Genomic DNA, 72,089 nt, shown 5'->3' with positions numbered 1-72,089 from the left:
CCCAGCCTTCTCAGGAAGTACAGACGACTCTGTCCCTTCCTGCAGGTAGTGTCCATGTTAGGCGACCAGTCCAGCTTGTCATCCAGCTGCAGCCCCAGGTACCCGTAGGTCCTGACCACCTCCACGTCGACCCCGCCGATGGAAACCGGTTCTAGATGTGGTTTCTTCCTTCGGAAGTCCACCACCATCTCCTTGGTCTTGGAGGTGTTTAGCTGCAGATGGTTGTCACTGCACCACGTCACAAAGTCCTCGATCAGGCTCCTGTACTCCTCCTCCTGTCCGTCCCTGACACAAGCAACTATCGCAGTGTCGTCCGAGTATTTCTGCATGTGGCAGAGCTCAGAGTTATACTGGAAGTCCGAGGTGTACAGGGTGAACAGGACGGGGGAGAGCACAGTCCCCTGTGGTGCACCGGTGCTGCTGACCACAGTGTCAGATGTGCAGTCCTTCAGTCTGACGTACTGTGGTCTCTCTGTGAGGTAGTCAGTGATCCACCTCACCAGGTGCGAGTCCACCCTCATCTCGGTCAGCTTGTCTCTCAGTAGGAGGGGATGGATGGTGTCGAAAGCGCTTGAGAAATCAAAGAACATGATTCTCATCACGCTGCTCCCTTTGTCCAGATGAGAGTAAGCCCTGTGTAGAAGATAGAGGATGGCATCGTCCACGCCCACCTTTGCCTGGTATGCAAACTGCAGTGGATCCTGTGCGTGTTGTACCTGGGGTCTGAGGTGTTGGAGCAGCAGCCGTTCGAAGGTCTTCATAACGGGGGATGTCAGAGCGATTGGTCTGAAGTCGCCTGGCTCACTGGGGTTCTTCTTCTTCTTCTTTGGGGACAGGGGTGAGGCACGAGGTCTTCCAGAGCACAGGAACCTTCCCGAGCCGCAGGCTCATGTTGAAGATGTGCTGAAGTGGCTCCCCCAGCTCAGCAGAGCAGGCCTTTAGCATCCTGGGACACACCTTGTCTGGGCCTGCTGCCTTCCTGGGGCAGAGTCTCTTCAGCTCCTTGCTCACCTGGTCTCTGGTGATGGTGGGGGGGAGGGGGGATGGATTGTCACTGGAGGTTGTATCTGTTCTGGTGGAGGTGTTGGGGGGAGTGAGAGGGGGGGAGGGGGTGTGTGGAGGGATGCTGGGGGGACAGGCACTCGCTGCAGCGACGGGGCTGTCGAACCTGTTGAAAAACAAGTTGAGCTGGTTTGCTCTCTCAGGGTCCCCGTCTTCTGCGTTGTTGTTTTTCTTTTTGCAGCCTGTGATGGTCTTCATGCCCTCCCAGACCTCTCTCATGTTGTTCTGCTGCAGCTTCTGTTCTACCTTCCTTCTGTACTCCTCCTTTGCCTCTCGGAGTCTGACCTTGAGTTCCCCCTGCACCCGCTTCAGCTCTGCCTGGTCTCCCTCCTTGAATGCCCTTTTCTTCCTGTTAAGGATCTCCTTGACATCGCTGGTGATCCAGGGCTTGTTATTCGGGAAGCAGCGCACAGTTTTAGTGGGAACCACAACGTCCATACAGAAGTTCATGTAGTCAGTTGTGCAGTGTGTGACCCCCTCAATGTCATCACCATGGGTCTCTTGTAGGGCACTCCAGTCAGTGGTCTCAAAGCAGTCTCTGAGCGCCTCCTCTGCCTCAGGAGACCACTTTCTGAAGGTGCGTGTAGTTATCGGTTGTCTCTGGATCATGGTTTTGTACTGTGGCTTTAGTAGGACCAGGTTGTGGTCGGACTTACCCAGAGGTGGTAAGGGGATGGCAGTGTAGGCGTCCTTCACGTTTGCATACAGGAGGTCTATTGTCCTGTTCTTCCTGGTGGGACAGCTTACAAACTGTTGAAAGTCCGGTAGTGTGGAGTTCAAAGTAACATGGTTAAAGTCCCCTGAGATGGCGATGAAAGCATCCGGGTGCAGCGTTTGTAATCTTGAGGTGGTCTCGTGGATGACGTCACACGCAGTTTCGGCGTGTGCCCGGGGAGGAATGTAAACACAGACCACGATCGCGTGAGAAAATTCCCTCGGCATGTAGTAAGGACGGAGACCCACCGCCAGCAGCTCGATGTCTTTGCTGCACGTTGCCTCCTTCACAGTAACATGTCCATGGTGGCACCATCTGTTGTTAATAAACAGCGCGAGTCCTCCTCCTTTCCGTTTGCCGCTGCATGAAGGAGTGCTGATTGGACTAATGGAGACGCACTGACGTGCTGCAACGAGGCAGGTTGAGGAAATCACTGTAAACTTAAGCTGAAGGACAGAGTGGCCGACTTTGACTGTGATCATTTTCAGAAGATGCTTGTTGTTTTTGGATATACAACGCCTACATGTTGTCACAGATACAGGTCGAAAACAGGGAGGGAACAAACAAAAAGATCATTTATTCAAACAAAACTGCGAAAACAAAACTAACTCATATAAATCCAAAACGTCCAGAAAACCAAGCGGAGAAAAACTAAATAAATCCAGGGAGCAGACACATGACACTCAACAAACTATAATGAATTGACAACATGAGGGAAGGAACACAGACACAGGTGAGACTAATCAGACAGGTGAGGACAAGCAGGATCATCAAGACAGGAGGGAAACAGAGAGGCAGGAAACCAGACAACACTGAAGACCAGGACTACAACTTAAAAACAGGAAACACTAAAGACTGAACTAAGAAATACACAAGAGGCACCACTAGAGAATTAATAAAACTGAACTGAAAACACTGAAATAAAACAAAAACAAAACCTTGCTGCTGTCCTTCAGACATGCTTTCTGTTGAAGCCCAAGATAGACTGAATTATTTTCACTGAAGTGAACGAATGAAAAGAAAAACATTCAACGTTATTGTTTGGACTTGTTATACGTTTTTTTTTCTTTGCTGGTTAAAAATAAATTGCACTTTTGTTTATTACTTCTATAGCAGTATTTTCTGTGTATACTTTTTACACCACAATTTAACAAAAGCCTATTTCTACAAATATTTACAGACAATTTTTAATCTTCTGATTTCCAGAACAAAATATTAAAAATATAGAATTTAATGTATTTAAATGTGAAAGAAAGTTGAGCAGAGTTGAAGTTATCGTTGGAGTGGCCCTCCGACAAAATGTGGGTTTCTCATGTGGCCTCCTTGTAAAATTGAATTGCCCACTCCTGCTCCAGATGGTGGAGAGAAACATTTTAAAAGCTCAACAGTTCAAGAACACAAAGTACCTGAATACATGCACAGAAAAGCCCTGGAATCAGCAAAGGGGAGACAAACTGGTGTGAAATATTTAGCGTGATAGTTTTGGCAAACAAAAACTCTTCTTAGCAGGTTTGTTCCTCAAGTTCACAGAGCCTGTTCAGCAATCTAAAAGTTAATTTTAGACTGACTTCACACACAGTGATGACGAATGGATGCAGTTACACAACAAGAATCCATCAGTTAAATGGTTTGTCTGGCTTGAACTGAAAATCAATACTAGCTCAGTTCCCGTTATTAGACACTGTAGAGATTTCAAAATAATGACCTTTTTCCAGTGTGCGCCGTTAAAGAAAGCATCATTCTGACTTTTGATGTACGAGAACAGATAGAGTATGAGAAGCTGCTTTTGTATTCTCTCGAGTTGTCTCATGCAGGTACGGCTGATTTATGATGGAGTTTTCCCATTTAGATAATGCAGATGCAACAACAATTCCATCACTGGTTCTATGTAATCCCATTTTAAATCCAAATGTGCATTTTTTTTCTTCTCCTCAGAAATGCATTAATAAATCAAGCATGCATGTGGTCTGTGTGCTTGTTTGTGTATTTGATTGCACAGAATAAATGCCTGCAGGGAAATAGGAAGTAAAGTGGCCAACTGCTGTGATGGCGTGCACACATGTAGTGTATCCACCGGTGGATAAAGTTGCATTTTCAGCAAGTCAACAGACGTGTGTGCAGATGAGTATACTGAATGGTCCTTTACAGTTAATGTCCTCTGACTGTGTGTTTGTCGTGTGGGCGTCGTCCTGGAGATGGGTCAGTTATTTTCACAGCTAATTTGAGTTCATTTCTTTTGTTTGGATATCTTGTCTGTCTCAAGCCCTTTACAGACTGACGTTTCCAGCTGGAATACTCACCCCTGTTGTGTCATTTTGCCTTATACAGTTTGGAAACAGGGAACTGGACCCAAATGCAGTAAAACGAGACATTTGTTCAACAAAAACAAAAACAAAATAAAACCCACTAAATAATAACCCAGAATGTTACAAAATTAAAACACAAATCCACAAAGCACAGGAAAACATAAGGGGACCTCCAACACCGACAAACTGAGCAGAGGGGAATAAACACAGAGGCTAAATAGACAATGAAAACAGGTGAGACTAATTACACAGGTGAAGACAATGAGGGCCAATCAGACAGGAAGGAAACACACTGAAGCTGCAATGAACAAAAGGTACAAAACACTGAGGACAAGTACAAAGTAAATCATGAACTGAAGACACGAAACTTAAGAATGTAAAAAGACACTAGAAGATGAAATGACAAAATCAAAGTGGAAACACAAGAGAAACATAATGATCAGAAATGACAACGTAGAACAGGTAAAAATCAAACTTGAGAAAAGTGAACACACGAGGAAACAAGCAACACTAAAACAAGAAAAACAAATCAAAACTGAAATACAAATCAGACCAAATCCTGACATTATATGAAAGTCTCTGAGGAGTGAAGGCGGGATGAACTGATCCCCGCTCTATACTGTTTAAAGAGGCGGTGCAGAGGAGTTAAAGAGGCTGGCCAGTGGGGCAGCACAGTGCTCATGTCTGACTGTGTGTACTTCCACAACAACAAAACACAATGTGAGTCCACTGACTGGGACGCCAATGTCACACTGTCACGTGATCAATATGAATGTACCAGGACGTGACGGCAGCATATAAACAATCTGAAAAGAGCTTTATCTGTCCTGCTCTCATTATTATTATTTAATCATTTCATTTGAAGTTAGATGGAAATTTTGATTGACACCCAGACAAGTAATTCAAAACATCATACACAAGATCTTCAGAGTCACAGGTTGTTATTTCTGTAATATTGTCGTCACATGACTCGCTGATAATGCTGCTGAGTCTGAACATGTAGTGTTGTACTAAACCTAAATTCCCCTCAATGAATCAATACTTCCAATCATAAGCAATTATTTTTCTTTGAACTTGACAAAGTGATTTACTTCACCCTTTTTTGAAGGACTAAAAGAATCAGAGGCGCCGCTCTATAGAGTTACTTTAGTGCCAATAAGTCACAGACAAACATAATGTGATTTTTAAATGCCCCAAGATCTACGAATGGGTGTATGAAGATCCACAAATACAAAACACGCACCTCAAATAAACACAATGGGTTTTTCAAATAAATGGAAAGTTTAAGAAAAAAGCATTTTGTTTTACAAATAAAGTACTACTTGAAAATAAATCATGGGATTTGGGTTTACCTTTTAGAACTACAACACTTTTTTTTTTCCATAACCGCATAGAAAGATCTCCCTTTGTGTCACTTTCATTTCGCCTGCGTGATCCACAAATGTAATCGCGATCCACAAATGCGAGCTTCCTGAAGGTACCACACCAAAACAGCAGAGGGCGCTGTGTCATCTCTGTCTTACCCAAAGCCGTCAACAGCAGTTACAAACGTGGTACCAGCGTGGATGATCTCTCTGTTCACCCCTCATTTATATACTCCCTCTATGCAGGCTATACTCTCTTAACCTCCTTCCTGCATCGCTCCCGTATACACACACAAACCTGCATGATAAAAGCTGAGCGACCAAGGTGGTATCACATATTCTACACAAACAAACTTTATGCATGCGACCTTGTATTCTTGCTACATTCAACACTTCAAGTCGTCCTTTGCACTAATTTTAATTTTTTTATTTTTGGCTTTCAGCTCCTGAAGTTCTGGGTGGGTTGGGAAACTCTTCCCTCAAGTCGTCAGGTGGAGGTGACCAATGGAACGAAAAGCATCAACATGCTTTGAGACCTTACGTCTTCCAGCCCACCACCAGGATTTTGCGACATTTGAGACAGCACTCCTGGCAGCTATAAATGTTGACGCTGGTTGTGGACGGATTTGAATCTGGTAAAAGTACCACACCATGTTATTGTTCTTAAAGCATCTTTTTCAGTTTCTCAAAAAAAGCCAATTTCTTGTTGTGCAAGTGTGCGCTCACTGTGTTGAACTGTTGCCAAGTAAATGTCAGCGCCATAGGATTGGGAGGGGCCGAGCGGATCTACTGCCACTCTAAGAGCAGCCAGTTCATCTTGGTTCATGGACAGCTCATTGATTGGAACATTGATTCCAGTGTGTTGGTCTTGAAGAAGGCCGCTGTCCTCCCAGTCAAACTCCTGAAGGTGTAATTCCTTAAAGAGATCAGACAAGCGTCACAATGAGGAAATAATAGGATGTTCTTGACTCGTAATGATTTGCAGATGAAATATTGGTTGGAGTGGAATAAAAGCATTTTAACACCATCTTTGTCAAACTTGGTTTATTTAGTAAATTAAATTAATTTAAGTCAAGTTTATCTGTGCAGCATCAATAACAGTTGTCTCAAAAGGCTCCACAAAAGCACCCAAGACATGGCGTTTTAACAGGGAGAAATCCTGGGCAGATCCAAATCCTGAGGCGACCCATAAGCCTTAAGGGTCGCCTTAAACAGGATTGGAGAATTTGAGACTATCCTTGAAGGATTTAAAAACAATCTAGATAACAAATCAAATTCAAATAATATCTGAATATAATCATGCTTTTGGTCCTGTAGAGCGACGCATACATGGCAAAGTCATAAGGAACAATACAATAATTTCGATCTACACTACAGGTTGTTTGTTTGAATAACAGATAAGCTAGGCTAGCAGTTGGTTAGCTCATTAGTTTGCGAACCAGAACTTAAACTGGCCCTACAAACCATTTTTAAATCAACTTAATAAGCTTTCTGATAGGCCTAAGTTAAACTCCTAAAAGCATTATTATAAAACCTTTGAAACAACAGCAGGCTATCATCAGTGAGGTACCTGTGGCGAGATCAACTTGGATGGATCTGATTCACCCACGGTCAAACCGAGCAGTGGCGTCCTCTGCTGTTTAGGTGTGGTACCTTCAGGAAGCTCACATTTGTGGATCGTGATTACATTTGTGGATCACGCTGGTGAAATGAGAGTGCCACAAAGGGGGCGCTCCACAAATGAAGATCTTGCTTTGGGGTTGTAGGGGAAAAAAACGTGTTGTAGTTGTAAAAAGGTAAACAGAGAGGCACAGCCTTTTTTTGCTCCGGTCGTCATTTATGAAACCAGCCCATGATTTATTTTCAAGTTGCATTTTATTTGTAAAGCACAAAATGCTCTTTTGTTAAACTTTCCATTTATTTGAAAAACCCATTGTGTTTATTGGAGCTGCATGTTTTGCATCTGTGGATCTTCATACACCCATTTGTAGATCTTGGGGCATTTGCAAATCACCTTCTGTTTGTCTGTGACTTATTGGCACTAAAGTAACTCCATACTGCTCATCAACAGGAAAGACAAGGGGTTTATATAGGACTTATTATAATATAATCAATCTTTACAATGACAGTAAGAAATCTCCCAAAGACACACCAATCTGACTGCACAGTCTGGTTGCCCTGCTAAGCATCAACATGCATTATTGTCGTGAAACCAAAGTTTGTCAATGAGAGGGACCGAAGGCACGTGAAGAGGAATTATCCGTGGATAGGAGAGAGAAAGGAAAGTGGAGGAGTAAGCGTCGGGACACTGGCAGAGCAGACCGGATGGGGAGGAATTCTGGCGGGAGTGCTGCCTGATAGATTTTTGCTCAGGGCTCCAGCAGACTCTGGAATCGCCACAGAAAATAATATAGACACTCCAGTTTATATTAAATCCTCATTCCTAAAACAAACTAAATGAAGAACATCTGTCAGACACATTATTCTCAGGACAACATACGAGCATATGGCTCCATGATTAAAACAGTTGGTCTCAGTAACTCCTTTCCTTCCTCCTCGCTGTGACCGCCGTGACATGCGGGTGTTTTTCAGTGTTCACCTGGAGAGAAAAAAATCTGTCTCCTCTTCCTCGTCGTCCTCAAACTCTCCCTCTGTGTGTTTGTGTGTGGCCGCGGTCTTCTTGTGTGAGGAACCTGAGGAGTGTTTCATTACCCGGAGAAGTGGCGCCGGATCTCTCCCCTCAGTCGAACATGGACAAACAGCCACCTGCCAGAGGAAATAAAAAGAAGGAGGTGTTGGACGAAAACCAAACAGATTTGAAGATGGTTAGAAGTGAAGGTTGTTAACATGAACACGAGGAGCAGGCTCACAGGCCCGACGTCTCACTTCAGACATTTTCACAAGCTCGATACCTCAGGACGACACGAGCTCCCGTGAAAGTGCTGATTAGCAGAAAGAGTGCAGAAACACAAAATGATTAAAAAGTAAATAACTGGATTGTTCCGATATGTTAAACCACAAATATCACAAATTACCATTTTATTTTTTATTGTGATTAATCTTGTTATAGTGTGATGGATGAACCTCTTTAACGTCTCCTGACAGCAACAAAGAACTTTATGTATATTATAGGGATGTCCGATATTATCGGCCGATATTGACTTAAAAATGTAATATTTGGAAATATCGGTATCGGATTTTTACAACCGATATTGGAATTTCCCAGTCTGCATGAACGCAGCATGGGACGTTTACGGGCGCGCGCTTGATGACGTTTAACAACAACAAATACATCACGCTAGACTCGTGGCTAAGAAGGAGAAGCCAGGTGAATGAAATGTCCGTGATTTGGAACTATTTCCAAGTGTCAACCACAGATAATAAATTAGCAATTTGCAATGACTGCAAAGCGTCGGTTAAGCGAGGAGGAAACAAGGTGTCTTCCTTTAATACCTCAAATTTAATAACCCATCTCAAGAAGAACCACGCGGAGTTGCATGCTACATTTGCGCAGCAAAGAGATGAAAAGAAGCCGAAACTGAAGAAAACCACACAGTTGTCGCTTAAAGAGTCAACTGAGAAAAAACAAAACTACGACAAGGACCACCCCAGGCGGAAAGCCATCGATCTGAAAATCATGGAGTGCATCGCAATGGATAACCAGCCTTTTTCTATCGTTAAAGATGTCGGATTTACCAAACTTGTGGAGTTCCTCGAGCCACGTTATTCCATGCCCAGTCACAAGTATTTCTCTGACCAGTGCTTACCTGAATTGTACAGTATTGTTTACAGCCACGTCGAGAAGCTAATTTCTGGTGCTGTGTCCATTAGCTTCACTACAGATATCTGGTCTTCAAGCGTTAACCAGGTTAGCATGTTAAGTTTGACTGCTCAATGGCTAGATGAGGACTTTGGTTTGAAAAAGGCTGTACTTCATTCTCAAGAGTGCCGTGGGTCTCACACGGCAGACCGAATTGCGTCTACTTTTGAGGGGATGTTTGACAAATGGAATATCCCCAAGGCGAAAGTGCACGTAGTGGTGAGAGACAATGCACGTAACATGGCTAAAGCTGCGATGGAGTTTGGTGTGTTAAGTCTGCCCTGCATGGCGCACACCTTGCAGCTTGCAGTGAACGGAGGTGCCCTGTCTCACCGAAGCATTTCAGGTGCTCTGGCTGTGGGGAGGCGACTGGTAGGACACTTCAAGCACTCACCACTGGCTTACAGTAAACTTGAGGACATACAAAAGGAACTCAAAATGCCTGTTAAAAAGCTCCAACAAGATGTGCCCACCAGGTGGAATTCCACGTTTTATATGATGCAGAGCCTAGTGGAGCAGAAGAGGGCCATAAGTGCATTTGCTGATGATTGTGAACTCCCTGCAGCTCAGAAACTGACAGCAACTCAATGGGGCCTTCTAGAGAAGATGATCCCTTTACTGCAACCTTTTGAGCAGCTAACCAAGGACATCAGCTCTGCAGAGGCCACTGCTGCAGATGTAGTCCTTGCTGTGGTGTCCCTGACACGGCTGCTTACCAAGGAAGATGAATCTGACAAAGGTGTGAAAACAGCCAAACGTGCTCTACTGGAAGCTGTCAGTGATCGCTTTAATTGTGTGCAATCTGAACTTCTTTATGCCATTGCGACCATGGTTGATGCTCGTTACAAAGATCGTTTCTTTGACATGGATAAGAAAGGGGGAGCACGCAATATGCTTCTGAAAGTGGTGAATGAAATGACCCGTGGCAGCAATGGAGAGACTGCAGGTAGAAGTGCAGATGACCCAGGCCGGGAGGACCAGGACTGCCCACCGAAGAAGGCTCGAACTGGAAGCATGAGCCTGCGGGACATGTACCAAGAAATCCTTGCAGAAAATGAAGTTGCAGATCTAGCACCTACAAGCGAGACAGCGCAGGTGAGTAGTTGATTAACTTAATCATCAAACTAAATTTAATCTGCTGTGCTGAGTGAGTGACATTAAAAATATACATTACATGCAATGAATACAATAACCATTTGGCTGTCAGTGCTTCAAAGAAAAATAATAGAAATTCTATTAAAGAAAAGGAGGAATTCTATTATATATTTATTCCCCCTCTCTTTTTTTTATTCTTTCTTTAGGTGCATGCATATCTAGGAGAAGCCATCCTCCAGAAAGGATGCCCTTTGGAGTACTGGAGGCTCAACCAGGCCCTCTTCCCTGCCGTTGCTCGTGTTGCACGCAAGTACCTGACTGCACCCTGCACCAGTGTTGACAGTGAACGACTGTTCAGCACTGTTGCCCACGTCATTGATGAGAAGAGAAATCGCATACATTGCGACAATGCTGAGATGCTTGTATTCATACAGAAAAATCTACCTCTCACACATGAGGACGTGGGGAAAAAGAAATAGACCAGTTATATGGACGAGTCAACTTCAGTCTTTGTTTTTGTTGCACTTTAAAGGAGGGCTGTTTTAATTTTGTGAGCATTTCTGTGCCATTCTTGTTTATATTTGCACTATTTTGTTACTCTTAAAAGAGATTGAGCCCAGTTTGATATTATTTGACAAGTTATGGCCAGTTATTCATTCATTGACTGTTTACAACTAATGGACTGAAGATATGCCTCTTTTTTTATATTGTCTGTGGTGTTGTTGAGGTTTCTCTCTAACACTTAATAAATGGCACTTTTTTTCCATAATTTAAGTTGTTCTCTTATTTTTCTCGGTGTGTACATTTGGAAAGCCATGTTTCATTCACATATGCATCCAGTGGGGCATCACAATAAAATTAGGCATAATGTGTTAATTCCACAGGAGATATTTTATGTTGGTGTTACCTAACAGTTTGGATGTAAAAAGCCAGCGAATATTGGTATTGGTGATATAGGTATCGGTGATATCGGTATCGGAAATTAAGAGTTGGACAATATCAGGATATCGGTAGAAAAACCAACATCGAGCATCCCTAGTATATTAGATTTCCATCGCCTCTAACACAGTTTAACTTTGGCGTGCTGGATAGTTTTTTTTGCACCTTCAGCCTTTTATGTTGACAAAGGCGGTGTAACCCAGGTGTTGTTGCTCCTGATCTGTCTCTGCACTCAGTCCGAACTCTTTTTAACATACTGAGAGATTTCAATGTGTTTAAATCCCGTTCAATATGGCTGCGTCCACACGGACAGCATGAGTGTGGACCCGACCGGTGTTCGTGCTGCTGTTTTTGTTTGAGTCTGTCTGACATGCTTTAGCTAACATGCTAAAATGTTGTTTGTAATGTGAACCAGTCAGCCGGCGCTGCATTGGGGGGGGGGGGGGGGGTTTGGATTGTGTGAACTGTGTATCAACTAACATTTCAACTCTTGGTGCACTTTGTGTATAATTGTAAATAATTGTTTTCCACATGCTGCACTGTACAAAATACATTTCACTGAGCACTGCAATACTGTGTCGGTATTTATTGAGCACCCCATTTTTCCTCCGAGTCAGCCTAGAACCTTCTAAATACTAACTTTACACTATTACTTTATATACATTACTAAATTACAGCATTATACATGCTACACAGACTTCACTTTTAACTAATTTCTTGGATCTTATGGAAAATTTTGTTTTGAGTCAGCTGCTTATTTGCAATAGGTCATGCCAGTTACTGCGTGCCTAAACTAAGATATGGGTCACCATGTTGGAAACAGGGAAATGGCTCATTTATTTTAATGAACAAAAAAGGCAAAGAAAGTTTATCAAAACAACGAAGCAACACAAGGAGAGAAAATGAGGACTCAAACAATATAAATAAATCTAAACTCTGAAATACAACTAAACAAGACACAACCATGACACAGAGAGAGTGTGTGTGTGTGTGTGTGTGTGTGTGTGTGTGTGTGTGTGTGTTCCATGACAGAGTGATAACAGGCCATGGGAAACACAGAAAAAGGCGAGACAAGAGAGTGGCGATGAGGACAGCAAACAAAACCTTTTAGGTCGGTCTCGGGTTTGGTTGTTGGAAAGTGGCAAAGTTACAACATGTGAGTCATCGCCCCGCCAGGTGACAGAAGTGTGAGGAGAGAGGAGAAGCCGAGCTGAAGAGGTGAAAACAGGACGCTGTGTTACAGCCACACAAGATGACAGAGGACTGAAGAGGTGCAAAGGTGGCAAACAAACCGCTCGCACAGGAACGGACGCAGCTTCGCAGGAGGGACCTGAAATAAGTCAGTAAGAAGAAGAAATCCACCTGGACTGTTTATCAAAGTAAGAGCCTTCTCTCTGACATTATTATTAGTTGTTTATTTGGTCGGCATGGATACTGTTTGATTTGAGAGTGAGAGGTCAGAACATCGACTCTGTCAAATCTTTAAATACCTCGGGATTATCATTCATTCAAAACTTTTTTAGTATTGTATTGTTTGTTCTCTTGCTGTTAACTATAATAATACATTATATAATATAATAATACTTAATTAAATATATCTTCGGGTGTGGGTGAAGAAGAGCTCGGGGACAACCTCTGTGTTGTCTCTCGCAAATTTTTTTTAACGTCCGTTGCAAAGCACGACATAGAGCGCGAACCACCAGCGTAACCATGGCAACCGTGAAGGCACAGTGCTTCAAATCAAAAAAAGTCACTGTTGCAACGATATGCCAAGTACAACATGTAAAATATAAAAGTAATTTAGCATTAAGATAAAATAGTGTTTGTCATCTCAAGCCGAGAAACAAAAACATGTACGAAAATAAAATCTCATCGTTTCCGTCACACAACTGTGAAGACAGAAGTCCCTAACCCCAGTCTTCACTGGTCGGGTCGACTGACTGGTGAGTCTCCATGTTCACTATTACAGCTGGACAGCGACCTCCATTTCTTGCCCACGGTCGACTGTCCAGTTAAGATACGACAGCACCACTAAACCACAGCCACCCATTTTCATCCTGCCTTGACCTTATGGATTAAGACTTGTAACTCCTGTTTTATCTTCTTGGTGGAAACTCGAGGACTTTAATCATTTTATGAATCTTTCGGTTTTTGCAAGTTTTCAACAGTTGTCCTTGTTGTATCAGTTTTAAAATGATGGATGTCAGTCTCGCTGGCTGCAAACAAATCAATACAGGCATAGATATAGTCAATATTCAAAATTCAGTATCCTGACATCTTTCCCACACAGCGATTCAGAAATGATTAGGGGATTACATTTCTGCAAGGCAAGTCGGCCCCTATTTTGCCGACGTTGGTAAAGTGATAAAACGCCCAAAAAGTGCAGGAAACCTTTTTTGACAGCACGACAGAAGAGAGGAGAACAAAAGATATAAGATGACAAAGACGCAACATGCGGCGAGCAAAGAGGAGGAGACGGGAGCAAAGTTGAGAAGCGGCTGCTGTCTGTCTCACTTCCAGCAGATGACAGAGGACACAGCGTGAGCAGACAGGTTCACGACACCTGACGGGTGAACATCTGCTTCGTTTCAGTGGGGAGGAGGTGAATCATGCAGCCGTCTTCTTCCTCACCTGGCCTTCTCTGGTCTTCTAACGTCTCCTCTGCCTTCTGCATGCGAGGATAATCCCCTGTCGTCTTTTTGTTTTGTATCTCGCCTCTCTTTTTCCCTCATCCCTCCTCTGAGTCGAAGTCATTTGTTGTCTCCTCCCCGTCCACCTGCTCTCATGTTGTTCATTTTGTTTTGCACCGCTTCATCATCGAATCTGCGAACCACCGATGTGTGTGTGTGTGTGTGTGTGTGTGTGACCTCTGTGATTAAAGAAGGTGTCAGTCTTGTCACAGTATGTCACCACAGCCTGCTGTCACCTGTCTGCCTCTAATTGATGTTAGGCGTGTGTGTGTGTGTGTGTGTGTGACGCTGAGCTGATGTGGCAGATGCAATGGTCTGGACAGAGAACAAAACACTGATTCTATTAGTGAATGAATATATTAGTCTAAAAAGGCGGCCTTGAATAATTATACACCTCAATAAAAAGTGACGTTCATTTAAAAAAAACAAAAAAAAAACATTGCTTTGAGTAAACTGGAAAAAGTTTTTGAAATATCTTCAAGATAGAATAAAAAGAACGTGAAACGTGAAAAAGTATGAAGTGTGAATTAATTTGTTGAGGACGTATTCAAGGTGTGTCTGCAACATCACACTGATCTGAAGTGCTCAAAGACATGTAGTCCTGCCCTCAACCATACGTCTCATACTTCCACCCAATCTTTTTTTTTTTCTCCCTCTGTATCATCACTGTACCTCCCCCAGGCTATTTTTTCATCAAAAGCCAAACTATTCATGGTATTCCAATTGTGCATGAGCCATGTGCCTCCTTCATCTAAGTGATATCGCTCCATGAAAACCTGCTCGCTCTCAAATCACCAAATATATTTAGTCAAGCACTCTGTTGAGTAGAAGTCTGCTTCAACTCATGACACTCCACCTGCTACACTTCTCTGTGTAGATCAACATTTTGACTTAAAGGAGCAATGTGTCGCTCTGACACCTAGTGGGTTAACTGGGTACTGCAGTGCACATTCAAAACAATGAAGAGAGCGGTCTTCCCTCGCCGCCCCCCCCTCCTCCAAAAACGTTGATGTGGTAGAATCAGTCATAAACGTTGAGTTTGCCTGCCCGCTCTGATTCAAAGTGGAGCACTGAAAACATCCTACGGACACCACAGACTTGACGATTATTTGGACAAATGATGGGTGGGTCAATCTGACAGTCAGAGCACACCCCCCTGATATTACACCTTTTTTGGGGTTCATATATCTAATTCATGTGTCTACTAAAGTAAACAATCGCTAGTGTTTAAAAAAAAGTGTCAGTTTGATGCCCATTTTCAGCGAGGGGATAGGACCTCATGCGGCTAATGCTAGTGCTAACAGGAGGAGGTAGCAGAATCAGCGTTTTTCCACAGACTTTACATTGTGCACACAGATGTACCTAAACATGCACGAGACACCTGAAAACACACTACAGAGCAAATAAAAGCAGAAAAAGAAGAATCTGGCCTAAAATCATTTAGAGTGTGCAGCCAGCTTCACACTGATCATGTCATTGAATTGTTAATAATAAGAGATATGTATTTACAGTAGGTCCTTTTCATCACAGAACATCGTTGGCTGAGGCTCCCCCACGAGACGTTACCCGTCTCCCACAGGCCGACATGAATCCATCTGGAGGGAAACCTTTTCATCACTTCCGAGTCACATTGCAGACGTGACTGTTCAGCTCTATTTTTGTCTCATTTCATCATTTGATGCCTGTCATTACAGCTCTTAACCATGTTTTAATGTATTCCATCTCCTCTTGACAGCAGCTCTGACAATTCGCTGTCCTTTTTTTTTTCCCTCTCTGTAGTTGAGTCGAGTATTCAGATGGTCGGGCTGCTGTGTCGACCTTCATTAGCTCTCCATTTTGATCACAGTCTCTTTATACTTTTAACATGAACACTTATGTAACAGACTGTGTGTGTGTGTGTGTGTGTGTGTGTGTGTGTGTGTGTGTGTGTGTGAATACAGATTTTATGGACTTACCTCACTTCTAAAGCAAGTTTGGGATTTTTTTACTCACCAAAAATATTAATTTGTTGTTGTTTTTATCTATTCATGTATCTTGAATTTGACTGGTAACTAATTAACGGTATAATTTAATTAACACTTAATTTCCACTTTTCATTAAGATACATCACAACATAAAGCAAGCGAGAAAAATGTGTCTGAATAATCAGTTGTCACAGCATCAAAAACAAAGAGTGGGAGCTAATCGCAGAAAATGAAAAATGAACTTTATTTAACACAAAGGCAAAAACCCCTCGGACTCTCACAGTCCAAATTAACAAGTTCTAGAGGGGGACATATGAAAGACTATAGTCCAGGTAGACGTAAGAAGTGAGCACAACAAGGTGAGTCACCCTCTACCTTTTTTCTCTATTATAAACCTTTTCCCTGAAGCATGATCCACTGCAGCGTCCAATCAGTGAGTGATATATGAGAAGGGGGCGTGTCCGTCAGTAAAAAGTCTTCCAGGAAAGCTGGTCTCCCGTTTCCTCTATCATCGCTCCTCTGAGTTATTTACTCGCTCCTCTGTGCCGAAACAAGAGAGGTGAGATGTCGTTCAATATGGCGGCACGGGACGACTTCCAGTTCAAGCGAGCAGAGAGGAAACGAAAAATAAGAGAAGTACCCATATACATTTAGGGAACTGAGACGTACTGGGGTTATCGGACTGTCAGGCCAATCAAGATGAAGGGAAACCAGACAAAGGGAGGAAGTGAGACGAGACACAAAACACTGGGGAAAAGAACTACAAAATAAAACAGGAAACACTAAAGACACACAGAGAAGTCAAGAATGTAATGGTAACAATACACACAGAAAACATGAAGATAAAAAAAAAAGACGAAATAAAACACTAAAGACAAACATGTCAATAAAGAAAGGCAAAAGAGAAACAAGCAACCTCTGGGAAGAATGAGGCAAAAAAACAGGAAATAAATCTACATAACTGCAAGCTGAAATCCTGACATACCTGACCTGCTGCGTTTTCACTTCAACAAGGCTGCCTGCGAAGAGATGTAATGGATGTACTGGACTGAAAAACAAAAACAAATGAAACTACAGCTGGATAATAGTTTCAGGTAAATGTATTACACTGAGTGGTTCAATTGATCAACAGCCTACTTAAGTTGTTATTTATGGCTACTGTTGCATGCAGGAATCTGGTTTAATATTTATGTTTTTGTTGTTATTGATGTGAACCCTGAAAGTACACTCACAGGTCTCAAAGAATACCTCTCCTCTCATCCATCGCCCGTCCTTCCTCATCTCTTCACCTGTCTCATCGTTCATATGATCGTTGTGGCGTGGTCCTTGCTAGACAAACCTAAACTAATATTCTGAGCGAGGAGGTGACAGTTTTCAGACTGAGGCAGGTACTTCAACTGTGCTTAGAGGCACCTGTGTTAATGTGGGTCTTAGACTGGAGGAGCGGGGTCAAAGAACAGAGACAAACAGGGTGGAGTGAGACCCAACCTAAGTTCATGTATTATTTTCTCTTCTGTAGGAGCTGGTAGTTTGAGACTCAAACTGTCTTCACAGTGCACGTCTCTAGGGTCAGACTGAGGAGGCTTTTTACTTGTTTGTTTTTTTGTGTAATTTCAATCTTATAAACGGAGCTGCTCTCCAGGCTTTGTAGACCAGGGGGTTCTCCAACTTTTTTAGACCCTGGACCCCTTTCAGATGTGACGAGGACCCCCTCATTGTTGTAATCAATCAATCAATCAATCAATCTTTATTTATATAGCGTCAATTCATAACAGGCGTTATCTCAAGACACTTTACAAAAGCAGGTAAAGGACCTTACTGTTTGTCTGTTAACATTAACGAAAGAGCAGGTAACAAGACCATGCTCATTGTTATGTTTACAAAAAGCAGGTAAAGGACCTTACTTATGGCTATATTACAAGAGCCCAGCTTAATCCGTCATAGCGTGGCAAGAAAAAACGAGGGGGGGGTTGTTTGGGCAGGCCATCCTCACCAACAGTCCCAAGGAACCTAAGAGAGCTCAAAAGGAGAGGTTAGAATACAAAGATATAGACATATCTTATTACTATAAGGGGTCATGAGGACCCCCTCATTGTTGTAATGTTAATAAGCCTATATTAATACAATGTATTCATGTATGACGGAGTTTTTTGCAACGACAGAAATAGGCTACTTTTATACTTTCCACGTAGTGCCCAGGAAATGTCTCGATCAAATCAGAGTTGATCTATTGGCACAGAACTAAAGTGGGCGGGAGTATTGAATAAAATAGAAGATTTTATTGGTGCAAGAGGTCCCACTTTTTAGATCTGCCTTTTCAATGATACAGCACACTTATGTCACACAATTGTACCGTGGGCCCCCAAGCTATGGTTTGCGGACCCCTGGAGATCCTGGGACCCCACTTTGAGAATCACTGTTGCAGATGTTACTTAACCACACTTAGAAAGGATAAGCATTATTCACAATGAAGTGTTGTCGTTCAGGGGGTTAAAACTCTGACTAAACATCGATGTCAATAAAGGAGGAATTTTTTCATGAAAACTGCAAAATAAAAACAATAAGACGTTCATTGTCCCTGTTGTAGCTTAATGTTTGCATTTTACATTTACATGACATATAACTGTTAGTTGAAGCACCGTGTTCTCAAAATCATGATCAATACACTATTTAACGTCTCTTCGATCAAACACACATCGCCTGTCCGATGATTCGCAGTGGATGGTGGCAGATTGACTTCAGAGCACGCGCCATCTGAATGAGCCTGCTGCAGGTCTAACATGAGCCCCGACAGGAAGTTACATCATCACATAACAAATAAAAGCCGTGCCACGAAAATCAAAACGAGAAATAAATACCATAAAGGCAACACACATCAAAAGGTGCTTCGCTGACTTTTTATGGCTTAAAACTCGCCTCAGCTCCTCCGCACTTCCATCGATGAGTGACATCACTCAGGTTTGTGACTCACGTGTGACTAAAACATTGGCTCCTTTAATTGTTCACGTTCGAATGATGAGTGAAGGGTTCGTCTTCGGAGGAAAATGGATTTTATAAAACGTCTTAAACCTAACTTCAACACTCGTAAGATGACACATCAGCACCTTATCACATATTAATAAGAGAAGTCGTCAAAGATTGTCTTTGAAATATGTGGTCCCACTGTTGCTGCACACACACACACACACACACACGCCTCTGTGGATGTCTCCAGAGTGGGGGCACTGAAAGGCTAGTGTGAGTCTAAATGAACAGATAGCTGCTCTCCTGGGACTCCTCCTTCCTTGCTGTCCTTCCCTCTTCTCTTTGTTTTAATACACTTGTTGCTTCCAGATATTTTCTCACCCTGAAAATCAGGGAATCTAACTGGAGCTTATATGCAGTCATACGTCCCCATCTCACTCGTGATGTTTCCACTGATCCTCTCACAAAGTGCAGCGTGTTTCATCGCTTCTGATCGACCTTCTTAGTGTTACCCGAGTGTCTGGTTTGCAAGGTAGAGCAGGTGTTGCCACATTGCGTCGGAGACACAGTTTGCAGCCACAGTTCAGTGAAAATTTAGTCTTCATACAGTAAGCAGGCGTACTCAAAGCAAACGACAACGACCACCGCCGCAGCAGCAGCTCAAGCCAGTTAAAAACAGTCATGAAATGTTCTCCTGAACCGGTCCAGAGTGATCCAAACTTCCCGCAGTGGACGGAGTAGCTGTGTGTGTACGCTCTGCAGCTTTTGTGGCTGAAATGATTAATGAACTCTTCGCCCTTTTCCTACACGGTTGAGATGGGAGGGACCATCATCGCCAAAATACACCGTGACCAGGACAGGGAGCTGATGTTAGGGAGGGAGCTCCCCTTTTATTATCATGGTGCAAGAATGTCTATATCTCCCGACTACAGATGAGAGGTGATGAATCGGTGACAAGCCTTCGCCAACATCATCAAGACACTCCGGGGGGCAAACGTGAAGAACAGCCTCAAGCTGCACGTGGAACATAATGGCCCATTACTTTTGTTATTTACAGAAATGATATGAGGTTCTCCTAGTGAACACTCGCTTTATGACTGACCCAAACGGCCTGCATGTAAACGTCTCAAAATGTGTTTTATTCTTTTCCAGTCCTGCATCATCTGATCACATCCAAAGTGCCTGGGAGGCGGATCTTGGTTTAGAGCTCTCTGAGGCAGTGTGGAGGGAGGCTTTGGAGAGGATTACATCAAGGCTCAATCGATGCCAGGCTGCAACTGATTCAGTTCAAAGTTATACTCAGATTACATTTCTTCCAAGGAAAAGATTAACTAAAAGTTTGCTCATGTTTCTGAAATTTCTGACAGCATTTCAGTCACGTCCAAAGATCGTCCCTTTTTGGCACAACATTTTTGGCCGGTTCTGTAAAATGTATAAACTGAACACTTGATGCATTGATCGGCTTGTTTGGCTGTTCTCTTAAACTTCCAAACACTGTGCAGACTACCCGGTCTCGTCAGTCTGCGTACAAATAACACAACATTACATTTCCAAATTACGTGCCACGCATACGCTAAATTGTGCGTGCATATGATACAACGTTCAACACATCCCGACTGGTTAAAGTTAGGAAGGGAAGAGGTTAGAATAGTCGTCTTTGGCCCCTCCCAGACTCCTGTCCTCAGTGTAACCAGCAGACTGACTTGCAACACATCCCGACTGGTTAAGGAATGGATTCTGGGAGGTAACCCTTCGACTCCTGACGCTACCTCGCTGGTGACGTCATGACGTTGAAAGGTAAAGCGTGCGCTTCAGGGATTGGCGTATCATATGCACGCAAAATTGCTATTTGGTGTATTCATGGCACGTACTGTGATTTGGAAGTGTAATGTTGTGTTTTTTGTACGCAGACTGATAGACCAGGATGGTGCAGAAGCCTCTCATGTTTGGTATGTTAGAGGCAAAGAGTCATTCTAAGTGAATGGAAAGCCACCAACACCCCTGGTTTTTCTACATGTGTCAATGAACTAGTTGAAGTCATGGTTTTAATAGGTTAAACATGTTGGGCCAGGTCATTAGACAGGGCCTGATCCGACTCCCTGCATATCCAGGATATGTTGGCTCAAACACTGCTGCGACAGGAAGTCGGACTTTTTGTGTCTGTGTTTTTTTGAGGATCTTTTTTCTCTGTATTTTGTTTTGTCCGTATAATCAAAGTTAAATGTGATTACTAGCCGTGTCAGGCTCATTTCCCACACGTCATGCCTCACTCTCACTGTCAGCACTAAACAGGTTGAGGGGCTGCTGCTGCTTAAAGCAGCATGGCATCATTTCACACTCAGTTCTTGATATAACAAACTAGTCGTTTTGTTGTTTTGTGTTGCACATGTGGAATCTCGATCTTGCACTGCAAGCTAAATAAAACAACAAGTTTGTTTTAAGGAATTAAACTTCTTATTTTATTATAACGATGAGTATTATTATGATGTGACTTTCCGAATACAGGGAAAACAAAACTGAATCAGAAGAGCAAACCATTTTCTTTACTCAGACTGTGACTGACGTTCACTCACTTTATTACCCAATTATCCATCGAGCCACCTCTTCATTCCTGCAGCAGCCTGTGCCTCTCTCCGCTGACTTTCATTTCTTTCCTGTGATGCATAAACAACGAGTCTCTGAGACTGTTATACAGTCGCCTTTAGTGTGTGTGTGTGTGTGTGTGTCTTTAATTGGATTTCTTCCTCTCTTTTTAGATTGCTGTGTGTTTGATCTAAGCCCTCCACCCTTTTCCTCCTCTCTTATGTCACCTAGCATCTTTGGATCTGAGGAGCGGGGGGGGGGGGGGGGGGTAAAAGAAAAAGGGAGGAGTAAAGATATCAGGACAGTGGTTAGTCTATAAAGGACAGTCTCTGGGGTGCATCCCATTCCAAGGTGCACATAGAAGAAGCTGCTAATTGACTCAGCAGAGCAGGAGAAGTTAAAACAGCAGTGCTCTCCAGGTATTTACTGCTTATAAACACGTAAACATGGGCTGTAATGAGATACACACATTATATTTTTAGACCTCCTTAATACTTTATTTTACATACAACCACAGCTCTGCTCTCTTTTCAGGAATTAATACCATTAAAATAAAATTGTATGCATTAAAGTTTGCAAAGCATTTTGTCACTGAATATTCTCGTTGATCCAGAACTATTTGTCAGATCGAAGGCATGGCAGGGGGCTTGCTTGCTGCCTATGAGGGCATATTTTAGTAATTTTGTACTACTTTACATCGGTCTTCATTCGAGAATCACTTTTTGAAGATCTCTCAAAATCAAAAGCACATCGACTCGGCCTTGTCTCGGTCTCGACTGGCTGGACTCTGGATGTTAAATCAAGAGCACCACTGACACAATTTTTCATCTTCATCACTTTCATTAGGAGGAAAATGTCTCTTTCTAAAATAATGAATGACTTCAATGCTTTTATCATTTGATTTGAATCCCTCGGTTGCATCTGCATGCGTTCTCAGTGTTACGGTCTAAATGAGTGACACGCCTGCTGCACACAGGATGACATCGATTCATCAGAGCACTCCGGGCTCGGGTATTTCTTAGTCTCATTAAGTTTGGTCTTAAATACAACACAAGCTTATTGATATATCAACATTTTCTCCAGGTTATATACTGATAAAAAAAAGGGGATGATATGTGTGAGGACAAAGTAACAGAGTACTGTTAGAAAGCAGAGAAAATATTACAACATGCTGCATGAAACACGGACAAACAAACAAGCAAATGTTGCTTTGAAAAGAGAAAGATGCAAAGATTCGAAGTGCACGCAGAGGAGATTTTCATCATGCAGACGAACACCTGATCTTCATTTCAACATCTTGTTTTTTTTGTTTTTTTCTTATTGCTGTATGTTGCCTCATAATGATTGACAGTCTGACCGGCTCCACGTTAAAGCAGCAATTTTTCATCACTGGGAACAAGTGCAACTGTCCAGCTGTCTTTATGAGCACATGTTGTTTCCCTCCATGATGTAAGAGAAGACTTTGAGAAGCAGCGTTATATCAGTGCTTATTTAAGTGCTTCCTCACACGGCCAAGGGCAACACTAGTCACAATAGTTTTCTAGCTGCAAGCCGTCGGGGAAGTTTAGGGGCCATGCTCCAGTGTCTAAAGAGCAGAAACACAATTTGATCACGTTTAAAAACCCGCACAGCTTTGAGAATAAGTTCCAGGTTGACAGAGAGCTTTGTTAAGTCAGCTGCACAGCTACCTGTACTGTTGATGGACCTCAGCACAATGGGGGGGGGGGGGGGGGAGACAACAAGGACGTGTTAGAGAGGAGCTTGTTATCCCCACTGCTAGCGCTAGCTCCACTAACCCTGGCCTGCAGAGTCAGAACCCCCTGCTGTCTCATCCCTGGTGTCAAAATCCAGACCCGACTGCCTGTAGAGCTCCTTGTTGCTGAAATATTGTTCAGTTTATTTTATTTTGTTCAGCCTTCGTTTCCTGGCCTCACTCTCCCCCATCATTAATAAACAGTCCCACACAGCGCCCCTGCAGGTCTTCGGTTTTAAAGGCTGGATTTGCAGCCTCAACGTATTTGCCATTGTTTACTGAATTTGTTTGTGTTTTTTTTTGCAATGATCTGATCTTCATGTAGATCATTTGTATGTGTTTCCTTTGTTTTGGAAAGGTGTTTTTGCTTTTGAATATGCTGCACGCTTTGCACATGTGATGGAGGAGGGTAAAGAAAAAAGAAGTGCGTTACAAAAAGTACAAAAAGTCAGTTTGAGCACACACACAAACTGACACTGACATAAACTTTGTTTATGTGGGAGCGAGCTCTTATGACTGCTGGTTATAAATAAACTATATACATAATAAATCACAGAATCCCACTCGTGTGTTTGTGTGTGTGCATGTGTGTAACCCTGTCAGGATCGACACAGTAATAATCCCTCTCAGAGGGCCACAGTCACATTATTATGATTATTATTCAGCGGTCAGAATATGGAAATACAGCCGGTACCTCAGGGATAACGGGGGGGCAGGGCAGGTGAGGGGGAGATGGCCCACATGCAGTAGATATGTGTGTTCTGTCAATCAGTATGTGATGAAGAGGCAGACGTGGTTCAGTTTCCTCTTTAGGGGGTTTCTTTCTTGCTTGCTGTTTAAACGACAGATTCGTTAAATAATGTGAACAAACACACCTCAGGGTGACAACATGACTCGTCAGTGACGTTAAATGTGCACATTTAACCCGAGGCAGCACACGACCAAAATTCGTGTCACACGTCTCGTTTAAAGGTGGAGCGTGATGACACGTTTAACAGCTTTGTCAGATTGGAGCACATCTTTAATCACGCTTAAATTCTTATATTTACGACTGTGATATTTTATATAAGAGCAGCTGTAATGCAGAATCAACTCCCTCTGTGTATATTAATAAAGTGTCGACGACGCCGATTACGTGTTCATGCTTGTCTGCACACGTGGCAAAATCTGTTTTGTTACTGATTGTGTGTGTTCACGCTTCCCTCCCTCCAACGCCAACAAGTCTGAAAGAGCTCGCCTTTCCGTTTGACATGCGGTGAACTCACTGACTGTCCTTCGCTTAAGTATGAAAAATGAATGGGTCTCTGGCAGGATACTCAGTATACAGTATGTGTATGGGGGGGGAGGGATTGACTGAATGAGTGTGTGGACACGATAGACTGTTTGTCAGCATCACAAATGACTTTCCCTTAAATTAGGAATGATCCGTTGAGACAGACGGGAGAAAAAGGCAAAAGTTCAAAAAGGTAATTCTTCAATTAAAATATTCATTAAGACTAGCCTGTTTACTCACTCATCCTTGACAAATGACTTACTGCTCTCGGGCTGCGATGTGTTCTGAGACACACCAGTCCTGAGTCACCATGACTCAGAAGAATCTGCTCCTTTGACAAAGCAATCGGTCAAAAAAGAGATGCACCCAAATCTGCACGTCTCATATGCATCTGAAGTGTTTGTGTCAGAAAGTAAAGTGCCCCGAAGAGCGTAAATAAATGTGTTCAAACGCTTGTCAGAGCTCATCTATCGTCTGTGTTTTACGAGGTACTCTGTTACTGTCATTTTGTCGGGGGGAAATCACTTTGTTTGCTCCTGAGCGCTCCCTACACAGATTACGCTCTATCTTTATCTCTGTTTGCCTTTCATGAGTTGGAGTCCTTGAAAATGAGTTTCCAGGCAGCCTATTTGCTGTGAACACAATGCTGACAAAAAAAATACTTGTGTTTGACTACAAACTTGATAAGACTGGAACAAATCTGAAAATGTAAAAATGCGCCCTTGACACGCAGAAGAGGGATCTGGTGTGAAATCAAAGCCAAACAATATGTGTTCCACGAAACTAAACGGGTCTTTCTCCAAGACAATATTGACTGAGGATTATGACTATAATCAACGCGTTCGACTTTGTAAGACTTAGTAGCGTTAATCTGTTTGTGAAAGCTCAGTGGCCTCGTGTCTGGTGGTGGTTTCCTGTGTTTGTGTGGGAGTGAGACCTCTGTCCGTGTGGATCTTGTTGTGGAGCTGCTCGGCTGGCAGGTCGAGCAGCTCAGCATGAAGAAGGGCGCCTGCGGGATCGGTTCGTTGTTCGGCATCCCAGGCTTCCATATGAAGAGCGGCGTCTGAAAAGTCAGAAGCAGTTATTTATTGTGTCCTTTTCCTCCAAACTCCAGTATTATTTCTGAAATGGTTTTTTTTCTGGTGTTTGTAACTTGTTTTTGGTGTAAATCATAAATTTGTGCCCAGGTTTGTCCTGTTTTTAGTTCAGTTTGGTTAAATTATTGTCTTTTGGTTTGATCTGTAAGTTGATTTAGTTCTGTTTCTTATTTGGGCTTTTGTTTACCTGATGTTGATATTTAATTTCCATGGATTGTAATAAATCACTGTTGTTAAATTGAGAAATGCATTCATTCCTTTGGTCTGGGGTGGAGGAGGAAAATTTTTTAGCAAGCTCCTAGATTGGTACAAAACAAAGTCTCACCCATTTGAAGGCTGTAACTGCATGGAGCTCAATATGGCCGCATCCAACAGCATTCACTCCATGAGCACTAGCAAGCAGCTCGTTCATTATTGCAGTGCAAAAAGAAGAGAACCTGAAGAGTAGTTATATGGTTATGATTAAAAGAGGTGGCTGCTGGTTGGACGGTGTCACGGCCAGCTCAGGAGTCGCAACGAATGAAGGAGAGAAGGAGCCGGACCATCACACAATATTATTATCCACACACTGTTTCAATCAAAACAAAATGGCGCAGAGCATATACGACAGCTTCTTCTCTCAATCTCTTCCTCCAAGTCTCCCCCGACGAGGAAGTGTGAGGAGGTGTTCTCAATCCTTCGTCAGCCACACCCGCTGCAACAGAAAAACACAAAACAGTAGCCAAAGAATCATTCGGGTCCTCACAACGCGTTCCCAACCGACTCTCGAGTCGCCCCTGCTGACTGACACAGGATTTAAATGTAACTTCTCAAAACAAATGTGGGGGAGTTTGTTGTTGTATTTCCAGGATAAACAACTGTAAATTCAAACAAACTGAACTCCCTAACAGCATCTAACAACTGGGTGCTGAATCCTGAATATAATCCTGTGAGGCACTTCTACTTTGCCGAACACACCCACTGCTGGGACTAATCATACATGTCCATAACAGGTACCGGTGATTCCCAGAGGGGGAAACTCTCAGTCATGGAGATAATATTAAAAAAGCAGCTTCAGAAAAAGTTAAAAAGTTCTTTAGGGAGGTTTTTTTTCCCCCAGGAACAGACGGAAACTTCCACAGAGCTGTTAGTCTGCAGAACTCGTCCATCTTGAAAGTGGAGCACACAAAAGGTAAATTTCCCATTAAAATATTAATTAAGTTTAACCCATCTACTCAGTCTTCTGTGACAAATTGCTTGGTTAGCACTGGACTTGCTTCAAATGATTCTCCTGCGGTTTCCTGAGTCATCAAGTGGTACAATATGCAAAGCAGACAGAGATGAAGTCCTGCTGCTCCTTCTTTCATTTTCTTTCTGCGTCACGATTTAGCATCCTTTAGCACATTTTCATCTATGAGGAATTACTGATGTCTTCTCTTCATTATCACCGTGTTTATATCTCTGAGAGACGGGAGGAAGCAAATGAACGACTGCAGGAGAGTGCGATCCCATCACGTCATCATCAATGCAACGGATCGCTGTCATCATGTTGATTCATCAACAGTTTAATAGTGGTGTCAAAGTGTTCACATTGCATTATGAAGAAAGCAGGGAGTGTAAACACACAGTGGACACACACACACACACACACAGAGCACTCTCCCTGCCGCTCTCTACAGAGTCTGTCCCTCAGTGCAAAGCACTTCAGCGCTGTTCGATGACACACCAGTCAGTGCTCCTGTTTCCTAAGCAAGCGCCGCTTTCCATCTCAGGAGAGCGCCGGCAGCAGCGCCACCATCTCTGCTCCTCAGCTCAGCACACGCCAAGCCGGAATATTAGAGATCGACCCGGACAGAAAGTCAGACAAGGAGACCCACAGGGCATCCGATCAATTCTGAAAGTAAATGTACACACTCCTGTTTGTATTTTCCATCACTTGATGCTTAGTGATTTGCAGAATCAACACAAACTAAAGGAACAATAAATCATTGTGTGCATGTGTGTGTGTGTGTGCATGTGTGTGTGTGTGTGTGTGTGTGTACAGCGGTGATGCCTGCCAGAAACAGACCCGGTGGGTCGGGGCGCAGGCAGTCAGTCGCAGCTAAACTGTTGCACCGAACACACTGCAGGGAAATTCATATTGAAGGGGGGAGACATGACAGGGATGTAACTATCAGTCTGATTAGGCCTCGGGTCATTCAGGTCCTGGATCAACGCTGCTCCTCTTCTGAAAAAGTGTTTTTCTTTGTTTGAACCGAGCAGGGTTTGGTGAAGTTGTCATCCTCGATAATTTAATCAGGGGTCTTTTCCCACCTGTGATTAAAGGTGTTGAATGCACAAAGCGTGCACAGAATAGTTCATGCAGGCTCATATACTACACAGAGAGGAGGACTCAGTGCCTTTGTGTTGTCTCGATGAACACATCGATGAATTAGAAAACGAGGACAGTGGAGAATGAAAGCAGAGAGAGGCAGTACATGAGCGGCTGAGTGGACAGAACTTCATTTTGATGGTGCCTATTTTTTCACTCCCTGAAGTGTTGTGATGATCTGTATGTTGATTTCATTGTGTGTTGGTTGGTGTGTGTGTGTGTGTGTGTGTGTGTCATGTACTTGTGTTCCTTTGATGTTGCCAAAGTAGCTGCAGATTAATTTACAACCTGCCGTCGATGAATTCATTTTAAAAACAGCCTACGAGGGAAAACATGCAGGAGTGAAGTGAGCTTGTCGCTCTTCTAGTCCTCTGACTACTCCGAGTGTTTTCTCACAGCAGGTCGCACACACACACACGGCTGAGGTCGCTGCATAAAGTGACCATCATCTCATTCATACGCCACTGATGAAGCAGCAGGAGCAATTCAAGACCGGCGACAGCAGCAGGTATTAAAACTCCAGGCTCTGTATCTGCTCTTGAAAGTGTGTGTGTGTGTGATGATGAAATCCCCTAAGTGTCATAAACCCACCGCACAGCCCAAGTGTCGTTGGTGTGTTGCTCCTAACACAGTTGTTTTGGGGTTTTTTCCAGCCAAAGGTCCACTCTGGGTAACTAGCAGAAAGACATGCACCATGGGGATGTTGGTCTGAAGATGAGGCGTGGCTCGGTGGCACGTTCCTGCCTTCAGGGTGCAGAAGCAGAGAATGAGTGGATATAATCATCAACACGTTTCATGAAGGGCCTGCTGTTCTGCGGAGGATAACACAGGAAGAAGTCATGTGAGCCGGACAGACTACCAAAGAAAAAAAAAAGCTTATTGTTTCAGTTCAAACAAAGTCCATCAAAAACCAGCAGAGACAACCGAAAAAGGAGGAAACCAAGAGCAAGGAGGAACCTGCAACAGTAGATTTTATAATAAATCTTATAGATTCAGACACCGACAATAGGCTCACAGATAGTATTACAGATTGTTCAGCGTTTGTTAAAGGTCACTATTATTCTCCTTTTCAACAAGTTGAAATAAATATCTGTAGCTTTAAATGTAAATGAGCCCCCCCCCTCATTGGAAGGGCTCAGGAGGCTCTGGAGAAGGCAGACTGAGAGGAGACTGAGGTTACTTCCCTTTGTGATGTCATAAAGGGAGAACGGCCTGTTTGAGCACACATTTTCTGATAAGTGGAGCAGAAGACAGGGTGGATGGATCTTTTTAAATAATTGTAATATCATTTAAATGCCAAGGCAAAAACAGAATCCATCTAAAGTGGCTGAGACCGGGGTTGAGACTCGGGCTGAAAAACTGGCTCGTGGAGCTGCAGAGGCTCTGGGGTGCTGGCTCGTGTCCCGTCGGCCTGGAGATTTACGGAACTGTAAATACCAGCCTGCAGCATCATTGGCTCTTAAAAAGAATGAGAACGGGAACTGTGATTGGTTTGATTCATGTAACATCCAGAATATACCTCTAATCAAACGACTTAACCCGTGTGCACTCTGCTAGGAAACGTACACGCTACATTTACGAAATGTAGACAAACGCCACAAACCAATTTTTCTTTTTCAGCACTTGATGGCTGATAAACAGGGCCTTAAGTGTGATGATGTCTTTGGTTGGTGTGAAAGTGTGTGTGTGTGTGTGTGTGTGTGTGTGTTGAGCATAGAGGAAGTGAAGCACTAATTAGGGAGGATGGATGAGAACAACAAAAAGAGGGAAAGTTTTTTTGAACTAAAATAAAAAGCTACAGCTACTTTGAAAGGAGGAAAAACATTTTGTGACAAGTGAAACGTTTTTCTGATTCCCTGAAGCGCTGTCATGATTAAAAAGTAGATTTCTGCAGTTGTGTTATTCATTTAGAGCAATCCAAGTCATAAGCAAGATGTATTATAAGTCATATATAAGTATGAAAAACAGATGTATGAGCGTGATCTGACATGATTTGTTCTTAATTATTGTTTCTGAAAAGATTCAGACGGAGAGACAGCGAGCTGGAGAGACTTTGAAAATGAGGCCTCACTTGTTCTGTAAAAACTGTGCTCGTCATACTGTATACTTTTATATGTGAGGGTAATGAAGAAGAATGTCATGAATGGAAAAGAGAGAACTGGAGCCAATTGCATAAAAAATAATGTATTTTAAACCAAAGGGCAAAACATAAACGTACAACCTAATCAAACACTGCATGTAAACGGGTAAATCAGAAGAGACTGATCCAATCAGCCTCATTCAGAAAGAAATATGCTTGATCCGATCGTATCCGTTTGTGTCACGATCGGTGGTGGAAAACAGGGAAGGAGGACCCAAGTGCAGATAAATAAACATTTATTAAACAAAAGACGAAACAAAAACTTACTTAATTAATAAACCCAAAACGTTGAGCAAAAACAAAGAAAATCCAAAAACCACGAGGAGAAACACAGGGAGCAGGGAGATGAAACAGGCCGCTACAAAAGACAATGAGCCGACAGAGGACTGAGGAAAAACACAGACTAAATAGACAAGGGGTAATCAGACACAGGTGAGACTAACGAGACAGGTGAGGACAATCAGGGTAATCACAAAGGCGGGAAACCCAAGGAACAAAGAACACAAGACCAGAACAACTGAGGACAAGTACAAAGTAAAACCAGACACCGAAAAGACTAACGTAAACACCAGACTATGAAGTATTAAAACACACAAGGGAACAAAGCGACCACACCAAGTCACATACAAGTAACGCAGGAAACAACACAGAACACTAAAACCAAAAACAAGACAAAACACAGAACCAAACCAAATCATGACAGTCTGACTGGGGTCAAACGCTCCTAAAGTGATAGATAGAGACTTTATTGAGTGATAAAGTGAAGTGAGGTGTTTCCATCAGAGCTGAATGTTCACAGTCTGATCAGAGCACAGAACTTAATAATAAAAATGGAAGTACTGTCACAATTAAGAAGGCCAGGGAGATGGCATGGTAAAAAAAAAAAAAAATTGTGGACGGGTTAAATTCATAAATTATTCAACTGTCACACTTGTTTCATGATGTGTAGTTCCCTGTATTCTGTGTAAAGTAACCAATTTGAATTTCCTCTGGGAGAAATGTGCTGCACGAATAATGCTGAAGCATAAATGAACTTTTAGACAAGTGGACTGTGTGAGATAAATCAGCACACAAGTCAAGATTATATAGGCCAACTATTAACCGCCATAAGAACAGCGCATTCAGGTTGTTCGTCGTCCCTCCAGAGAGGTGTGTACCGACTGACCTCATTACCTTTGACCTACTTATTCATCCTTCTCACTTCAATCCTAACAGAAGCAATATCGACAGCCAAAAAGAACGTGGCAACAAGTCAAAGTGAAATACAAAAATATCTACCACAGTGGTAAGTATCATAATAATGAAATGTCAATTTTATGATCACACTGTTTCTCTAACATGTATAAATGACACAAAGAAAAAGATATAGAAGAAAATAAATATGTGACTGCTTGGTGGCACATTCTCTTTGTCACAGGTACAACTATAAACATAAGAAAGAAGCTCGCTATCGACTACAGGAGGCTTCAAATAAATAAAACAAAATTAGGGATTGAGATTTGAGATGATCGAAATAAGCGGCCAATCCTGCTTCATGGAATTACCCCCTGTAGAGTCTAGAGAAGACTCAGACCTGGACCCCTGAGACATACACTAGTATTTAAGATAATGAAATAAAAAAATAATAATAAAGCTACTTTATAATGTACATGTAAAAGTGGGAGTGGTCAATTTTCCACCAAGGAGTGTATTTTTTGCATAGCAAATGCTTGCAATTCAGAATCCTAAAGAACCCCTGGTTTGAGCCCTCACAAGCTAACATAGACAGAGGTTAGCGCTAATGTTCAACAGCTTTCATTGATTTCTCTACAGGAGTTGAATATGAATCTTTTAATATGTGTTAGAAGACACCTTTATGAACAAGAAATGCATTCCCAGATTGGTCAAATATCTGATAAAATCCCCTGACCTCACTGTACCAGCTCAGCATGCATATAAACGCATTCTTTGGGCTCAAAACTGAACTGGAACATGAACATGAACTTCACAGCAGGAATTTCTGGCAATAATTTATCTTTAGACTTTATAGTATTTACATTTATAAATTTTTTTTAGTCGTAGTAAAGTTTCTCCAGCAATAGGAACAAAAAAAATCACAACATTATCATTCTAATGTGTTTTCTTTGAAACAGGGGAACTATGATTTAATCACTACTTATCTAAGTTTGAACCTAAAATAAGACATTATGAACTAAAGATGATTATTTATTCATGTATAGTCGTATAATAAACCCTTTGCCCCAGGCTGTTGTTAAAGATCAATATTCACAAAGATGTTTTGTTACATTTTCTTTTAATGAGGATCTGTTCCTGTATGTAAGACAGCGGCGTCAGTGGTGCTTTAAAATCCCCTATTAGGGATTTATAGTCTCAATTTCTCTGTTTGTTAATTGTGATAAACAGTAAACAGCAGGGAAGGGGGAAATGGGAGAGTGCTGATTACTAACAATGAATTAATGTCATTTAAAGCTGGAATGTCTGCCTCTATTTTCTGCTCGATACTTGGAGATGTCTGTGTTTTATTAATTGAATTTAGCTGTGCAGTCGGTTTATTGGGTCATTAATTATAACAAGCTACAAACCTCTTCTTTTTGTATTTTTGTGCAGCGGAAAGATCGTCTCACAAACGTGTTCATAAACAAAGTACAGGACATGTTTACGTGCAGCATTGTCACTTAGTTTTCATGACTTTTCTTTTTTAATACTAAGTCTTTGTGTGCCACTCAGTAATTATGTCATTAATTATTTGCTTATTGTTTGCTTTCACAGGTGACTAAAGCTCTGAAAATATGCACTCCTGAAAATATCAAGATCAGAAGTAGTGGATGAAGCGACAGAAGGTTATAACGAGACTATTTGCCTTTACATTAATGTTTGTGTGCATATATTTTTATATTTAATTACATTCACTGAGATCGTAATGATGGCGTGCTGACTCCCACACACACACACACACACACACACACACACACACACACACACACACACACACACACACACACACACACACACACACACACACACACACACACACACACACACACACACACACACACACACACACACACACACACACACACACACACACACGTCACTCCTCCTCCCATTGGCCCATAATATCCTGCTGCGTTCTCACAACCTACAAACTGCCCATTGGATATTGTGCCTGCCAAAGTTCTGAAAATGGTTTTTGATACTGTGGGGCCCTGTATTCTGAGTTTTGGGTCTTAATTTAGGAACAGTCCCAGCTGCGTTTAAGCATGCTGTGGTCAGGCCCCTTCTTAAAAACCTAACCTTAACCCCACAGCGTTGTCTTTCTAAGGTTTTAGAAAAAGTAGATTTTATATAGTTGCAGTCCTTTCTGGAAAACAACTCTGTATTTGAGAAATTTCAATCTGGGTTTAGGTCTCGTCACAGCACTGAGTCCGCATTGCTTAAGGTCCACCATGACATAGCGATGTCTGTGGATGCCAAGTGCCCTGTTGTCTTATTGCTGCTCGACCTCACAGCAGCCTTTGATATGGTGGACCATTCAGTCCTCCTGTCACGGCTTAGTAATTATGTTGCCATCCTCGGCACTGCGCTGAAGTGGTTTGCATCTTACCTATCGAGTAGAACCTTTTCTGTCATGGTTGGTCACCTGGCCTCTTCCAGTGCTCCTCTCTCCTATGGAGTTCCACAAGGTCCCATTCTTGGCCCTATCCTTTTTTCTTTGTACTTGTTACCACTTGGGTCAATTATAGCCAGACATAACCTCTCTTTTCATTGCTATGCAGATGACCTACAAATCTACCTGCCAGTGAAGCCTAATGGTAACAGTGTATCAGGTACCTTGTTTGAGTGTATTGATGATATTAAGCGGTGGTTGACCCACAATTTCCTCCATCTTAACAATGACAAAACTGAATGTATTGTGTTTGGGGATACAGGGACGGCTAGCTTGGGCGCTTTGTCTACAAACCTCAGTCCAACTGTGAGGAATCTAGGAGTGACCTTTGACAGTCATCTGAGGTTTGACAAACTAACTAACAATGTCGTAAGGACTAGTTTTTCATCAGTTGCACCTCTTAGCCAAAGTTAAAATGTTTTTAGCCCATCATTGTAACGGGTATGGAGTGAACCCAATTGCAGCACAAATGAACCAGTGTTTTCGTTTTTAAACAGTCTTTATTTAGCAGGTTCACATATGTAGACAACAGACCAGAAGAAGTGAGCAGGAGAGGCGAAGCTGATCTGTTGAGTCTTTCTGGTTGAGCAGGAACAGCCCAAGGTTTACCGGGGCTGAGACAAGAGACGATGGTCGGAGGCAGGTCGGGTAGATAACAGGTAGGCAATCTGGAAATAAGTGCTGGAGAGTCAGGCATGGGAGCTAAGGCAATCTGGCAAAGAGTGAGTGAAGTGAAGCTGCATATATACTGACTTGATTGGAGATGACGAGCAGGTGAGAGCAGTTAGACTGTTGAGGTGTGTGGCTGAGCAGCAGAGCAGACTGACAATCATGACCTTGAGAAAGCCATCTATGCTCTAATCAGCTCAAGATTAGACTACTGCAATGCACTGTATGTAGGTGTCTCCCAGTCTGTTGGTACAGAACGCTGCTGCCCGTCTTTTAACCAACACTAATAGGCGAGAGCACATCACTCCTGTTCTTAAGTCCCTCCACTGGCTCTTATAGAATTGATTTTAAACTTTTAATGTTTGTTTTTAAAGCTCTTAATGGCCTCGCCCCATCCTTTTTAATCAGAGCTTTTAACTGTTTGTGATCCTGGTAGATCGTTAAGGACAACTGACCAACTCCTGCTGGAGGAACCCAGGTAAAAATATAAGCACTGGAGTAACCAAGCTTTCTCTGTTTCTGCTCACAGGCTCTGGAATCGGCTTCCAGCTGAGATGCGCCTAATTTCTGAGCAAAGCCTTTTTAAATCCAGGCTGAAAACCTATTTATTTCGTATGGCTTTTAATAGCCAGTAGCATGGTGACACTTAGTTCTTTTACCTTGTTTTACTTTGCTGTATTTTATTACTTTTATTGAATTTTTTTTATTGGATTTTATTTTATTTTTTTTATTTTTTTTATTTGACTTGTTATAAAGCACTTTGGTTCGCCGAAAGGATTGTTGTTAAGGGCTGTATAAATAAAGTACATTTACATTTACACATCCGCTCACTCACATTTGCTGCAGGGGAAAAAATACTGGCAGGAGAAACTCTGGGTGGAGTTTTCTGGAGAGATTGTTGATGCATGCATATTTCTGAATCCTCAGAGCTGCAGGCTGAAGGGCCATTGCTCGCTGACCAAAGTGTTAAACTGATGACATTTAAGGCTGGCAGGTTGTGTTTACATCATGGTTGGAGGAGGTTTGAGCCATGTGCTGCCTTTCCTTATGTTGCCTGGGGGAGGTCCATAGGCCTGGTATCATTAAAATCAAAAGGAACTCAGATGATTGCCTGAGTGATTGCTCAGGCGATTATTGATTTGACTCAAGTCAACAGTGCTGGACCTCTCGGGTTGCTAAAATGTCTTTTTCAGTTTACATCGAGGCTACAGGTGTTGTTGTTGTGCATAAAAGACAATCTGCTAAACTACATTTATAATACTGTGGCACAATGAATCTTAATTATTTTCTGTCATGCCCCCCTCGAGCAGACAGACAGATTTCAGGAAGGAGGCGAGTGTGCGGGAGTCTCAAATGTTTTTTTTTTTTTGGAGGGAGTATCAGAGGGTGGGAGCAGCAACGGGTTCTCATGTAACAAGTTCTCTCTGGATTTAGCTTTGACACTGTGAGACACTTAAAATTATCAGCCTGCTCAATATCAGAGCGTGCATCTATTAGCTGCATACACAGTGAGAGTGAACGGAGAAAAGTCGAACCCTCTGGTTCCCACCTTAAGTCCCTACAGACTGAGCTCAGGCTGCCCTCCCGTAAGACGCTGCTTTAAATGTAAACCATCTGGAGATGTTCAGTTAACAGGTGAGCATTGATTCTCGAGATCTTCAGACAAAAGGAGGTTAATTGACATTACTCTAAGGAACCTCTGAACACTCGTCCAGGTGTGTTAAAACAGGAAGCAGAAACGGCACAGTACTGAAGTTATCCCTAAATCACAATGACTCTCCAGTGATTTGGAGATTTTTTATCACTTCAGTATTAGCTTTCTCCTTCGGATTGTTCTTGTAGTTCTGAAGGAGTCTCCATACAGCCACACGACTGACATCTCTGGCATTTCTTTTAATCATATTGCTGGCATGATAAGTTATAAATAAGTAAGAGGAAAGATAAAGGAGAAAAAGGTTGAAAGGTTATATACCTCTATTCTTATGTCGAGATGAAGAACTCCAGGCACACACAGTGAACGCCTCTCATCCTCCCTCTTTTGCCCCCCCTTCCACACGCGTCTCTTTTCATCCAGAGTCACTGGGTGCTGAACCACCTGATGCTTTCATGTGATGTGAGAGAATAGCAATTATCTTGTGTGTGTGCGCGAGAGAGAGAGAAGAAGTAACAGAGTTTGTCTATTAATTAAGACATACCCTGCCGCATGATGTGACACGCGTAGAATGACATTCCAAGAAACGATAGCAGTGTATGAGCTTTCCTTTTTTCTCACTTGCTCACCCACCAGCTATAACTGTCTGTTGTAGTGCAGATAAGATAAACAAAGGAGATGGTGGGTTAGACTGAGAATAAAAAAGGATTTACATTGGGAATTAAAAAAGGTAGAATAAGAAGAAGGCAGCAGAGATAAAGAGACTGATATATCCGTAAACAGTTTGCTTTGGAAATCTCTCTGAAACCAGAGATTAGTATTATGAGAGGACGTTTTAAGATAAGATAAGATATAACATTATTGATCAGCAATGGGGAAATTCGGGCGTTGCAGCAGTACAGTAATAAAAAAACCCAAATAAAATAGTTAGATAAATACAATTCCAAAAATAGTACAACAGGATATAAATAGAGGAAATGATGTGCAGTAAGTGGCAGGTTAAAGTGACCAGTGAAGAGGCGGTGAGTTATGTAAACAGCAGGTTGACAGTTATGAAGTATAATATAATATAGTGCAATAAATGGAATGTTCTGTTATATACATCCATGTATCCGATTTGAGGGCAAAAACTTAAAAAGGTTTAAATATGAAGTTTTACACTGAAATAAACACACACACACACACACACACACACATATATATATGCACTAACATTGCCTCAATTATTTCTAACAGTTATCAAAGCCAGACTTGTCCTCTTTATCACAATAAAACACAAATTAAAAAATCTCAATCAACATGAGAGGAGCACAGTGTGTGGATCACACATGGACTGAATAAACTAAGAAACACAGTGAAAATGATTAACTAAACCAATGAATCTAAACAAGATTATCCAGGAGCCAGAAAACACTTTTAGGAAAAATTCAATGGCTGCCAAGGAGGCCTGAACAGTTAACATGCAAGGCTTTGGTCAAGCAACAAATCGACCCTACACCCCAGGTGATTCACTGAGTGACGAGAAATGGAAAACAAATACACGAGAAGTTTTTTTTGTTTGGGTTTATACACACATAAAGAACCTCTCACTACCCCTGAAGGTGAGATAATGAGTCAGCACAGAGCACTGGAATCCAAACGTTTATGAGCTCCTCACGCCTGTTCTTAATCAAGGCCCAATCAACCACACACACACACACCTGACTCTGCACTGAGTTGATTCCTTCACTGACCTCAACGAGAAGCTGGAGAGAGTGGCGTTACCATGAAATACACAAAACACTGCATGTTACATCAGATCGCTGCAAAAGGAAGGAAACTGCGACTGAAAGCTGCTGATTTCAAGGAGTTAAAACCCTTTTTGACGACTTTCTTAAAGTTGACTGGTGAATACAAGCAAAGCTTATAAAGGCCATGAAGATAAAGATAAATATAACAGAGAGGGGGAGAGAGAGAGAGACGAGATTAAATCATCACACATGACTGGTCTATGTGTAAAAATTATTGTGTTTCCATTCAAAAAACATAAATGGGTTCAAGGACAACTTATTTGGCTGGATATTTTCCATGGGACTTTATATTTAAATTATGGAAGTTGATCACTGTCCTGTTTTTATCTCAGTGACCTGTACACCTGAAACAGTTCAACACTGAGGAAAAGCAATACATTTAGTAATTTGTGGGGTGACTTAAGTAATTTGCCATAATTGGAGCGGGATGGGACGCCATCCCTCATTTCACTCACCGTATAATGGTCTCTTGTGCTGTACTCAGAGGTGATTGGTTTATTAGTTTCAAGGTCTCAGTCATCCATCATGTGTGAAGCACTGTCTGTCAGAGAGGCTGCTACTTTTGGTCCGATGTATGGAAACTTTTTGATGACTTCAAATAAATGATGAATTGATTTAATTATGATTAATAGACTAAGAGTAGCATATTGAATTCATAATTACAATAAGTTATACTGCTTTAGGAATCCCTCTATAAGCTGTTTCCTTTATCGCATCGTATCGTTAAAGCCTTCCCCATCAAGTATTCATAACATGGATAAAGTAAGTCTTGTGACTGTTCTCACTCTATGAAAAACAGTGACTGCAGGTAGCGACAAGTACAAGTCACGAGAGACTTTTAATCAGCAAACAAAGCCTCTGGCTTTTATTTTATGTCCCTCAAAATTCACTTACAGTGATAGAAATCATCAGCTGGCAATTAACTTCCATTTCATTTTCTTCAGTCAGCAGGGTTTTCAATGCATTTCAGTAGCAAGCATTCCTTCAGGTAAATGCAAATAGTCTAGTTTTCTTTGTAAGGTGTATCATTGGCAGGCCATCTTCTCCACACACATGCTCACTCAACATAGAAAGGCACGGACATGCACACACATAATACGATTACCTTGATTTAATGATCCGAATGATGAGAAAACATTTTTACGTTCACGTTTAGTCAACGACGACAGACTGGAGAGCAGCCTCTCTCCTGAACCTCCTCCAAGTCTCCCCCAAACGAGGCTGTGAGGCCAGCTTAAATGGAGGGAGAACACCAGACCCAGGTGTTCTCAATCTCCTTCTCAGCCACACCTCCTGGAGCCTGCAACACAAAACACAACCAGCAACGAAAAAACAGCAGGTTCAATAAACAATCAGCTTATTCTGCTACATGTTCAGCTCTTATTTTGTTATCCTTTGAATTTGGGTGTTGTATCTCATTTACAGATGCCCACTGTATTTCATGTGCTTTTAGTTTCTGTGTTATGGAAAGTACAGAGCAGATCCTGCATCACTTGCTCCGAAGGCCTTTCGAAAACAATGATTGTACCTAGAAGCTGTGAAACAAATATCATTGACTCGATCACTTTGGGTCTAACAGCAATTACTGCCCAAGTTCTGCATGATGCAAAACCCTGATAAACCAATCCCAGGGCCAGCTTGTCAGGGGAGCACATTTCTGCTTTAGCTTATAAAATGCAGAGTCTCTCCAAGTCTGGACAAAATGAGAATTTACATCCAAAAATAATTCATCTTCTCTAACAGAGTCACTGAAATACATTCTGAATATCATAGTTATTTACAGACAGATATTTATAGAGCACTTTGACTTTGATTACCACATCGTGGTATGAGATTGTCAGAATTTTGGTGAAGCATGGATGCTTTATGTCGATGAACCCAACAGAATCAGAATCAGGTTTATTGCCACATGCGTTTCTAAATATAAGGAATCAGACTTGATGTTTTGGTAAAGAAAAACAATTAACAAAATATGCATGATAGAGCAAGATGCTATGAACTGCTAATGTCAAGAGACTTCAACAGGATTAAATAAAGAACACACAATATTTACCATCACAGCCCGGCTCTTGGACAGTGAAAGGAATAGAAGACACAGTTATACTAATAACTACGATCATCATAATAATCAAAACTTTGTAGATTTGGACAATCTTTAAAGTCAGTTGTGTAAGATGTGGCAGCCTGTGGTCCTTGGAACAGGAACTGACCACACACATTGTGACTGAACAGATGGAAGCTGTTCTGAATGACAGGGTGAAAACTTTTGCACAAGTAACATCCTCCCAGACAGCGCTACCTGCTAAACCATTACCCAAGGACTGCAATACCCTTAATGGGCAGTGCAGGGCACACAGCCATCCTGACCTCACCCTTCACCAAAACACACTCATACCCATGCAACAAACCTTAACAGGAATCCATTTGACACAAATGGCTCGAAATCTCCCACATTTAGCTGACCACAAGACAGAACACAAATACAACCTAACATGAAGAGTGTTATCAGAAATTGCATTTCTATTATTGCAAACTTGATCAGAGAGACCACAGACGCTTAGCAAGCTGCTATGTTGTAACAGTCTGGAGTGTGATTGTGTTGGTAGACCCAAGACACAACATTCAACCTTAAAACCTTTTCACACATATGAAACTCTCCTGAAAAATTCAACAGGTTACCTGGAGGGGCTGTATGTATAAACGCAAACAAACACTTTTTTTCGTGTGGACTTCACTTGGAGTTTCTCCTGCCAGGTCCCTGGTATTTTAGTGTGAGAAAACAACTGCATATTCTCCGGCTAACGACCACTACGATCTCCATGCACAGAATTAAACTTCTGTACTATGTTTTCTGGATGTTGTCATTCTGTTGGACTACACATAGCATCGATATTAAGGTGTCTGTGTGTGTGTGTGTCGGGACTTACTTCAGTGCAGCCAGATGCTGCTATCATAAATGACTGCAACCCAACCCCTGAGACACCCTGATAGCAAAACTTGCACTATATTCACAATGTCATTCACAGATAGTCAAAAACAACGGATGACTGTGAGAAGAAGAAAAAAAACAGGGCAGAGAAGAAAAAGAGGAGAGAAGAACAAATAGAGAGGTTTGTAAAAAAAGGCTGACAGCTGTCTCGTAAACACAGTGCTTCAGTCCTTCCCAAAAGGAAATTACAATTTATACATCACTTCATCATCTCATCAACCTCCAGTGCATATATATATATACCCAGACTCAACCTTCACTCCTCATCGGATTATTATCTACCCCCTGTGGTGTCGTACCCTCACATCTCGGGTCTTGCATTATTCCTATAGTGAAAGTATTGTTGTTCATGGTCTTGGTACTTACCCTTCTTGTGTTTCTTTGTTTTCCCCCTGCTCATCAGCGATCAATGACACTCACCTGCTGCCTGCCTGCTGCTCTTCAGTTCCACACTCACCACACGCATTTTGAGATTTCAGGATTGTCACCGGGATCTCCACTCACCTCTCACTGTAGAGCGAAGACTTGGCACATTCACCTCACTTGTCTTGTTCACTATATAGACTGTTCATTAAAAGATCTGGTTACACCGTTAAACCTGTCTCTGAGTCGTGCGTCTGGGTCCAAACACTTTACACTGTGTAACGTAAAATGTACGTTTTGGCAACACTGTAAGTCTGTTTACAAAATGTAATTCACTTTATATTTACATTTAAATAAAAAAAGAAGACTTTCTGGTAGAGGAAAGGTAACACACTTCAATGTGTGACCATCGTGGAAAAATACCTCATTTGCAGCTTACACATACTTACGTACAAGTAATTCTATAAAATGATACGTACAAGTAATTCTATAAAATGATGCACTTCCCAATGTGACTGATTTGAAGGAGAGCTTGCTAAGGGTGCTGATTGCCAATCAAGAACAGTGAATCAATACCAAAAGAGCTAGTAAAGTGAGTGGCTAAATATCTATCTTCACACTGATTAAAATGATGTCAGCTTTACAGTCTGAATAGAAATGTTATTGAAAGTGGAAATGGTTGGATTGATCAAACACCTCCCTCCAACTCTTAACTGCAAAATGTGACCATTTTTCATTAAATATGTCAGGCTGAGAGGTTATGTATTGTAAATTCATGTTTGCACTTCTGCATTTCTTCGTTTTCATGACTAGTTTGCGGCAACCACACATGTACAATTCATGAGTTAATGATGAATGAACAAGTGGAAGGCCTGTCACAAGGCTTTGTTCCCATAAATAAAATTTTAAAGCAATTTGGAGCTCAAACCCAAAACCCCAAAATGAACCCACGACCCTGAGATTAAGAGTCGCATGCTCTACCGACTGAACTAAAAAAGCTATTTCATCATGAATTTCCCACCAAACTTACAGATTCTTGAGTTAATGATGAGTGGACACGTACTTTGAGACATGTGTGCAAACGTTGACAATTGGAAGGCGTGTCACAAGGCTACTGTATATACCAAAGGGTAAAGCTTGCGCCCAATGTGGGGCTCGAACCCACGACCCTGAGATTTAGGGCCTTTTTCAAACCAACCCCTACACACTCCCCTCCGTGACAGAGTGCACTGAAGTCCCCTCCATCCAGGTGTAGGGTAGAAATACAGCAGCAGGCTTTGGGACAAACTTCACTCTCTCAGGTGGAAACAGGAAGTGTGTGTTACCATGGTTACTCAGCGGCATCCTGGGGAACGGTTTATTATTAATGTACGTAATACATTCTGTAAAAGTCTTTATGTAGATTATTTTTCTCTAGTAAATTTATATTAGCGTAGACTTATAGCAAAACGATCAGATGGAGCCCACATTCTTTATTGTAATTTATAATGTAATGTTTAGTTAATTTATTATAATATCAAAGAACAGGTTGTCTTCAATGAAAGCAGACAAGGAGACTATAAATGAACATCACAGCTGCATGTTTTTTGTTGTAGCCGAAATTAAGTTTTACAAAGAAATCAAAAGTAAAACAATGATAAATAAATAACAGTGAACATTGTCTGTAACATAATTTAATATTCTTTAGTTTTTGCAACAGTCCCTTTAAATATGAAACACAATGAAATAAACAGGTGAACAGAAGGAAGTAAAGAAGAGGAGGCTTTTATTTGATCCTTTAAAACAATAAACAGGTGAAGTTGTTCACGTCTGTATGATCATATTAAATGTCCATCTTAGTTGGAGCAGTGTTTTGGTTTGTTCAAACACACGGAACTTACTTTTGTACAGGTCACTCCTTCCGTGACTAGCGGACGCAATAGGCGTTACACGTGATCATCAAGTGGGCATCGGTGCAGACTCGCTGGCGGAGGGTTTTATGGCCCACTACCACTCCCCGCTAAGTGGTTTGAGACGGACTTAATATGGCGGGCCCTCCGCGTGGACGTGCAAACAGAGGGGTAGTGGGTAGGGCGAGGGTGTAGTGGACGGTTTGAAAAAGACCCTTAGACTGTCATGACCTGCCAGCTGAGCTAACACGGCTATTTCATCATGAAATTCTCAGCAAACTTAGAGATTCTTGAGTTAATGAGTGCACACATACTTTGAGACATGTGTGCCAACATTGACAACTGGAAGGCGTGTCACAAGGCTACTGTATATACCAAAGGGTAAAGCTTGCGCCCAATGTGGGGCTCGAACACACGACCCTGAGATTAAGAGTCTCATGCTCTACCGACTGAGCTAACCGGGCTACATTTTCTTGGATTTCACATCAATTTTTCCACCAAACCTCAAAACTCTTGAGTTAATGATGAGCAGAAAATTACTTCAAGACGTGTGAAAAAGTGGACATTGGGAAGGCCTGTCACAAGGCCGGTATAAAAGGAAAAAGCTTGTGCCCAATGTGGGGCTCCGAACCACAAGCCTGAGATTAAGAGTCTCATGCTCTACCGACTGCGCCAAGGCCGGCGCATGTTTGTTGAGGTAAACAACAAGAAAATCCGGGAAATGATGCTGAGATCAGTAGATCGAATCCTGTTCGTGATGAACTTGTTGGGATTCTCATATCATAAACATTGTATATTAATATTTCCAAATCAAATATATAAACCCGTGTGCAATTAATCATTGCCTAATGTCACCATACACAGTTATAAACAACGATAAGAACTCGTTTATTTGGCTGGTTTTGTCCTGTTGATGCATTATTCGGACAGCAGGTGGCAGATTGGCTTGCATACCAAATAAAATGTTTTCATTAATCCCCTTTTAATATTATTTATAGTTTGCAAGATTATCAAATCGTGTTTTTAACCATAATTTTAATACTTTGCAAAATGTATAAGCCTATATTAAATGCCCCAAAACATTTGGCATCAATAACCCTTATTTTAATATTAAGGATTATTACCCCCAAGAGAAACTGACAAATATTCAAAAGCATGTATGTAGATGACTATAGATATTTATATAGCCTATGAGTGTCTGTGTGTTATATCTTATGGGCAATAAAAAGAAAAGAAAAAGCCACATTTAGATTTGTTTCATTTATCTAAAGAGGATAAAGAAGAAATGTTTGTTCAATTTTACATTTTATGAAAAACATTAATAAACAACACAGTGATTACAAGGACAATCAAGTGTTGCATAAAAAATAGACAAATAAATAGAATAATAATAAAAACAATTATGGCATATGACACAGCAAACATGAACCGCATGTTGCCAGCCTTTTCCAGTTTTCCAACTGTACTCCTGGTATTCAGGTTCACAGCTACGCGCCGGCCTGCTACACACTGGAGTAGAGTAAGTAGAGGACAGGGAAAATAGGGCAGATCTACCACAATAAAATTCTTCCTTTAAACATGAGAAGTCTTTTTAGATGTTTCTCTGTCAGTCATTTTGATTAAGTCCTAATGTGGAGTGATCCTTAATAAATCACAGACTTAAGAAACTCAAGGGTTGTCATTGCTTGGCTTTTTTTTCTTCCCATATCCATGTTTTGCCAGCACAGCCCTCCATTCTTCATAAGATTGAGTCTCAGACTCTGTGCAGAACCAGTTTCCAAAGTACTGGCGATGTGACTGTGGCTTTCTGTCCTTGTTGCACTTTTTGCAAATGATGACATCCGACTTCTTTTCATATTTTCTCGTCATTTGTCCAGCGCGCTCTTTGTCTTGCTTTCTCTTTCTGTATTGCAGGGTTGTATATGGAAGATCTTTACTCAAGGTCTGTGTCTGAGTGAAGGGTGGCATGAATGATGGTGATGAACATCATCTGTGAGGGTCCTGCAGAACACTGCACAGATGGGGGAAAGAGAGGATTTTGGGGTTGTGAAGCCTGGGAGATAGTCTGAGGTTGTGGCCTTCTCTTTAGCTTTGCCTCCCCAGCAGTGTTAGGAGGAAGAATGAAAGAATGAGGTTCAGCCAAACTATTAGATAGCAGAGCAGCTCCTTTCTGCACTCAAAAAAACCAACATGGGTGTCTGTTACAGCCATGTAAGTCTAACACGTAGCTTCTACTATATAAAATCATGCTTTGTGGTTGAACACTTTTAAATCATGTAGTTTTAGCATAACATGCAGCAACTTAAAATTTACTAGACTCATTTATGTTAACACAACATAATTCTAATGGGTTAAGATTGCAAATCACGTCTGCTTACAACTCCAGACCAGACGGGGGCAGTAATGTGCAAATCCCTAATTAGACATGCCCCTCATTGTTTTATATCAACCAAAGGCCAAGGTCAAAGGCGTGTCCCTGGCAAAGAGGAGCTGACATTTTGAGAGGGAACAGCACGTGAGGGAGACGGTAAGTTTAATCCTTTATCATCCATCGAACAGAAAACAATACGGGTGCAGAAATGTTATCAACAGTTAGTTATTGTCATCTTTTGCATTTTGGATGTTTTTTGTCGTTACCGAGTTACCGTTACCGAGTGTTTTATTAGGGTTAGCTAGCTAGCTAGCAAGCTAGCGTCGACGAATTTGCGGAGTTTCTCTATTAGCGCGGGTAGCATTAGCATTAGCTACTCGAGCTGGACCACAGTACTCGTGGTGCAGCCAGGTTTCTTTGAGAGTGTAAATACGACAGTTTCTTTCGCTGCGAAGCTCTTCACAGTCTGATGTCGTTCGCTTGGTAGACGAGGAGCGAACGTTTGCTACCATTAGTGTAAGCACCGTTAGCAGGTTAGACATTGTCCACTGACGTTAGTGTTGTAGTTACTGTTTCCTGGGACCACATGCGTTTATTTGACATTTCTATGATTAAATGTCTTGCTTGGACTTAAAACTGATGCACCCGTGGCTATTGTAAGTTCACATATCATAAAAAAATGTAAATCAAGAGTTGCATTATGTTTGTGAAATCTTCTCCACCTGTTAATTAAAATGGTTTTTCCTTATCGTTGTTCTTGTCTGGCTTACATACTCAGACCGACGCCATTGATGTCGGGAGAGAGTGCATCATCAAAGCCCTGTGTGTACCTGAATGAAGAGCCTGAGAACCTTGTGAAGGAATACGTGGTATGTAACTTAGTTTTTATTTTCCTGTTCTTATTCTTACATCTATAAACAAACCAGTTATGTACTTACATATAGACAAAGTAATTATAGAATTTTTGACATAAAATTGAATAAATTATAGCTGTTTTACTCGAAGTATGTGATACATTTATATGCGAGTAAAATATAGGACTGGAATAACATATCTTAATATATATACTCTGTGCACGCCCTGTTTCTGAAGAACACAGATGGTGAAAGGAGTGAAGCCGCAATGATGGAGACGACGTTTGGAATCTTTGTGATTCGTAAAGAAGGTGCAGAGCCAGATGATGATCCTGAAAATGTAGGTATTGTTCTGGAAGGTGTGCAAGTCCTGGATGAGTTGGGAAATGTTCCACTTGCCATCGTGATGTTGTTTGCTCTTGCATACGCTCTTAACCTCAGCTACCCTCCTGAGCTGAGATACACCTTCGAAGCTTTGCAGAAAATCATCATGGAGCTTGATGAAAACAGACTGTCAAAAAAAAATCAAGCACTGAAAACTCGACTTGCGCGTTAGACATGCTCAATAAAGTAAACTACAGGTGGGGGTTACTGTTATGGGAAGGCATTTGAAGCAGTACTCAGTTTGAGTATTTGCTTTTAAAAAAGCAAACAAGCTGTGCTGATACGTTTTAATACTTACTACTAACTTACTTACTAACTGTTGCTATTTTGGGGTTAGAAAATATGATGTTTTGAAATGTTTCTTTAAAAAAAAGATAAGGTAAAAACAAGTGTTCTTTTCAAAACAAAACTACTTTGACACTTATAATTTAAGGATGCATGGTGATGATTTTTCAGTTTGTCAAACATTTTTCTTTGCATTCAGTTATCAGGACCATATTCTGTATCTAACTTTGTAACCAGCTTTGATTTGTTTTTTTTGGTAATCAGAAAACTCTAAATGCAGACGCTTAATGTTGTTTAAATTGTTAAATGGTTTACACTTAAAATCTGTACGTGTATAGCAGGGGTGCCTACCCTGGTCCTCGAGGGCCACTAAACTGCATGTTTTAGATGTCTCCCTCTTCCAACACACCTGATTCAAATGATCAGCTCATCATCAAGCTCTGCAGAAGCCTGATAACGATCCTGATCATTTGAATCAGGTGTGTTGGAAGAGGGAGACATCTAAAACATGGTGGATAGTGGCCCTTGAGGACCAGGGTTGGCCACCCCTGGTGTATAGGGATGTATGTTGCAGACCAGGGGTGCCCAACCCTGGTCCTCAAGGGCCACTATCCACCATGTTTTGTAACTGTACTATTTTTAAAAGTAGTTGTAACTACCTTATTAAATTAAGTAACTCATAATTATATCATTCAAGTTTAAATTACCCAAGAAAATTACGTCACTAGGTTACATTTACCCTTACAAATCTAGTGTCACTGAACCCTGGTAATTAAGTAATAGTAACGCAATTACATCATGTTGACCCAACATATTTACATTTAGGGCACTCGACACAATTGTTTCTCGCAAATTGAAAGCATTTTACTTGGGTGGAAAACCTTTCCATAATTTTATTATGTTCAGCCAACGAGTTATTTTTTTGAGTGTGCAAAGCCGCAGGAAGCGTTTCAGTTGCTGCCATCGGTGCGTCTGGAGCTGGGATGCCTTGCATCACAGTTTGTTGTTCCTGTGACCTACAACGCCTGCTGTACCTGAAGACAAAACAAAAGAAAACAAAAAAAAACTTCAGTTTTATCAGCTGATCAAATGTATCCTCCAATAGCACTTCATCACATAAGATAAGTTAAGATATAAGGTTTTATTGTTCTCAAAGGAACATTTGTATTGGACTCTTTGCTGCAATTACAAGAGTTTTAGAAGTAGAGGTAAATAAGTAGAGAATATAAATAGAGATCAGAAGTCTTCAATGTTAGCCTATCATCTTTCTGCTGTCTTTTTAATCATGTTTTGTTTTGCCTTTAGTACATTCATGTTGCTGTTGTGTGCCCCCTTCTCCACCATCATCATGGCTAGTTGGAGACCCATTACATGCAAAATTTCATTTCACCCATCTGTCTCTCCTGATTGAACTGAAACATGCTAAATTACTCACCATTGTGTGAGTGTTGCAGCATTCACTACTGGGAGTTGGATGGTGGTGGCACTCATAACCTTAGCATTGTTAAGGATGCACTCTCTGATGTTGTTGTAAGCACGTAACACCATTGTAAAGCGTGACACCCTCGCTCCTTCACAGCGCACAGTGCTTGGGTAGTAAGCACAGAGCCTTGTAAAGATGGCCTCCACGACTCTGTTGCAGTCAGGCCATTGTGCAGGACTGTGAGCTCCAAAGAAACTCCTGCAAATGACAACAAAATACACAATATTAATGTAGGATTATTCATATATTCTTATTATTAATTCTTACTATCTGTGTTATTCTATTTTCCTTCTGTCTGTGTTGACCTGACATTTCAGTTTGCTTAATTAGACATGATACCTTTTGGTGCTCTCCACACCTGGTGCCACAATCTTTTTAGTCGCCCTGTATCGTCCCTGCTTTAAGGTGGTTTGGTGACGTGGTGAGTAAGCAGTCTTCCTCTTGTCATAATCCCTCAACGCCTGCCACAGGGTGATGATCTGGGCACTCTGTTCTCCAGTCAACGCAGGACGATGTTCTTTAAGGCCAACCAAAACCTCTGCCAAGTCCTGCACGGCTCCATACCCTTCAATATTGTCACGGCCGACACAGTCCTAGAATGAAATTTTTTTTAGAAGTTTTAATAGCAGAAAAAGGACACAATGAATTAACATTACATCATGTGAAGTGGAGTCTTCAGATGTTGGAAGATCCCTTTCTGTTGGTAGCTCGACCACAGGGCCCCTCAATAAACGATGCCACTGGAGGAGGGACAACAAATGATGACGACATGGTGGTGGATTGAGAAGATTTCACCGCAGATTGAGGGGCCATAGAGGAGGATGACACGGAGCTGGATGCAGGCGTTGCTAATGGAGATGGAGGGAGCACAGACGCTGCAGACAATGATGCTCGTGAGGAGGTAGCAGGTGCTATTTCAGAGTCAAATGCTGGGACAGTGATGTCTTGAAACTCCTCAGGTTCAGCATAACCTTCATCAGTTGTTACATCAATATCAGTAGACTCTGACTCCACAATAGCCACCTTGTAATCCTGCAGGACTTCACCAGTTTGCTGGTAAAGGTATTCGAGTCCAATGAGCTCACCTTTAAAATAGATTACAAAAATAAATAAATCAAAGGCAAACAATTAAAAAATATGCCAAGACATTATTTAACAGCTCAGTGGTAACATTGTATTTGTTTAACTTGAATGAAATTGTCCCAAAAATAAACAAATAGTTGTATACCAGTGTACTTTCTCGGCCCAACATAAGGGGTGATCTTCTCGCCAAGAACGTCCTCTGCAAGAGTGTTGACAGCATGACAGAGCAGATGATTGTAGCAACGTGGATGCTGCTCATCCGTTGTTGCTGCCACAGCCCGGTCCTCATTCCACCTTGACAGTCCATCCACAAGATACGCTTGGTAGAAGGTGTCACTTGCCAGTGTACCTAAAGTAAAGTAAAAAATAAAAAAATCAGACCATACAAACGTTTCCTATAAATCAATGAAAAGCTGTTCTTCTTACAACTAATTTAATCACAACACAGTTCATTTACTTATTTATATTGAAAATAAATCCTATTTTTATAAAGTCTCAATTAACACATATTTACCTGGGATGAATCTGTTAAGATGCAGGTGAAATGACTCGAGGGAAGTGGAACCTCTGGCACAGCGGAAGGTTGGCAGACGGTGTCCTCCTTTCATCACAGTTCCCGTTTGCAGGTAGAGCTGCACTCCTGGAGGATCCTGGATGCAGGCCACATGCTTTCGCTGGGACTTCCAGATCTCGCTCATCCGGGCAGAGTTGATGAGTGGGACTCCCAGAGTGTTACGGCCAGCATCCCCATCGAAGGCCTGGATATGGCGTTCAATCAGAGCCTGTGTCTCCTTGGTGCCGCGGGTGGTTCTCTTACAATGCAGGGCTAGCTCGTTTCTGTTGATAGAACGCAGCACATCAGCCTCAGATGGTTGCCTCATGGCAGCTTCTAGCTCTGACCTCTTGGCCTTCTTCAGAGCCGACAGGTCGTCCTGATCCCACGCAAAGATACAAAAAAAAATACAGTGGCTGAGGCGACTCATGAAGGGGGCATACAACTGGTGTGAGTCAGTTGTGCAGCCCACAGCAATCCTCCGCATGAAGTGCCAAATGTCTAACCGGATTGTCATCTGCTACCACTCTTCAAACATCCTCCTCAGAAGAGTGTTGCCACAGCAGTCCCGGTCAACATAGAGAGCTTCAGGAGGAGCCACCCCAGCCACTCTGTATCGTCTGATGAGCCCTTCAATCATTGGCCCGAGACCGAAGCCTCCACTGGCAGTCAGCACACACATGATCACCTGCCCATGCTCATTACCAACATTGGTTGCCCAGGTGGCTGTGCCATAGCTGTGTCCTGCAAGCTTTCGTGCTACTTTCTTGGTGGAATCCATTTTCAAGATCCGACCATATTGGGAAGTTATGGTGGCCTTGACCTCATCCAGCCTTTGCAAGACATCCTGGGCATACACCTGCATCAGCCAACGGTGTTTTGGGACAGGAATCATAGGTGGTGCAGGTGCAAATGAAACAGGTAGGATCAGGCCAGATGTGACAGCTCTGGCAATCCCCTTGCAATCTGTCAGGTACTGAACCGTCTTTTGTAACCAGACCTCAGTGTGTCGTTTCTGCAGCTTGTGCTGGATTTGACTGCTGCTGTTGCCCAGCCCTCGCTAACGCATCAAACTGGCTACCTCGATGTCACATGCCAGTTTTGATGTTAGAATGCAGGGGAACTGCACCCTGTGGCCCATGTCCAGCTGAGACACAATGCCATGGCTCCAGCTGATGACCTTCCAGTGGCAACTTCGGCAGGACAGGTACTCAGATGCCACAAAGTAAATCATACCCACCGCGACAACTTGCCTGATCTTCTGGTGCAAGCCTGCAGATGTGAGAAGATCTTTGTGGCAGTCTGGGTGTGGACAGGTTAACTTGACTTGCCACAGCTTACGTGGCATCCAAAGAAGCAGGGGACGGCCAAAGTAATTCTCCAGTGGAGGAGAAATACTGGTCTTCAGTGGCACCTGTGGAGGATACCACCAAAGTTTGTCCACTCTGCTAAAGTCCAGCTCCGGATGCCCCTGTGCTGTCCACTTGAAGAGAGCCTTCGAAATCCACCTTTGGTCCACTTCTGGCAAGGTGTGTGTCCAGCCAGCTGGAATACAGACTCGTGCTGGGGGGGAAAAAAAACATATATATTTGATTTGAACTCTTTTTTTTACTATAATCTCTTGGAAATTGTTGTGCAGGAACTTGTAAAATGCAAGTCACATGAAGTACAAAAGCATATACTACTTTTAAGATACATTAGATAAATTAACATTAGTAGATGAAGATGTGAAGCTGGCCAGAACCAAATATCAGGAAGTACAACTGCAAAAGAAAATATTTTGTATATAAAAGTATAAACCTACATGTCACATTGGCCTCTTCAAAGCGTATTGCCTCTGCCAGCAGCGTGCTGTCATCCAGCTCAGTAGACACAGAGATGTGGGAGATGGTGGGAGGGGGCTCTGTGGCTTGCTGAACAGAGACAGTCGGGGGGGAGAGGGTGAGTAAAGGCCCTGTGCATCCCTCAACCGACGCTGTTGGCCGAGCAAGGGTCAGTGAGGGCCGTGTGTGTGCCTGGGTCAAAGCTAAAAAACAAACAACAACAAAAAAAAAAGTGGAAAAAATGATAAACAACACGGATAAATGTAAAAATATATATAACAACTGTGTTATACATGAGTGTGTGCTTACAGGGTTTTGCTTTGAGGGGGGAAACCAGCCTCGTCACAGTCTTGGATAATTGTTTTGAATTGGGCAATTTCCCAACCAAGAGGGAGCAAAGAGCAAGGGTGGCAGCGTGCTGAGTTGGAGGAGTGTTCTGGGTGGTGGAAGTGCTCTGCGTAGCGGCAGCATGCTGAGTGGAGGGAGGGTCCAGGGTGGAGGGACAGACCTGGATGGTATCAACGTGCTGTGTGGAAGGAGGGGGCTGAGTAGGGGTACAGAGCTGGGTGGTGGCACTTGGTTGGGGTTTTTTCCAGCATATTGTGCTTCCTTCATTGCAACAGCAATTCTGCCAGAAGGAAAGCACTCAATGTATTCCCTGAAACACATTTTGTTGTTCGCATGTTCCTGGGAGTCTTTGCTGCCTCCTGTGGGATCCCTGTTCATAGCTGCCACCAGGTAAGCAGCATACCCCAGGGCATTTTCAGCTACCCAGCGAAAGGTCTGTCCACGAAAGACACAAAACTGAATTTCAAAGAAACCAAGCAGGTGTTTTCGGTTACTGATATCGCCATTGTGTTGGATTAAAGCTTTTCTGGCTTTGTCCAGCACTACGTCTGGGGACAGGGGTCGCATCCACTGCTGGCCTCTGTTGGTATTTTTGACTTTCGTTGCTTCCAATGTGTCTGTAAGTTTAATACTGCCATCAGCTCGTCTCCTGAAGCGAGGTTCCATCTAGAATATAAAAGGACAACATATATAAAACAGAGAAACAGATGTTTAAAACACAGCTGTGGAATGCCACAAAGTGACTCATCTTTCTTTTTTCTCACTTCTCATCTGCACTGCTGCCCTAAGAGTCAGCCTCTAGTTGGACACTCACCTGACTCACTCACATGACAATCACCTTAAATAGGACTGTTTGCACCTTATTGTTTTGGACACTGAATGCTTATCTGCCATCACTTTATATTTGCATTTTGAATGGGTGGACACTTTAATGGCAATCCCTTTAGGTGTGCCTGTTTTCACCTTATTGTATTGCATTGACTGTTCTGCACAGGCCCAATTAACACTGTTCTGAGGCTCATACATACATACATACACACACACACACACACATATATATATATATACACTTTTTTTAAAATTGTTTTCACATTTAACAATGAAATGGTCCTTCGTTTCATCATTCTTGTATTTCTTTTTTAATGAAAATAATGTAAGGCCATGAAGTTTCAGGTGGAAAACACTTGTTATTGTATTGTTTTACGGTAATTAAAAATACAAAACGGGTTAATTCGACCCAAACACCACTTCCACAGCTTGCAAAATTGTATTTTTTTCCTATATGCCTGTTTTTTTACACCGATTATATTCAGTCACGATCGCCTTGTAATGCTATGCTCATAGCCACATTACACGAACAGTAGCCTTGGGCCGGGCTAGTAATTTGGTGTATATATTTATTTTAACAAAAGTTTACTTACCAGTTCTTTCAAAATCTTTCAAAAGTCGAACGTGAAGAACTCTGTCTCATCCGTTGATTCCGATCGGAACTGAGGCCGGCGCTGGCGTTACTAAGCAACTATAAGGCGGGGAAATCCGAGTGGGCGGGACATCGGTGTGAATGTTGGTAGCGATACGAGCGCTGATTGGCCACATTGTGGTAGAATTCTGGTAGATTCTTGGTGGCAAACGGGGAAGTGATTGGTTGCCACTACCAAGAATCACCTCGACCGACAGGTGACGGGGAACGCCAACCGGGCTACATTTTCTTGAATTTCACATCAATTTTTCCTCCAAACCTCAAAACTCTTCAGTTAATGGTGAGCAGAAAAGTACTTCAAGACATGTGTGAAAAAGTGGACACTGGGAGGGCCTGTCACAATTCTGATTTAGGAGGACAACGCTTGCTCCAAACTACAACCCTGAGATTTAGACTGTCATGACCTGCCAACTGAGCTAACACGGCTATTTCATCATGAATTTCTCAGCAAAGTTAGAGATTCATGATTAATGATGAGAGGACACATACTTTGAGACATGTGTGCCAACGTTGAAAACTGGATGGCGTGTCAAAAGGCTACTGTATATACCAAAGGGTAAAGCTTGCGCCCAATGTGGGGCTCGAACCCACGACCCTGAGATTAAGAGTCTCATGCTCTACCGACTGAGCTAACCGGGCTACATTTTCTTAAATTTCACATCAATTTTTCCACCAAACCTCAAAACTCTTGAGTAAATGATGAGCAGAAAAGTACTTCAAGACGTGTGTGAAAAAGTGGACATTGGGAAGGCCTGTCACAATTCTGATTCAAGAGGACAACGCTTGCTCCAAAGTACAAGCCTGAGATTTAGACTGTCATGACCTGCCAACTGAGCAAACACGGCTATTTCATCATGAATTTCTCATCAATTTTTCCAGCAAATTTAGAGACGCTTGAGTTAATGATGAGAGGACACATACTTTGAGACATGTGTGCCAACGTTGACAATTGGAAGGCGTGTCACAAGGCTACTGTATATACCAAAGGGTAAAGCTTGCGCCCAATGTGGGGCTCGAACCCACGACCCTGAGATTAAGAGTCTCATGCTCTACCGACTGAGCTAAGGCCAGCGCGCATTGGTCGAGGTAAACAACAAGAAATCGGTTGAAATGACGCTGAGATCAGTGGATCGAATCCTGTTCATGATGAACTCGTTGGGATTCCCACATCATAAACATTGTATATTAATATTTCCAAATCAAATATATAAACCCGTGTGCAATTAATCTTTGCCTAATGTCACTATACACAGTTATAAACAACGATAAGAACTCGTTTATTTGGCTGGTTTTGTCCTGTTGTGGCATTATTCGGACAGCAGGTGGCAGATTGGCTTGCATACCAAATCAAACGTTTTCCTTAATCCCCTTTAAATATTATTTGTAGTTTGCAAGATTATCAAATCGTGTTTTAACCATAATTTTAGTATTTTTGCAAAATGTATAAGCCTATATTAAATTCCCCACAACATTTGGCATCAATAACCCTTATTTTAATATTAAGGATTATTACCCTCAAGAGAAACTGACTAGTATTCAAAAGCATGTATGTAGATGACTATAGATATTTATATAGCCTATGAGTGCCTGTGTGTTATATCTTATGGGCAATAAAAAGAAAAGAAAAAGACACATTTAGATTTGTTTCATTTATCTAAAGAGGATAAAGAAGAAATGAAGACAGAAATGTTTGTTTGTTCAATTTGACATTTTATGAAAAACATTAATAAACAACACAGTGATTACAAGAACAATCAAGTGTTGCATAAAAAAATAGAAAAAAAAATAGAATAATAATAAAAACAATAATGGCATATGACACAGCAAACATGAACCGCATGTAGCCAGCCTTTTCCAGTTTTCCAACTGTACTCCTGGTATTCAGGTTCACAGCTACACACTGGAGTAGAGTAAGTAGACAGACTTAAGAAACTCAAGGGTTTTCATTGCTTGGCTTTTGTTTCTTCCCATATCCATGTTTTGCCAGCTCAGCCCTCCATTCTTCGTAAGATTGAGTCTCAGACTCTGTGCAGAACCAGTTTCCAAAGTACTGGCGATGTGACTGTGGCTTTCTGTCCTTGTTGCACTTTTTGCATATGATGACATCCGACTTCTTCTCATATTTTCTTGTCATTTGTCCAGCGCGCTCTTTGTCTTGCTTTCTCTTTCTGTATTGCAGGGTTGTGTATGGGATATCTTTATTTGAGGTCTGTGTCTGAGTGAAGGGTGGCATGAATGATGGTGGCATGGTGACGAGCATCATCTGTGAGGGTCCTGCAGAACACTGCACGGATGGGGGAAAGAGAGGATGTTGGGGTTGTGAAGCCTGGGAGATAGTCTGAGGTTGTGGCCTTCTCTTCAGCTTTGCCTCCCCAGCAGTGTTAGGAGGAAGAATGAAAGAATGAGGCTCAGCCAAACTACTATATAGCAGAGCAGCTCCTTTCTGCAAAGCCGCAGGAAGCGTTTTAGTTGCTGCCATCGGTGCGTCTGGAGCTGGGATGCCTTGCATCACAGTATGTTGTTCCTGTGACCTACAACGCCTGCTGTACCTGAAGACAAAACAAAAAAAGGTCAGTTTTATCAGCTGATCAAATGTATCCAATAGCACTTCATCACATAAGATAAGTTAAGATATAAGGTTTTATTGTTCTCAAAAGTTCTCGCTAAATTACTCACCATTGTGTGAGTGTTGCAGCATTCACTACTGGGAGTTGGATGGTGGTGGCACTCATAACCTTAGCATTGTTAAGGATGCACTCTCTGATGTTGTTGTAAGCACGTAACACCATTGTAAAGCGTGACACCCTCACTCCTTCACAGCGCACAGTGCTTGGGTAGAAAGCACAGAGCCTTGTAAAGATGGCCTCCACGACTCTGTTGCAGTCAGGCCATTGTGCAGGACTGTGAGCTCCAAAGAAACTCCTGCAAATGACAACAAAATACACAATATTAATGTAGGATTATTCATATATTCTTATTATTAATTCTTACTATCTGTGTTATTCTATTTTCCTTCTGTCTGTGTTGACCTGACATTTCAGTTTGCTTAATTAGACGTGATACCTTTTGGTGCTCTCCACACCTGGTGCCACAATCTTTTTAGTCGCCCTGTATCGTCCCTGCTTTAAGGTGGTTTGGTGACGTGGTGAGTAAGCAGTCTTCCTCTTGTCATAATCCCCCAACGCCTGCCACAGGGTGATGATCTGGGCGCTCTGTTCTCCAGTCAATGCAGGACGATGTTCTTTAAGGCCAACCAAAACCTCTGCCAAGTCCTGCACGGCTCCATACCCCTGAATATTGTCACGGCCGACACAGTCCTAGAATGAATTTTTTGAAAATTGAGAAAAAAATTAATAGCAGAAAAAAATAAGACAATAGAAAATACCTGAGCATTTCCAACATATCCCAGAGTTTGTTCACAGACATGTTAAAGGACACAATGAATTAACATTACATCATGTGAAGTGGAGTCTTCAGATGTTGGAAGATCCCTTTCTGTTGGTAGCTCGACCACTGGGCCTTCAATAAACGATGCCACTGGAGGAGGGACCACACATGATGACGACATGGTGGTGGATTGAGAAGATTTCACCGCAGATTGAGGGGCCATAGAGGAGGATGACACAGAGCTGGATGCAGGCGTTGCTGATGGAGGGAGCACAGACGCTGCAGACAATGATGCTCGCGAGGAGGCAGCAGGTGCTATTTCTGAGTCAAGTGTTGGGACAGTGATGTCTTGAAACTCCTCAGGTTCAGCATAACCTTCATCAGTTGTTACATCAATGTCATTAGACTCTGACTCCACAATAGCCACCTTGTAATCCTGCAGGACTTTACCAGTTTGCTGGTAAAGGTATTCGAGTCCAATGAGCTCACCTTTAAAATAGATTACAAAAATAAATAAATGGCAAACAATTAAAAAATATGCCAAGACATTATTCAACAGCTCAGTGGTAACATTGTATTTGTTTAACTTGAATGAAATTGTCCCAAAAAATAAACAAATAGTTGTATACCAGTGTACTTTCTCGGCCCAGCATAAGGGGTGATCTTCTCGCCAAGAACCTCCTCTGCAAGAGTGTTGACAGCATGACGGAGCAGATGATTGTAGCAACGTGGATGCTGCTCATCCGTTGTTGCTGCCACAGCCCGGTCCTCATTCCACCTTGACAGTCCATCCACAAGATACGCTTGGTAGAAGGTGTCACTTGCCAGTGTACCTAAAGTAAAGTAAAAAATAAAAAAATCAGACCATACAAACGTTTCCTATAAATCAACGAAAAGCTGTTCTTCTTACAACTAATTTAATCGCAACACAGTTCATTTACTTATTTATATTGAAATTAAATCCTACATTTATAAAGTCTCTATTAACACATATTTACCTGGGATGAATCTGTTCAGATGCAGGTGAAATGACTCGAGGGAAGTGGAACCTCTGGCACAGCGGAAGGTTGGCAGACGGTGTCCTCCTTTCATCACAGTTCCCGTTTGCAGGTAGAGCTGCACTCCTGGAGGATCCTGGATGCAGGCCACATGCTTTCTCTGGGACTTCCAGATCTCGCTCATCCGGGCGGAGTTGATGAGTGGGACTCCCAGAGTGTTACGGCCAGCATCCCCATCGAAGGCCTGGATATGGCGTTCAATCAGAGCCTGTGTCTCCTTGGTGCCGCGGGTGGTTCTCTTACAATGCAGGGCTAGCTCGTTTCTGTTGATAGAACGCAGCACATCAGCCTCAGATGGTTGCCTCATGGCAGCTTCTAGCTCTGACCTCTTGGCCTTCTTCAGAGCTGACAGGTCGTCCTGATCCCACGCAAAGATACAGTGGCTGAGGCGACTCATGAAGGGGGCATACAACTGGTGTGAGTCAGTTGTGCAGCCCACAGCAATCCTCCGCATGAAGTGCCAAATGTCTAACCGGATTGTCATCTGCTCCCACTCTTCAAACATCCTTCTCAGAAGAGTGTTGCCACAGCAGTCCCGGTCAACATATAGAGCTTCGGGAGGAGCCACCCCAGCCACTCTGTATCGTCTGATGAGCCCTTCAATCATCGGCCCGAGACCGAAACCTTCACTGGCAGTAAGCACACACATGATCACCTGCCCATGCTCATTACCAACATTGGTTGCCCAGGTGGCTGTGCCATAGCTGTGTCCTGCAAGCTTTCGTGCGACTTTCTTGGTGGAATCCATTTTCAAGATCCGACCATATTGGGAAGTTATGGTGGCCTTGACCTCATCCAGCCTTTGCAAGACATCCTGGGCATACACCTGCATCAGCCAACGGTGTTTTGGGACAGGAATCATAGGTGGTGCAGGTGCAAATGAAACAGGCAGGATCAGGCCAGATGTGACAGCTCTGGCAATCCCCTTGCAATCTGTCAGGTACTGAACCGTCTTTTGTAACCAGACCTCAGTGTGTCGTTCCTGCAGCTTGTGCTGGATTTGACTGCTGCTGTTGCCCAGCCCTCGCTGACGCATCAAACTGGCTACCTCGAAGTCACATGCCAGTTTTGATGTTAGAATGCAGGGGAACTGCACCCTGTGGCCCATGTCCAGCTGAGACACAATGCCGTGGCTCCAGCTGATGACCTTCCGGTGGCAACTTCGGCAGGACAGGTACTCAGATGCCACAAAATAAATCGTACCCACCGCAACAACTTGCCTGATCTTCTGGTGCAAGCCTGCAGATGTGAGGAGATCTTTGTGGCAGTCTGGGTGTGGACAAGTTAACTTGACTTGCCACAGCTTACGTGGCATCCAAAGAAGCAGGGGACGGCCAAAGTAATTCTCCAGTGGAGGAGAAATACTGGTCTTCAGTGGCACCTGTGGAGGATACCACCAAAGTTTGTCCACTCTGCTAAAGTCCAGCTCCGGATGCCCCTGTGCTGTCCACTTGAACAGAGCCTTCGAAATCCACCTTTGGTCCACTTCTGGCAAGGCGCGTGTCCAGCCAGCTGGAATACAGACTCGTGCTGGGGGGGGGGGGGGAAACAAACATATATATTTGATTTGAACTCTTTTTTTTACTTTATAATCTCTTGGAAATTGAACATGTTGTGCAGGAACTTGTAAAACGCAAGTCACATGAAGTACAAAAGCATATACTACTTTTAAGATACATTAGATAAATTAACATCAATAGATGAAGATGTGAAGCTGGCCAGAACCAAATATCAGGAAGTACAACTGTAAAAGAAAATATTTTGTATATAAAAGTATAAACCTACATGTCACATTGGCCTCTTCAAAGCGTATTGCCTCTGCTAGCAGCGTGCTGTCATCCAGCTCAGTAGACACAGAGATGTGGGAGATGGTGGGAGGGGGCTCTGTGGCTTGCTGAACAGAGACAGTCGGGGGGGCGAGGGTGAGTAAAGGCCCTGTGCGTCCCTCAACCGACGCTGTTGGCTGAGCAAGGGTCAGTGAGGGCCGTGTGTGTGCCTGGGTCAAAGCTAAAAAACAAACAACAAAAGTAAAAAAAATGATAAACAACACGGATAAATATAAAAATATATATAACAACTGTGTTATACATGAGTGTGTGCTTACAGGGTTTTGCTTTGAGGGGGGAAACCAGCCTCGTCACAGTCTTGGATAATGTTCTTGAATTGGGCAATTTCCCAACCAAGAGGGAGCGAAGAGCAAGGGTGGCAGCGTGCTGAGTTGGAGGAGTGTTCTGGGTGGTGGAAGTGCTCTGTGTGGCGGCATGCTGAGTGGAGGGAGAGACCTGGATGGTATCAACATGCTGTGTGGAAGGAGGGGGCTGAGTAGGGGGACAGAGCTGGGTGGTGGCACTTGGTTGGGGTTTTTTTCCAGCATATTGTGCTTCCTTCATTGCAACAGCAATTCTACCAGAAGGAAAGCTCTCAATGTATTCCCTGAAACACATTTTGTTGTTCGCATGTTCCTGGGAGTCTTTGCTGCCTCCTGTGGGATCCCTGTTCATAGCTGCCACCAGGTAAGCAGCATACCCCAGGGCATTTTCAGCTACCCAGCGAAAGGTCTGTCCACGAAAGACACCAAACTGAATTTCAAAGAAACCAAGCAGGTGTTTTCGGTTACTGATATCGCCACTGTGTTGGATTAAAGCTTTTCTGGCTTTGTCCAGCACTACGTCTGGGGACAGGGGTCGCCTCCACTGCTGGCCTCTGTTGGCATTTTTGACTTTCATTGCTTCCAATGTGTCCGTAAGGTTAATACTGCCATCAGCTCGTCTCCTGAAGCGAGGTTCCATCTAGAATATAAAAGGACAACATATATAAAACAGAGAAACAGATGTTTAAAACACAGCTGTGGAATGCCACAAAGTGACCCATCTTTCTTTTTTCTCACTTCTCATCTGCAAGAGTCAGCCTCTAGTTGGACACTTTAATGACAATCACCTTAAATAGGACTGTTTGCACCTTATACTGCCATCACCTTATATTTGCATTTTGAATGGGTGGACACTTTAATGGCAATCCCTTTAGGTGTGCCTGTATATATACGCATACGCACACACACACATATATATATACACATATATATATATATATATATATATATATATATATATATATATATTTATATATAACCCTAACCCTAAAACTGTTTTCACATTTAACAATGAAATGGTCCCTCGTTTCATCATTCTTGTATTTTTTTTTTCCTGAAAATAATTTAAGGCCATGAAGTTTCAGGTGGAAAACACTTGTCATTGTATTGTTTTACGGTAATTAAAAACACAAAACGGGTTAATTCGACCCAAACACCACTTCCACAGCTTGCGAAATTGTATTTTTTTCCTATATGCCTGTTTTTTTACACCGATTATATTCAGTCATGATCGCCTTGTAATGCTATGCTCATAGCCACATTACACGAACTAAGTTAAAACAACTAACAGTAGCCTTGGGCCGGGCTAGCAATTCGGTGAATATATTTATTTTAACAAAAGTTTACTTACCATTTCTTTCAAAATCTTTCAAAAGTCGAACGTGAAGAAATCTGTCTCTGTCGAACGTGAAGAAATCTGTTGATTCCGATCGGGACTGAGGCGAGCGCTGGCGTTACTAAGCAACTCTAAGGCGGGGACATCCGAGTGGGGCGGGACATCGGTGTGAATCTTGGTAGCGATACGAGCGCTGATTGGCCACATCGTGGTAGAATTCTGGTAGATTCTTGGTAGCAGACAGGGACGTGATTGGTTGCCACTACCAAGATTCACCTCGACCGACGGGTGGCGGGGGGCGCCAACCGGGCTACATTTTCTTGAATTTCACATAAATTTTTCCACCAAACCTAAAAAACTCTTGAGTTAATGATGAGCAGAAAAGTGCTTCAAGACATGTGTGAAAAAGTGGACATTGGGAAGGCCTGTCAAAAGGCCGAGTTAAAAGGAAAAAGCTTGCGCCAACTGTGGGGCTCCGAACAACAAGCCTGAGATTTAGACTGTCATGACCTGCCAACTGAGCTAACACGGCTATTTCATCATGAATTTCTCAGCAAAGTTAGAGATTCATGATTAATGATGGAGTGGACACATACTTTGAGACATGTGTACCAACGTTGACAATTGGAAGGCGTGTCACAAGGCTACTGTATATACCAAAGAGTAAAGCTTGCGCCCAATGTGGGGCTCGAACCCACAACCCTGAGATTAAGAGTCTCATGCTCTACCGACTGAGCTAACCGGGCTACATTTTCTTGAATTTCACATCAATTTTTCCACCAAACCTAAAAAACTCTTGAGTTAATGATGAGCAGAAAAGTACTTCAAGACATGTGTGAAAAAGTGGACATTGGGAAGGCCTTTCACAATTCTGATTCAAGAGGACAACGCTTGCTCCAAACTACAACCCTGACATTTAGACTGTCATGACCTGCCAACTGAGCAAACACGGCTATTTCATCATGAATTTCCCATCAATTTTTCCAGCAAATTTAGAGACGCTTGAGTTAATGATGAGAGGACACATACTTTGAGACATGTGTGCCAACGTTGACAACTGGAAGGCGTGTCACAAGGCTACTGTATATACCAAAGGGTAAAGCTTGCGCCCAATGTGGGGCTCGAACCCACGACCCTGAGATTAAGAGTCTCATGCTCTACCGACTGAGCTAACCGGGCTACATTTTCTTGAATTTCACATCAATTTTTCCACCAAACCTAAAAAACTCTTGAGTTAATGATGAGCAGAAAAGTACTTCAAGACATGTGTGAAAAAGTGGACATTGGGAAGGCCTGTCAAAAGGCCGAGTTAAAAGGAAAAAGCTTGCGCCAACTGTGGGACTCCGAACAACAAGCCTGAGATTTAGACTGTCATGACCTGCCAACTGAGCTAACACGGCTATTTCATCATGAATTTCTCAGCAAAGTTAGAGATTCATGATTAATGATGAGTGGACACATACTTTGAGACATGTGTACCAACGTTGACAATTGGAAGGCGTGTCACAAGGCTACTGTATATACCAAAGAGTAAAGCTTGCGCCCAATGTGGGGCTCGAACCCACAACCCTGAGATTAAGAGTCTCATGCTCTACCAACTGAGCTAACCGGGCTACATTTTCTTGAATTTCACATCAATTTTTCCACCAAACCTAAAAAACCCTTGAGTTAATGACGAGCAGAAAAGTACTTCAAGACATGTGTGAAAAAGTGGACATTGGGAAGGCCTGTCAAAAGGCCGAGTTAAAAGGAAAAAGCTTGCGCCAACTGTGGGGCTCCGAACAACAAGCCTGAGATTTAGACTGTCATGACCTGCCAACTGAGCTAACACGGCTATTTCATCATGAATTTCTCAGCAAAGTTAGAGATTCATGATTAATGATGAGTGGACACATACTTTGAGACATGTGTACCAACGTTGACAATTGGAAGGCGTGTCACAAGGCTACTGTATATACCAAAGAGTAAAGCTTGCGCCCAATGTGGGGCTCGAACCCACGACCCTGAGATTAAGAGTCTCATGCTCTACCGACTGAGCTAACCGGGCTACAGTTTCTTGAATTTCACATCAATTTTTCCACCAAACCTAAAAAACTCTTGAGTTAATGATGAGCAGAAAAGTACTTCAAGACATGTGTGAAAAAGTGGACATTGGGAAGGCCTGTCACAATTCTGATTCAAGAGGACAACACTTGCTCCAAAGTACAAGCCTGAGATTTAGACTGTCATGACCTGCCAACTGAGCAAACACGGCTATTTCATCATGAATTTCCCATCAATTTTTCCAGCAAATTTAGAGACGCTTGAGTTAATGATGAGAGGACACATACTTTGAGACATGTGTGCCAACGTTGACAACTGGAAGGCGTCACAAAGCTACTTTATATACCAAAGGGTAAAGCTTGCGCCCAATGTGGGGCTCGAACCCACGACCCTGAGATTAAGAGTCTCATGCTCTACCGACTGAGCTAACCGGGCTACATTTTCTTGAATTTCACATCAATTTTTCCACCAAACCTAAAAAACTCTTGAGTTAATGATGAGCAGAAAAGTACTTCAAGACATGTGTGAAAAAGTGGACATTGGGAAGGCCTGTCAAAAGGCCGAGTTAAAAGGAAAAAGCTTGCGCCAACTGTGGGACTCCGAACAACAAGCCTGAGATTTAGACTGTCATGACCTGCCAACTGAGCTAACACGGCTATTTCATCATGAATTTCTCAGCAAAGTTAGAGATTCATGATTAATGATGAGTGGACATGTACTTTGAGACATGTGTACCAACGTTGACAATTGGAAGGCATGTCACAAGGCTACTGTATATACCAAAGGGTAAAGCTTGCGCCCAATGTGGGGCTCGAACCCACGACCCTGAGATTAAGAGTGTCATGCTCTACCGACTGAGCTAACCGGGCTACATTTTCTTGAATTTCACATCAATTTTTCCACCAAACCTAAAAAACTCTTGAGTTAATGATGAGCAGAAAAGTACTTCAAGACATGTGTGAAAAAGTGGACATTGGGAAGGCCTGTCAAAAGGCCGAGTTAAAAGGAAAAAGCTTGCGCCAACTGTGGGGCTCCGAACAACAAGCCTGAGATTTAGACTGTCATGACCTGCAAACTGAGCTAACACGGCTATTTCATCATGAATTTCTCAGCAAAGTTAGAGATTCATGATTAATGATGAGTGGACACATACTTTGAGACATGTGTACCAACGTTGACAATTGGAAGGCGTGTCACAAGGCTACTGTATATACCAAAGAGTAAAGCTTGCGCCCAATGTGGGGCTCGAACCCACGACCCTGAGATTAAGAGTCTCATGCTCTACCGACTGAGCTAACCGGGCTACATTTTCTTGAATTTCACATCAATTTTTCCACCAAACCTAAAAAACTCTTGAGTTAATGATGAGCAGAAAAGTACTTCAAGACATGTGTGAAAAAGTGGACATTGGGAAGGCCTGTCACAATTCTGATTCAAGAGGACAACACTTGCTCCAAAGTACAAGCCTGAGATTTAGACTGTCATGACCTGCCAACTGAGCAAACACGGCTATTTCATCATGAATTTCCCATCAATTTTTCCAGCAAGGTTAGAGACGCTTAAGTTAAAGATGAGAGGACACATACTTTGAGACATGTGTGCCAACGTTGACAATTGGAAGGCGTGTCACAAGGCTACTGTATATACCAAAGGGTAAAGCTTGCGCCCAATGTGGGGCTCGAACCCACGACCCTGAGATTAAGAGTCTCATGCTCTACCGACTGAGCTAACCGGGCTACATTTTCTTGAATTTCACATCAATTTTTCCACCAAACCTAAAAAACTCTTGAGTTAATGATGAGCAGAAAAGTACTTCAAGACATGTGTGAAAAAGTGGACATTGGGAAGGCCTGTCAAAAGGCCGAGTTAAAAGGAAAAAGCTTGCGCCGACTGTGGGGCTCCGAACAACAAGCCTGAGATTTAGACTGTCATGACCTGCCAACTGAGCTAACACGGCTATTTCATCATGAATTTCTCAGCAAAGTTAGAGATTCATGATTAATGATGAGTGGACACGTACTTTGAGACATGTGTACCAACGTTGACAATTGGAAGGCGTGTCACAAGGCTACTGTATATACCAAAGGGTAAAGCTTGCGCCCAATGTGGGGCTCGAACCCACGACCCTGAGATTAAGAGTCTCATGCTCTACCGACTGAGCTAACCGTGCTACATTTTCTTGAATTTCACATCGATTTTTCCACCAAACCTAAAAAACTCTTGAGTTAATGATGAGCAGAAAAGTACTTCAAGACATGTGTGAAAAAGTGGACATTGGGAAGGCCTGTCACAATTCTGATTCAAGAGGACAACACTTGCTCCAAAGTACAAGCCTGAGATTTAGACTGTCATGACCTGCCAACTGAGCAAACACGGCTATTTCATCATGAATTTCCCATCAATTTTTCCAGCAAATTTAGAGACGCTTGAGTTAATGATGAGAGGACACATACTTTGAGACATGTGTGCCAACGTTGACAACTGGAAGGCGTGTCACAAGGCTACTTTATATACCAAAGGGTAAAGGTTGCGCCCAATGTGGGGCTCGAACCCACGACCCTGAGATTAAGAGTCTCATGCTCTACCGACTGAGCTAACCGGGCTACATTTTCTTGAATTTCACATCAATTTTTCCACCAAACCTAAAAAACTCTTCAGTTAATGATGAGCAGAAAAGTACTTCAAGACATGTGTGAAAAAGTGGACATTGGGAAGGCGTGTCACAATTCTGATTCAAGTGGACAATGCTTGCTCCAAAGTACAAGCCTGAGATTTAGACTGTCATGACCTGCCAACTGAGCAAACACGGCTATTTCATCATGAATTTCCCATCAATTTTTCCAGCAAATTTAGAGACGCTTGAGTTAATGATGAGAGGACACATACTTTGAGACATGTGTGCCAACGTTGACAACTGGAAGGCGTGTCACAAGGCTACTTTAGCAAAGTTAGAGATTCATGATTAATGATGAGTGGACACGTACTTTGAGACATGTGTGCCAACGTTGACAATTGGAAGGCGTGTCACAAGGCTACTGTATATACCAAAGGGTAAAGCTTGCGCCCAATGTGGGGCTCGAACCCACGACCCTGAGATTAAGAGTCTCATGCTCTACCGACTGAGCTAACCGGGCTACATTTTCTTGAATTTCACATCAATTTTTCCACCAAACCTCAAAACTCTTGAGTTAATGATGAGCAGAAAAGTACTTCAAGACGTGTGTGAAAAAGTGGACATTGGGAAGGTCTGTCACAATTCTGATTCAAGAGGACAACGCTTGCTCCAAACTACAACCCTGAGATTTAGACTGTCATGACCTGCCAACTGAGCTAACACGGCTATTTCATCATGAATTTCCCATCAATTTTTCAAGCACATTTAGAGACGCTTGAGTTAATGATGAGAGGACACATAATTTGAGACATGTGTGCCAACGTTAACAACTGGAAGGCGTGTCACAAGGCTACTTTATATACCAAAGGGTAAAGCTTGCGCCCAATGTGGGGCTCGAACCCACGACCCTGAGATTAAGAGTCTCATGCTCTACCGACTGAGCTAACCGGGCTACATTTTCTTGAATTTCACATCAATTTTTCCACCAAACCTAAAAAACTCTTGAGTTAATGATGAGCAGAAAAGTACTTCAAGACATGTGTGAAAAAGTGGACATTGGGAAGGCCTGTCAAAAGGCCGAGTTAAAAGGAAAAAGCTTGCGCCAACTGTGGGGCTCCGAACAACAAGCCTGAGATTTAGACTGTCATGACCTGCCGACTGAGGCTATTTCATCATATTTCACAGCTATTTCATCATGAATTTCTCAGCAAAGTTAGAGATTCATGGTTAATGATGAGTGGACACGTACTTTGAGACATGTGTACCAACGTTGACAATTGGAAGGCGTGTCACAAGGCTACTGTATATACCAAAGGGTAAAGCTTGCGCCCAATGTGGGGCTCGAACCCACGACCCTGAGATTAAGAGTCTCATGCTCTACCGACTGAGCTAACCGGGCTACATTTCCTTGAATTTCACATCAATTTTTCCACCAAACCTAAAAAACTCTTGAGTTAATGATGAGCAGCAAAGTACTTCAAGACATGTGTGAAAAAGTGGACATTGGGAAGGCCTGTCAAAAGGCCGAGTTACAAGGAAAAAGCTTGCGCCAACTGTGGGGCTCCGAACAACAAGCCTGAGATTTAGACTGTCATGACCTGCCAACTGAGCTAACACGGCTATTTCATCATGAATTTCTCAGCAAAGTTAGAGATTCATGATTAATGATGAGTGGACACGTACTTTGAGACATGTGTACCAACGTTGACAATTGGAAGGCGTGTGACAAGGCTACTGTATATACCAAAGGGTAAAGCTTGCGCCCAATGTGGGGCTCGAACCCACGACCCTGAGATTAAGAGTCTCATGCTCTACCGACTGAGCTAACCGGGCTACATTTTCTTGAATTTCACATCAATTTTTCCACCAAACCTAAAAAACTCTTGAGTTAATGATGAGCAGAAAAGTACTTCAAGACATGTGTGAAAAAGTGGACATTGGGAAGGCCTGTCAAAAGGCCGAGTTAAAAGGAAAAAGCTTGCGCCAACTGTGGGACTCCGAACAACAAGCCTGAGATTTAGACTGTCATGACCTGCCAACTGAGCTAACACGGCTATTTCATCATGAATTTCTCAGCAAAGTTAGAGATTCATGATTAATGATGAGTGGACATGTACTTTGAGACATGTGTACCAACGTTGACAATTGGAAGGCCTGTCACAATTCTGATTCAAGAGGACAACGCTTGCTCCAAACTACAACCCTGAGATTTAGACTGTCATGACCTGCCAACTGAGCAAACACGGCTATTTCATCATGAATTTCCCATCAATTTTTCCAGCAAGGTTAGAGACGCTTAAGTTAATGATGAGAGGACACATACTTTGAGACATGTGTGCCAACGTTGACAATTGGAAGGCGTGTCACAAGGCTACTGTATATACCAAAGGGTAAAGCTTGCGCCCAATGTGGGGCTCGAACCCACGACCCTGAGATTAAGAGTCTCATGCTCTACCGACTGAGCTAACCGGGCTACATTTTCTTGAATTTCACATCAATTTTTCCACCAAACCTAAAAAACTCTTGAGTTAATGATGAGCAGAAAAGTACTTCAAGACATGTGTGAAAAAGTGGACATTGGGAAGGCCTGTCACAATTCTGATTCAAGAGGACAACACTTGCTCCAAAGTACAAGCCTGAGATTTAGACTGTCATGACCTGCCAACTGAGCAAACACGGCTATTTCATCATGAATTTCCCATCAATTTTTCCAGCAAATTTAGAGACGCTTGAGTTAATGATGAGAGGACACATACTTTGAGACATGTGTGCCAACGTTGACAACTGGAAGGCGTGTCACAAGGCTACTTTATATACCAAAGGGTAAAGCTTGCGCGCAATGTGGGGCTCGAACCCACGACCCTGAGATTAAGAGTCTCATGCTCTACCGACTGAGCTAACCGGGCTACATTTTCTTGAATTTCACATCAATTTTTCCACCAAACCTAAAAAACTCTTGAGTTAATGATGAGCAGAAAAGTACTTCAAGACATGTGTGAAAAAGTGGACATTGGGAAGGCCTGTCAAAAGGCCGAGTTAAAAGGAAAAAGCTTGCGCCAACTGTGGGACTCTGAACAACAAGCCTGAGATTTAGACTGTCATGACCTGCCAACTGAGCTAACACGGCTATTTCATCATGAATTTCTCAGCAAAGTTAGAGATTCATGATTAATGATGAGTGGACATGTACTTTGAGACATGTGTACCAACGTTGACAATTGGAAGGCCTGTCACAATTCTGATTCAAGAGGACAACGCTTGCTCCAAAGTACAAGCCTGAGATTTAGACTGTCATGACCTGCCAACTGAGCAAACACGGCTATTTCATCATGAATTTCCCATCAATTTTTCCAGCAAATTTAGAGACGCTTGAGTTAATGATGAGAGGACACATACTTTGAGACATGTGTGCCAACGTTGACAACTGGAAGGCGTGTCACAAGGCTACTTTATATACCAAAGGGTAAAGCTTGCGCGCAATGTGGGGCTCGAACCCACGACCCTGAGATTAAGAGTCTCATGCTCTACCGACTGAGCTAACCGGGCTACATTTTCTTGAATTTCACATCAATTTTTCCACCAAACCTAAAAAACTCTTGAGTTAATGATGAGCAGAAAAGTACTTCAAGACATGTGTGAAAAAGTGGACATTGGGAAGGCCTGTCAAAAGGCCGAGTTAAAAGGAAAAAGCTTGCGCCAACTGTGGGACTCTGAACAACAAGCCTGAGATTTAGACTGTCATGACCTGCCAACTGAGCTAACACGGCTATTTCATCATGAATTTCTCAGCAAAGTTAGAGATTCATGATTAATGATGAGTGGACATGTACTTTGAGACATGTGTACCAACGTTGACAATTGGAAGGCCTGTCACAATTCTGATTCAAGAGGACAACGCTTGCTCCAAACTACAACCCTGAGATTTAGACTGTCATGACCTGCCAACTGAGCAAACACGGCTATTTCATCATGAATTTCCCATCAATTTTTCCAGCAAATTTAGAGATGCTTGAGTTAATGATGAGAGGACACATACTTTGAGACATGTGTACCAACGTTGACAATTGGAAGGCGTGTCACAAGGCTACTGTATATACCAAAGGGTAAAGCTTGCGCCCAATGTGGGGCTCGAACCCACGACCCTGAGATTAAGAGTCTCATGCTCTACCGACTGAGCTAACCGTGCTACATTTTCTTGAATTTCACATCGATTTTTCCACCAAACCTAAAAAACTCTTGAGTTAATGATGAGCAGAAAAGTACTTCAAGACATGTGTGAAAAAGTGGACATTGGGAAGGCCTGTCACAATTCTGATTCAAGAGGACAACACTTGCTCCAAAGTACAAGCCTGAGATTTAGACTGTCATGACCTGCCAACTGAGCAAACACGGCTATTTCATCATGAATTTCCCATCAATTTTTCCAGCAAATTTAGAGACGCTTGAGTTAATGATGAGAGGACACATACTTTGAGACATGTGTGCCAACGTTGACAACTGGAAGGCGTGTCACAAGGCTACTTTATATACCAAAGGGTAAAGGTTGCGCCCAATGTGGGGCTCGAACCCACGACCCTGAGATTAAGAGTCTCATGCTCTACCGACTGAGCTAACCGGGCTACATTTTCTTGAATTTCACATCAATTTTTCCACCAAACCTAAAAAACTCTTCAGTTAATGATGAGCAGAAAAGTACTTCAAGACATGTGTGAAAAAGTGGACATTGGGAAGGCGTGTCACAATTCTGATTCAAGTGGACAATGCTTGCTCCAAAGTACAAGCCTGAGATTTAGACTGTCATGACCTGCCAACTGAGCAAACACGGCTATTTCATCATGAATTTCCCATCAATTTTTCCAGCAAATTTAGAGACGCTTGAGTTAATGATGAGAGGACACATACTTTGAGACATGTGTGCCAACGTTGACAACTGGAAGGCGTGTCACAAGGCTACTTTAGCAAAGTTAGAGATTCATGATTAATGATGAGTGGACACGTACTTTGAGACATGTGTGCCAACGTTGACAATTGGAAGGCGTGTCACAAGGCTACTGTATATACCAAAGGGTAAAGCTTGCGCCCAATGTGGGGCTCGAACCCACGACCCTGAGATTAAGAGTCTCATGCTCTACCGACTGAGCTAACCGGGCTACATTTTCTTGAATTTCACATCAATTTTTCCACCAAACCTCAAAACTCTTGAGTTAATGATGAGCAGAAAAGTACTTCAAGACGTGTGTGAAAAAGTGGACATTGGGAAGGTCTGTCACAATTCTGATTCAAGAGGACAACGCTTGCTCCAAACTACAACCCTGAGATTTAGACTGTCATGACCTGCCAACTGAGCTAACACGGCTATTTCATCATGAATTTCCCATCAATTTTTCAAGCACATTTAGAGACGCTTGAGTTAATGATGAGAGGACACATAATTTGAGACATGTGTGCCAACGTTAACAACTGGAAGGCGTGTCACAAGGCTACTTTATATACCAAAGGGTAAAGCTTGCGCCCAATGTGGGGCTCGAACCCACGACCCTGAGATTAAGAGTCTCATGCTCTACCGACTGAGCTAACCGGGCTACATTTTCTTGAATTTCACATCAATTTTTCCACCAAACCTAAAAAACTCTTGAGTTAATGATGAGCAGAAAAGTACTTCAAGACATGTGTGAAAAAGTGGACATTGGGAAGGCCTGTCAAAA

General features: G+C 42.5%; 2 protein-coding genes across 2 annotated transcripts; both read right to left on the bottom strand.

Annotated features, from left to right (window-relative positions):
• Window positions 1–51,178: 51,178 nt before the first annotated feature.
• LOC306829455 (uncharacterized protein) lies at window positions 51,179–52,823 on the bottom strand (the record flags this gene model as incomplete). The annotated part of the gene is made up of 4 exons (XM_079352496.1): window positions 51,179–51,709; window positions 51,951–52,172; window positions 52,279–52,597; window positions 52,812–52,823. 4 exons carry the CDS (start codon window positions 52,821–52,823, stop codon window positions 51,207–51,209), a joined length of 1,056 nt encoding a protein of 351 aa, XP_079208622.1. The 3' UTR covers window positions 51,179–51,206.
• Window positions 52,824–55,730: 2,907 nt separating this feature from the next.
• On the bottom strand, window positions 55,731–60,056 carry LOC306829454 (uncharacterized protein; the record flags this gene model as incomplete). Its single annotated transcript, XM_079352495.1, has 7 exons — window positions 60,028–60,056; window positions 58,183–59,772; window positions 57,814–58,017; window positions 57,252–57,673; window positions 56,861–57,114; window positions 56,474–56,719; window positions 55,731–56,346 (listed from the first exon to the last, which is right to left on the bottom strand). The coding sequence occupies exons 2-7, from the start codon at window positions 59,555–59,557 to the stop codon at window positions 55,731–55,733; spliced, it is 3,117 nt and encodes a 1,038-aa protein (XP_079208621.1). The 5' UTR covers window positions 59,558–59,772; window positions 60,028–60,056.
• Window positions 60,057–72,089: the final 12,033 nt, after the last annotated feature.

The sequence above is a fragment of the Symphodus melops genome (assembly GCF_947650265.1).
Source record: "Symphodus melops genome assembly, chromosome: 9".
Taxonomy (NCBI): Eukaryota; Metazoa; Chordata; class Actinopteri; order Labriformes; family Labridae; genus Symphodus; species Symphodus melops.
This window is presented reverse-complemented; position numbering and strand designations above follow the sequence as displayed.